Raw genomic sequence first — 72,089 nt, forward strand, 5'->3', positions numbered from 1 at the left:
CAATAGAGTGATGATAGGTGGGTGCCAGCGGAGAGGGCCCGGTCACAACCCTTTTAGACAATGTATACACAGAAAATCCGCAGCACTCCAGGAGCAATTCAATAGTGGTTTATAGTCCCATGCAGAAACAGTGATACAACGTTTCACCGGTCCCACATCGGCTTTTTCAAGCATACAAACAGTGAGAAGTGCCACATATTTATGTGGAAAAAGAGGTAATCAATTAACAATTGTTAATTGATTACCTCTTTTTCCACATAAATATGTGGCACTTCTCACTGTTTGTATGCTTGAAAACGCCGGTGTGAGACCGGTGAAACGTTTTATCACTGTTTCTGCATGGGACAATAAACCACTATTGAATTGCTCCTGGAGTGCTGCGGATTTTCTGTGTATGCATTATCTATCTATCTATCTCATATCTATCTATCTCATATCTATCTATCTATCTCTTATCTATCTTATATCTATCTGTCTACCTCATATCTATCTATCTATCTCTCATATCTATCTATCTCGTATCTATTGCATATCTATCTATCTCATATCTATCTATCTATCTCGTATCTATCTTATATCTATCTGTCTACCTCATATCTATCTATCTCTCATATCTATCTCGTATGTATCTATCTCACATCTATCTATCTATCAATCTATCTCGTATCTATCTTATATCTACCTGTCTACCTCATATCTATCTATCTCTCATATCTATCTATCTACTGTATCTATCATCTATCTTTCATCTTTATTTTCTATATACATGATACATATTTTATATACTTGTACATCATATTTGCAAAAAGCAACACAACAGCATAGACTTTGCTTAAATTCCATAATTTTATTAATTAAATAAATTACATTGCTACATTAGAGGGGAAGAAAATTAGCATATTTGCATTTATGACCTTTCTCCACCTTGAGACATTGGGGAGAGTTATCAAAACCTATGTACTGAAAAAGTGGTGCAGTTGCCCATAGCAACCAATCAGTTTTCTTCTTTCATTTTTCACAGGCCTCTTAAAATCTGATTGGTTGCTATGGGCAAATACACCACTATTTCATTACCTAGGTTTTTATGAGTCTTCCCCAGAATCCTTGGACCCATTGCAAAACCCCTAAAAAAGCTTCTGCCTGCTATGTGCCTCCTAAAATAACGGTGTGTTCTCATGTAAAAGAGGCTCCTTGGGGCCCCCCTAGGGGTCAGGTGCCGCTGCTACATTGCCCATCCCTCGACCCTATATCTACATCCCTGGTCGCTCGGATATTAATCATAGACTGCCTTTTGGATCCAGCCTTACCATATTACCATGGGGGGAACCCCTAAAAAATAAGACTGTCTCATAGGAAACACCTTTTTCCCATTTCGTCTGAAAAATCTTGGTGACGGACACATATACATTGTAATATTTAATATTCTGGCCAAGATGTGTTTGCAAGTGTTGCAATCTTTTTGACAAAATTTGAGCTCAGCTTTATTTTCTTAAACTGCTTTGGTAAAGGGGAAACATTGCTGTGATTTGTTGCTATGGAGAACAAAAGGAAGAATTGTACATAGAAATCGTGTCAGTAACTGAAGTATTGTTCTCAATGTCCTTTAGATAAAATGGTCAGTAGTCTATAGATGATGGATAGACATATATTATCATATATATTATAGTTCTATTTCCACAGTAATAAATGATCTCCTATTTTAAAACCAAAAATGCTTCCACCCCATCTCAATTCTGTTATCTCCACTAGGTGGCGGCAGCAATGTTCATGTACTGTAGCTTTTACGTAAACTTTTTTCCACATTTTTCTTTAATTTTAAGAAAACACTAAATGTGATTTTTATAGGCAGCTAGATGATCCCGCTACGAATCTAAATGGTGCACGCAACTATATGTCTACATTACTTTGAAGTGTCGCTATTATGAGGTTTTGAGCAAATGACTTGAGTATATCAAGTCCTACACAGTATGGCAGCACTGTAACCTATTGAAATTGTAAAGGTGTGTTTTTACCAAGCCATTGGTAGTTATGGCTTTTTCTACCCAAACAGTTCTGAAGGGGTTAACCGGCCTCTAAATGGGAGTTAATGAACCTGTATTGTTGTAGATTATTAGCTCCTAATTTCATCCCTTTTATTACAAATGACTAAAGCAGTGGCAATGTTATCACAAGGGGAAATATGCAATTATGTATAAAAAGAATAAATTGATTTCAGCGTTGCATTTCTATGGTTCTGCGGTGTAAGTCTCACCTGCTCATTAACACTCATCCAGGAGTAGGATTATTTATAATACCGTACACTCAGGGTTTAGCAGTTGCTGTGAGAAGGATTATACAGCACCACTGGCTGTTTAATAGTGCTTCTCCTTTGCTAATTTACATAGATCATACTACAAGCTACTGTCAGAAAGTGCCAAGCTGACTTTCTAAGTCGTGTACTAAGTCCATTTACCTACGATAAAAAGGGAATCTGTCAGCTGTCTATCATGCTCAGAGCTGCAGACATCAGCAGGTAGCCTATACAGTGATAAAACATATAGGCCCAGATTTATCAAAGAATGTCTACGGTAGACATTTATTTCGGTGGTGGGTTTGACTAGCGTACACCATATTTATCAAGAAGCTTATTTATTTGCGCAGCTCTGCTGTGGTGGGAAAAGCTCTACCACATACACTTTTTCTAGACGCTTGTGAGGGAGGGAAGTAGACACTTTCCTGGGTCCTGATTTTGGAAGGTTGGGTGTTTTTTTTTACTTGATTTCACAGAGCTGCCTGGCCTTTTTAACTTGCATTTAGATGCTACAATCAAATTTGATTGCGGTGTCTAAGGGGTTAAAGCCGGGCATCACCATGAACGGTGATGTCTGGCATTAGAGACGGTTCTTGGTGGCAGATAGCTGCCAGGACCACCCAGCTATGACCCACGCTCAGCTCCTTAGCGCGCGTCGACAAGAGGTTAAAGGTTGAATTGCGGAAGGTAGAAGTGATTCTCACGCCTACTGGTAGGTGGTGCAGCTTTGTGCCTAAAAAAGTACCTTTGTACACAAAATTGTGACTTTTGACAAAAGTCGCAAATTATAAATACGTGACCACTGCATGGTCAAAAATAAAAAGTTCTACGGGTAGGCAAAAAGAGAGAAACTGTTTATATCAAAACATGCTTGCGCCTGAACTGTGCCAAAACATAGACAAAAAAAAAATGCTCTAAAAGCAATAATAAATATCCCCCATAATACCTGTGTCTTAGCTGATGGCTATTTTCAAAATTATGAAACCATGTTTAACTTCTAAGCCCAAAGAAGTAGAGCTGGTGCTGATCTGCAGCATGCATCCCTTCTCGCTCCCCACCCCTCCCTGCTGTACTACCAGCTCGGAGCCCTGTACATCAATCATGCAGGGCAGTGAGGAGTGGGGGACAGAGGAGCATGCTGCAGCTCAGAACCACGTCTAAGCATCTTGAATTTAGAATTTAAACCTGATTTTTAAAAATTTCTAACAAATTATCAGCTAAGAGACAGGTAATATTGCCTGCCTATTTCTGCAGCTCTGAGTATCTTGTAGAGCTGATAGATAGCCTTTAAGTTCTGCCCTATTAATTTCAATGCAAATTAGTTGAAAAGCAGTTAAGAGTAGCTGTAAGTTGTGAAATTCCAAATTTTTTTTGAAGAACCTGCCCGGGTTTCTTCAGCGGAAACTGCCTTACTGAATCTCTGTCAAGAAGATTCTTCCATGGGTGAATATACAGTACAGTTCTACATCCTAGCCTCTGAGCTATCTAGAAATAATGAGGCTTTGTGAGCAACTTTCAAAAAAGGTCTCTCACGTAGAATCAAGGATGCCTTGGCTGCGCAAGATCTTCCATCCTCCCTGACTGATCTCATCAATTTAGCCACCAGAATTGACTTACGGTTTTCTGAGAGACAGGAGGAGTTACGTTGGGAGAAGGAGCCTATCCGGCCATGGTGCTCTTCTCATTTGACACCTGTGTTCCAACATCCACCCCAACCATCTCTAATTCCACCTGTTAAGGAGCTTATGCAGGGGGATCGCACTAGACTTTCTTCTCGAGAAATAATCCGTAGACGCAATGAGAATTTATGCCTCTATTGTGCCAGTCCTGAACACTTTCTCAAAGACTGTACCTTATATCCACAGCGTCTGGGAAACGCACACACCTAGGGCAAGAAGGAGAGGCATCCCTGGGTGTGAATAGTTCCACTACACATTTGACCATGCCTGTTCAAATCCATAATTTTGATCCATAACTCTTCAAAAATTTCTTTCTCTGTCTCTGCCTTCTTGGATTCCGGTTCTGCAGGGAATTTTATTGATGCCACCTTGGTCCAAAAACCTCATCTCCCTGTGTCTCGGCTAGTCAAGCCTCAATATATTTCTTCAGTCAATGGAGAGAACCTGAATGGTACGGTCCTATTCCTCACTGAACCTCTCATCATGCAAGTGGGAGAGTTACAAAAGGAGAAGATAGAATTATTTGTACTTCCTCATTGTACCCCTGAACTTCTTCTTGGCCTGCCTTGGCTTCAGTGTCACTCTCTGCACCTTAACTGAGACACTGGAGAAGTTTCTCATTGGGGAACTTTCTGTCAAGGTCACTGTCTGAAGTCCACCCATTCTAAAACAGTCACATCACCTCCTATCAAGTCGGGCCTGCCTCCGCCTTATCGTAATTTTTATGACATATTCTGTGAGAAAAATAGGCAGAGACTCTTCCACCACATCGTCCTTATGATTGCCCCGTTTATCTCCAACCTGGTACTACACCTCCCCAGGGAAAAATCTACCCACTGTCTGTACCTGATACAGAAGCTATGTCTAAATATATCCAGGAAAATCTACAAAAAGGTTTCATCCAGAAGTCCACCTCTCCAGCCGGGGGCTGGATTCTTCTTTGTAGAAAAGAAAGATTGATCTCTCCGACCCAGTATTGACTACTGGGGTCTAAAAAAGATTACGATCAAAAATTGCTACCCACTGCCTCTGATTTCAGAACTTTTTGATCGTTTACAGGGAGCCAGAATTTTCACTAATTTGGATCTGCGGGGGGCATACAATCTTATTCGAATTTGTGAAGAAGATGAATGGAAGATGGCTTTCAATACCCGTGACGGACACTTTGAGTACCTTGTCATGTTTTTTGGTCTCTGCAATGCTCCTGCTGTCTTCCAAGAATTCGTTAATGACATCTTCCGAGATCCATTGTATACCTGTGTGGTAATCTATTTGGATGATATTCTGATTCTCTCTCCGAATTTGGAGGCTCATTGTTTCCATGTCCGTCTGGTCCTTCAGCTTCTCCGGATGAATCATCTATATGCCAAGCCCTAGAAGAGTCTCTTTGAGAGAACAAGTCTTCCATTTCTGGGTTACATTGTCTATTACCAAGGTCTTCAGATGGATCCTGCCAAGCTTTCTGCAGCTCTGGACTGGCCACGTCCTTCTGGTCTTAGAGCTATTCAACAATTTTTGGGGTTTGCCAATTACTACCGTCAATTCATTCCACATTTTTCTTCCTTGGTTGCCCCAATGGTAAGCCTTACCAAAAAGAACTGCAACCCTTAGAACTGGTCTGCTGAGGCATAGGGGGCGTTCTCTCGGTTAAATCTGCCTTCGCTTCAGCACCTGTTCTCTCAAGACCTGACCCTGTAAAGCCATTCTTTTTGGAGGTGGACGCATCTTGCATGGGAGCTGGCTCCATTTTAACTCAAAAACCCCCCAAGGGCAAGAATAAGACCTGTGGTTTTTTTTCCAAGACCTTTTCACCTGCGGAAAGAAATTGCTCTATTGGCGATCGGGAACTCCTCGCTATAAAACTTGCCGTAGAAGAATGGTGTCATATTTTGGAGGGTTTCAGACATTCAGTTAGCATCTTTACGGATCACAAGAACCTTTTGTATCTTCAGTCAGCTCAACGTCTGAATCCCCGCCAGGCAAGATGGCCGCACTTCTTCTCCAGGTTAAATTTTTTTATTCATTTCTGTCCTGCCGATAATAACATTAGAGCCGATGCACTCTCCAGGTCCTCAGATGTGGTTGGACAAGATTCCACTCCACGTCATATTATTCCACCTGAGTGTTTGGTTCCTGTAGCACCTGCAGTCCTCCAGCAAGCTCCATCTGGAAGATCCTTCGCACCCCCCCCCTATTGAGACGCAGAGTGCTAAGCTGGGGTCATTCTTCCTTGGTAGCTGGACATTCCGGTGTGTGTAAGTCTTTTCAATTAATCTCTTGACATTCTTGGCGGCCCCTCCTCAAAAAGGTATGTCCAGCTGTGCTCGAGACAAGACTCCTCGGCAGAGACCTGTTGGCCTTCTACAGCCTCTTCCTATTCTGGACACTCCTTGGTCGCAAATCGCTATGAATTTTATCACTGATCTGCCCAGATCCTATAACAATATGGTCATCTGGGTGGTGGTCGATTCGTTTTCCTAGATGGCTCATTTTATTCCATTGCCCAGTTTACCATCTGCTCCACAACTGGCCAAACACTTCATGCAGCATATCTTCTGCTTACATAGCCTTCCATCTTATATTGTCTCAGACCATGGGATACAATTTGTCTCTAAGTTCTGGCAAACTTTATGCTCTCGTCTAAAATTCAAGTTGGATTTCTCATCTTCCTATCCCTCGCAATCCAAAGGGCAAGTCGAGAGAGTAAATCATGTCGTGGGAGAATATCTTTGTCACTTTTTTTCGGCCTGAGAGGACGACTGGGTCGATCGTTTACCCTGGACGGAGTTCTCCTACAATCATAGAGACTCTGAGGCCACAAAATCTTCTACATTTTTTTTGTCTACAGTCTTCATCCTCGTCCTCCTCTTCCAGTCTCCTTGGGCGTGCCAGCTGTTGATTAACTAATTTGGGTTTTCACATCCATCCGGCAACAAACTCGGTATTCTCTGCTTCAAGCCTCCTCCTGTATGAAATCTCAGGCGAATAAGAAAAGAAGATCTCCTCCATCTTTCTCTTCCGGTGATTTAGTTTTGCAACAGCTGAAAGCACACTGGTTGCGAAACGCTGAGTTAAGTAACAAACTCTGTGTTGCGCAACCAATGTGCCTCCAGCTGTGCATAACTACAACTCCCAGTATGTATGGTCTGTCAGTGCATGCTGGGAGTTGTACCTTTGCAACAGCTGGAGGTTTGCCCCCCCCCCCCCCCCCCCATATGAATGTACAGGGTACATTCACACGGGAGGGGGTTTACAGCAAGTTTTCTGCTGCAAGTTTGAGACGCGGCAAATCTTCCGCCACAGCTCAAACTCCCAGCAACAAACTAACTGTAAACCCCCGCCCGTATGAATGTACCTTAATAACACTACACAAAATAAAAAGTAAAACACTACGTATACATATACCCTTACACAGTCCCCCACAACAAAAATGTCTTGTATGGCACTGTTTCCAAAACGGAGCCTCCAGCTATTGAAAAACAACAACTCCCAGTATTGCCGGACAGCCACTGACTGTCAAGGCATGCTGGGAGTTTTGCAACAGCTGTAGACACCCTGTTTGGGAAACACTGCCGTAGGGTATTTTGGTGGTGGATGCAAATCCCCAAAATAGGCTTCAAATGCACATTGCCCTCTCTCACTTCAGAGCCCTGTCGTATTTCAAGGCAACAGTTTAGTGCCACATATGGGATATTTCCTTACTCGGGAGAAATTGCGTTACAAATTTTGGGGGGCTTTTTCTCCTTTTACCCCTTATGAAAAGCTAAAGTTGGGGTCTACACCAGCATGTTAGTGTAAACAAATTAAATTTTTTAGACTAACATGCTGATGTTGCCGCATACTTCTAATTTTCACAAGCGGTAAAAGGAAAAAAAGACCCCCAAAATTTGTAAAGCAATTTCTACCCCATATGTGGGTGTAAAGTGACCTGCCGGCGCACAACATGGCTCAGAAGTGAGAGCGCACCATGTACATTTGAGGTCTAAATTGGTGATTTGCACAGGGGTGGTTGATTTTACAGTGGTTCTGACATAAACGCAAAACAATAAATACCCACATGTGACCCCATTTTGGAAACTACACCCCTCACAGAATGTAACAAGGGGTATAGTGAGCCTTAACACCCCAGAGGGGTTTGACGAATTTTCGTTAAAGTTGGATGTGAAAATTAAAAATGGTTTTACCCTACATTTTTCATTTTCACAAGGGAGAATAGGAAAAAAGCTCCCCAAAATTTGTAGCCCCATTTCTTTTGAGTAAGAACATACCCCATATGTGGATGTAAAGTGCTCTATGGCTGGACTACAAAGCTCAGAAGAGAAGGAGCACCATTGGGCTTTTGGAGAGAGAATGTGTCTGAAGGCCATGTGTGTTTACATAGCCCCATAGAACAGTGGATCCCCCCCCCCTCGCACATGTGACCCCATTTTGGAAACTAAACCCCTCACAGAATTTAATAAGGGGTGAGCTGGTGTCTGACAGATTATTTTAATTACATTTTTCATTTGCACAGTCCACTCTTCCAAAGATCTGTCAAACACCATTGGGGTGTCCTCCTCTTCCAGTCTCCTTGGGCGTGCCAGCTGTTGATTAACTAATTTGGGTTTTCACATCCATCCGGCAACAAACTCGGTATTCTCTGCTTCAAGCCTCCTCCTGTATGAAATCTCAGGCGAATAAGAAAAGAAGATCTCCTCCATCTTTCTCTTCCGGTGATTTAGTTTTGCAACAGCTGAAAGCACACTGGTTGCGAAACGCTGAGTTAAGTAACAAACTCTGTGTTGCGCAACCAATGTGCCTCCAGCTGTGCATAACTACAACTCCCAGTATGTATGGTCTGTCAGTGCATGCTGGGAGTTGTACCTTTGCAACAGCTGGAGGTTTGCCCCCCCCCCCCCATATGAATGTACAGGGTACATTCACACGGGAGGGGGTTTACAGCAAGTTTTCTGCTGCAAGTTTGAGACGCGGCAAATCTTCCGCCACAGCTCAAACTCCCAGCAACAAACTAACTGTAAACCCCCGCCCGTATGAATGTACCCTAATAACACTACACAAAATAAAAAGTAAAACACTACGTATACATATACCCTTACACAGTCCCCCACAACAAAAATGTCTTGTATGGCACTGTTTCCAAAACGGAGCCTCCAGCTATTGAAAAACAACAACTCCCAGTATTGCCGGACAGCCACTGACTGTCAAGGCATGCTGGGAGTTTTGCAACAGCTGTAGACACCCTGTTTGGGAAACACTGCCGTAGGGTATTTTGGTGGTGGATGCAAATCCCCAAAATAGGCTTCAAATGCACATTGCCCTCTCTCACTTCAGAGCCCTGTCGTATTTCAAGGCAACAGTTTAGTGCCACATATGGGATATTTCCTTACTCGGGAGAAATTGCGTTACAAATTTTGGGGGGCTTTTTCTCCTTTTACCCCTTATGAAAAGCTAAAGTTGGGGTCTACACCAGCATGTTAGTGTAAACAAATTAAATTTTTTAGACTAACATGCTGATGTTGCCGCATACTTCTAATTTTCACAAGCGGTAAAAGGAAAAAAAGACCCCCAAAATTTGTAAAGCAATTTCTACCCCATATGTGGGTGTAAAGTGACCTGCCGGCGCACAACATGGCTCAGAAGTGAGAGCGCACCATGTACATTTGAGGTCTAAATTGGTGATTTGCACAGGGGTGGTTGATTTTACAGTGGTTCTGACATAAACGCAAAACAATAAATACCCACATGTGACCCCATTTTGGAAACTACACCCCTCACAGAATGTAACAAGGGGTATAGTGAGCCTTAACACCCCAGAGGGGTTTGACGAATTTTCGTTAAAGTTGGATGTGAAAATTAAAAATGGTTTTACCCTACATTTTTCATTTTCACAAGGGAGAATAGGAAAAAAGCTCCCCAAAATTTGTAGCCCCATTTCTTTTGAGTAAGAACATACCCCATATGTGGATGTAAAGTGCTCTATGGCTGGACTACAAAGCTCAGAAGAGAAGGAGCACCATTGGGCTTTTGGAGAGAGAATGTGTCTGAAGGCCATGTGTGTTTACATAGCCCCATAGAACAGTGGATCCCCCCCCCCTCGCACATGTGACCCCATTTTGGAAACTAAACCCCTCACAGAATTTAATAAGGGGTGAGCTGGTGTCTGACAGATTATTTTAATTACATTTTTCATTTGCACAGTCCACTCTTCCAAAGATCTGTCAAACACCATTGGGGTGTCCTCCTCTTCCAGTCTCCTTGGGCGTGCCAGCTGTTGATTAACTAATTTGGGTTTTCACATCCATCCGGCAACAAACTCGGTATTCTCTGCTTCAAGCCTCCTCCTGTATGAAATCTCAGGCGAATAAGAAAAGAAGATCTCCTCCATCTTTCTCTTCCGGTGATTTAGTTTTGCAACAGCTGAAAGCACACTGGTTGCGAAACGCTGAGTTAAGTAACAAACTCTGTGTTGCGCAACCAATGTGCCTCCAGCTGTGCATAACTACAACTCCCAGTATGTATGGTCTGTCAGTGCATGCTGGGAGTTGTACCTTTGCAACAGCTGGAGGTTTGCCCCCCCCCCCCCATATGAATGTACAGGGTACATTCACACGGGAGGGGGTTTACAGCAAGTTTTCTGCTGCAAGTTTGAGACGCGGCAAATCTTCCGCCACAGCTCAAACTCCCAGCAACAAACTAACTGTAAACCCCCGCCCGTATGAATGTACCCTAATAACACTACACAAAATAAAAAGTAAAACACTACGTATACATATACCCTTACACAGTCCCCCACAACAAAAATGTCTTGTATGGCACTGTTTCCAAAACGGAGCCTCCAGCTATTGAAAAACAACAACTCCCAGTATTGCCGGACAGCCACTGACTGTCAAGGCATGCTGGGAGTTTTGCAACAGCTGTAGACACCCTGTTTGGGAAACACTGCCGTAGGGTATTTTGGTGGTGGATGCAAATCCCCAAAATAGGCTTCAAATGCACATTGCCCTCTCTCACTTCAGAGCCCTGTCGTATTTCAAGGCAACAGTTTAGTGCCACATATGGGATATTTCCTTACTCGGGAGAAATTGCGTTACAAATTTTGGGGGGCTTTTTCTCCTTTTACCCCTTATGAAAAGCTAAAGTTGGGGTCTACACCAGCATGTTAGTGTAAACAAATTAAATTTTTTAGACTAACATGCTGATGTTGCCGCATACTTCTAATTTTCACAAGCGGTAAAAGGAAAAAAAGACCCCCAAAATTTGTAAAGCAATTTCTACCCCATATGTGGGTGTAAAGTGACCTGCCGGCGCACAACATGGCTCAGAAGTGAGAGCGCACCATGTACATTTGAGGTCTAAATTGGTGATTTGCACAGGGGTGGTTGATTTTACAGTGGTTCTGACATAAACGCAAAACAATAAATACCCACATGTGACCCCATTTTGGAAACTACACCCCTCACAGAATGTAACAAGGGGTATAGTGAGCCTTAACACCCCAGAGGGGTTTGACGAATTTTCGTTAAAGTTGGATGTGAAAATTAAAAATGGTTTTACCCTACATTTTTCATTTTCACAAGGGAGAATAGGAAAAAAGCTCCCCAAAATTTGTAGCCCCATTTCTTTTGAGTAAGAACATACCCCATATGTGGATGTAAAGTGCTCTATGGCTGGACTACAAAGCTCAGAAGAGAAGGAGCACCATTGGGCTTTTGGAGAGAGAATGTGTCTGAAGGCCATGTGTGTTTACATAGCCCCATAGAACAGTGGATCCCCCCCCCTCGCACATGTGACCCCATTTTGGAAACTAAACCCCTCACAGAATTTAATAAGGGGTGAGCTGGTGTATGACAGATTATTTTAATTACATTTTTCATTTGCACAGTCCACTCTTCCAAAGATCTGTCAAACACCATTGGGGTGTAATTGCTCACTGCACCCCTTATAAAATTCTGTGATGCGTGTAGTTTCCAAAGTGGGGTCATATGTGGTCGGGGTCCACTGTTCTGGCACCACAGGGGGCTTTGTAAAAGCTCATGGCCCCCGACTTCCATTCCAAACAAATTCTCTCTCCAAAAGCTCAATGGCGCTCCTTCTCTTCTGAGCATTGTAGTTCGCCCACAGAGCACTTTACATGCACATATGGGGTATTTCCATACTCAGAAGAGATGGGGTTACAAATTTTTGGGGGCATTTTCTCCTATTACCCCTTGTAAAAATGTAAAATTCGGGGGGAAAACCAGCATTTTAGTGAAAAAAAAATCTATTTACACATCCGACTTTAACGAAAAGTCATCAAACACCTGTGGGATGTTAAGGCTCACTGTACCCCTTGTTACATGCCTTGAGGGGTGTAGTTTCCAAAATAATATGCCATGTTGTTTTTTTTCTTTCTGTTCTGGCACCATAGGGGCTTTCTAAATGTGACATACCACCCAATAACCATTTCAGAAAAACTCACTCTCCATTGTCGCTCCTTCCCTTCTGTGCCCGCCGAACCCTTTACATACACATATGAGGTATTTCCTTACTCCAGAGAAATTGGGTTACAAATTTACTTTCAAGTAACTAAAAAAGTGAAAATTGTAACATAGCCCGGGGATCAGTGGTACAAACTCTGCCTCTACAGTGGGTTCAGTGATAAACCAGCAATAAACTATCCCGCTTTATACCTTCAGTGAGCTAAAGGATTAATTTTCAGTTTATTTGTAGCCACCACTAGGGGGAGTTTACTGCATACATATTTTTAAAACTTCCACAGAGTTCAGTGGGGGGGTTGTATAAACCCATTTACATTGAGCTCTCCCCAGAGAGGCATATTTTATTTTATATATTTCCTTCTTTAGTCTTTAATCGCCTTTGGGGGAGGGGACATTTTGAATTTTACTATGAGGCTCAGAGGCTTCTGTGTATGCACCTGCCCAGACGGTACAATCCTAGTATCTCGCAGATGTTTTCATTGTTTCAAGAAAAGAAGAGTAATTGGAATTCTTTTGATATGGTCCTTTGAACGCTGTATAACAGTATAGTATGTATGTTGCGATCTTGCTTAGCATAAATGACAAAAAAACATACTGGCCCTTAAGCACTCAAAGCCCCAGATAGCCACCCACCTAAATGTGTCACACAGTTTAGCCTGACTTCCCTCTTTACAGAAGAATCTGAGAACATCTGTCTGCATCTTATTCACTGCCATCATGCTAGCCAGGGGCGACATATTATCTTATTACAGGTGCTCAGCTGCAGCACGACGCTCACAATCTGGAGAGTGCTCCATGCCATTTTGCTTCTCATTCTACGTATTACAGTAATATCCCAGGTGTTTCCTGCTCTGGGCAGGCAGGCGGGTGAAGGACCCTTCATTGTAATATCCTTGTTTATTTTCCTCTTTTCGGAATGATTAGCTGGATTTAGACCTTAATGTTTAAACTTTGTCACACTGCCGCCGAGATGTATGTATACTCAGGGACAGACATCTGTCCACACTATGAATAGAAAATAATCCTTACAGGCATTTGGGAAATTCAGTGCAACAATAGCTTGGAAAAAGCAGGACGTGGCTTCATCTAGCTTCAACTTTTATTAGGATTTTATTATTAAGGGTTTTTATGTATAGAGACATTTTAGTAGGGTTAATAAATACTGTAATGTAAATGAGGGTGCAGTGTCCCACTATGCTCCATGTGAATGTTGTTGGTCGTGCTGTTTATGTGCCTTGGTACTTACATATATATATATATATATATATATATATATATATATATATATATTTAGCAGCAAAGCAAAACAGCAGCACTCCGATTTAGATGAAAGCGTGTCAGGCTTTATTCATCAGATGCCACGTCGTGGCATCTGATGAATAAAGCCTGACACGCTTTCATCTAAATCGGAGTGCTGCTGTTTTGCTTTGCTGCCTGTTTGTGGGGGCTCCTGACCTGGGCCCGACCAGCTTGCACCCGTGGACACCCCGGGAGTGCGGTCCTTTTTGTTGAACTCTTATATATATATTTTTATATTTTTATATATATATATATATATATATATATATATATATATATATCCACACAAAAAAGACCCCCGCGAAGGATCCGAAGGATAAGTTAACTTTTGCTGGCTTTCTTCTTTAATGCCAAGATATTGTTTATTAGTGTTTATATGTCCTTTCAGGACTGATGTCATAGAGGCATTTTCAGATTCTTTAAAGGGGTACTCCGGTGAAAACCTTTTTTCTTTTAAATCAACTGGTGGCAGAAAGTTAAACATATTTGTAAATTACTTCTATTAAAAAATCTTAATCCTTCCAGTACTTATTAGCTGCTGAATGCTACAGAGGAAATTCCTTTCTTTTTGGAACACTGATGACATCACGAGCACAGTGCTCTCTGCTGACATCTCTGTCCATTTTAGCAACCATGCATAGCAGATATATGCTAAGGGCTGCATGGTGGCTCAGTGGTTAGCACTGCTGCCTTGCAGGGCTAGGGACTAAGGTTCAAATCCCACTAATGACAACAACAAATGAAGCATTATTATTATTATAATAACGTCAGCAGAGAGAACTGTGCTCGTGATGTCATCAGAGAGCATTCCAAAAAGAAAAGAATTTCCTCTGTAGTATTCAGCAGCTAATAAGTACAGGAAGGATTAAGATTTTTTAATAGAAGTAATTTACAAATATGTTTAACTTTCTGCCACCAGTTGATTTAAAAGAAAAAAGGTTTTCACCGGAGTACCCCTTTAAGGTCTTGGTGTAGCTACAGCCCCCGACACCCCCAATAACTTTGTCACTAGTTCACTAATCCCGATAGTCTCTGAGTTTTGTTCAACAAGTTGACTTGAGGCCCTACACCAGAAAATACAACTTACTCCGCAGGTCACATTCTCTCTGTACTGTGCAATGACCAGAGGAAACTATTTTTCACTTTGCAGTCAACACTTGCTCTAAAGCTCCGACATTTGTATAAAAATGACACTTTTCTTCTGTAATCTAGGTCAGGCAAGCTGAGAAGTCTCCTGCTGGAAATCCTCACTCCTCACAAAGTGCTGGGATATTGTATATTGTATTCAGATACCTCACTACTTTTCTGACCTACTTGAGCCTTTGTTGCAGGATATCTAACATTTGCAACAATGATGATTACATTTCTGATGCCTTTGAAGGTGAATTCACTACAATACAAAATATGAGATGCCGTAAAATTTTACTATGTATTTCTATGTCTTTCCTTGACCTTATTGTATTAATTATTTGGGTTGAAGAATGTAAATTTATACTTTAATATTCTAAGTGTAGAATGTGTTGCATTAGGGTATCTTTGGCAGATTTGGATGCAGACATTTCTGGGGTTGTTTTTGCAGCATGTACATGAATTTCTAAAAAACAAAATCTGAAGGGTGCAGATATATTTTTATGGAGATCATCTGTGTCCATGTTTCCAGTCTCTTTATGTATGGTGAAGGTAGACAAGCACTGTAGCTCCCTGCTGCTACCCTTTGTAAGTAGTGTCACTTCAAATCAATGTTTGGCTTCATTAAGAAGCCTTAGAACATGATTGGGGATTTCACAGACCAAGCCAGAAAACTCTTTTGAAAGGTAAAGTGACCAACTTGTAAAAAGCGATTTTGGAGTTGTTGCCCACAGTGCACGGTGCTGACTGGTTTACAGAGAGGCCTATGTCATGGGACCAATACAATGGTATTTTTCCTTACAGCATAGTGCCAAAGAGGCGTGTGGAGACTTATAGCTCATTCATGCTCCACTGGGAATTCTGGAAAGAAGTATATGCACAGTAGCTCTCTGGTGTCACCTTTTAGCTGTAGCATCCCTTAAAGTAAATGATTGGCTCCCTTAAGAAGCCTTAGAACAATACTGGGGATTTGAAAAACCAAGCCAGAAACTCCCAAAATGAAAATATTATATAGTCATTGTATTATCCCTCGTTCATACAGAGAAGGGTGCTGGCTGGTTTACAGAGAAGCCTATGCCCTGGGATTAGTTGACCTTAATGCCCTCGTCAATCGACTGCATTAAAGTCATCAACACCCCTATAAACATGTTGAACGTGCATATATATGGCAAGTACTGGCCTGGGTTCAAAGGATCAGAACTAGTGTAACTTAACATGCTAGATGTAATGTCCCTTTATTTGTTTTTGTATTTTTCTGTTTAGGTGGGTATTCACATACTAGTTTGTTCAGAGCAGTTTGCTATTTTACCTTGATAGGAGATAGTTAATGCTCTGAACAAATGAAAACTCGGGTGTGGTTATTTAACCAGAGTTTTTCTGCATTCTGGGGCTGGTTAATGAGTTCAATACTACTATGTCTATTTGTGCTATATTCTGATTATGTCTGCTTGAGCCTTTACCTTGTATTTATCTTGTCATTTTATCTGGGTTTTTAGCCATGGTTATATAGAATGCTCCTTGTATTTTAGTCTGTGTTACATTAGTCGGTTTTAGGATTATGTTTGTTCATTCTGCTCTGTCTGTGTTCACGCTGTGTCTGAGTCTAGCTTGTACCCTGTGCTCTGTATGTTATATTCTTGTTCGCTATTCTGGAGTCTATTCAGACTCATCCGGTTCTAGTCTAGTGTTTCATGTATTATATTTCCATTTCCTACTGGGTCAGCATTTTGTCCACACGGTGGAGTGTGTCCACTTACCAGTAGCCTATTTGGCTTTATTATTAATGGCTACTCCTATAGGGGAGTGGGGAGTCCAGTTTGTATGTTCTGTGTTCCAGTGTGAACAGTGTCTTCTATTTATATCCTGTTTGGTTTATCTGATCTTTGTCCTTTGTATTTGTACCTGTTTGTGAACAGTGCCCTATGTTCCTGTATCAGTTCGCCTGTTTATTTTCTGCCCTGTTAGTATTTGTATCCTGTCTTGTATCTGGTTGTCTGGTAGTTTTCTGTTATGTTTCTGGTTTGTGCCCAACTATTTATTAGTAAGTGTTTTTATTAGGCCCCTGCACTTTAGTTCAGGAAGGGACCGGCGCCCAGTTGTCCATCCACCATTTAGGGTGAATGTGCAAGCAGGCAGGGAGAGCGGTTTTAGGGTCAGATTAGGGCCCACTCTCCCTGTCCCCCGGTCGGTTCTTGACACTAGATTCCTTGTTTCCCCTAATATCTTATGTCTGCAGCTGTAAGGTTTCCCCATACACACATCAAAGTCAGCAAATTCAGACAATCTAAATTCATAGTACACGGCTACTTTTAAAGAGTGTGGGTAGGACCTGATGATGGTCTGCATTTTATTTTTTGCACTAGAACAAGATTCCTCACAGAATATATTCAAATTTATTCTAGAATAACCACAGGATCCCATAGATGGATTTTGTTAATTTATTTTTATTTTTATTTACAGTCAGGTCCATAAATATTGGGACATGGACACAATTCTAACATTGTTGGCTCTATACACCACCACAATGGATTTGAAATGAAATAAACAAGATGTGCTTTAACTCCAAACTCTCAGCTTTAATTTGAGGTTATTAACATCCAAATCAGGTGAACGGTGTAGGAATTACAACAGTTTGCATATGTGCCTCCCACTTGTTAAGGGACCAAAAGTAATGGGACAGAATAATAATCATAAATCAAACTTTCAATTTTTACTACTTGGTTGCAAATCCTTTGCAGTCAATTACAGCCTGAAGTCTGGAACGCATAGACATCAGAAGACATTGCTGGGTTTCATCCCTGGTGATGCTCTGCCAGGCCTCTACTGTAGCTGTCTTCAGTTCCTGCTTGTTCTTGGGGCATTTTCCCTTCAGTTTTGTCTTCAGAAAGTGAAATGCATGCTCAATCGGATTCAGGTCCGGTGATTGACTTGGCCATTGCATAACATTCCACTTATTTCCCTTAAAAAACTCTTTGGTTGCTTTTGCAGTTTGCTTTAGGTCATTGTCCATCTGCACTGTGAAGCGCTGTCCAATGAGATCTGAAGCATTTTGCTGAATATGATTAGATATTGTTACGCCGATCGCTCCGGGTCCCCGCTCCTCCCCGGAGCGCTCGCAACATCCTCGCTACTGCAGCGCCCCGGTCAAATCCACTGACCGGGTGCGCTGCGATACCGCCTCCAGCCGGGATGCGATTTGCGATGCGGGTGGCGCCCGCTCGCGATGCGCACCCCGGCTCCCGTACCTGACTCGCTCTCCGTCGGTCCTGTCCCGGCGCGCGCGGCCCCGCTCCCTAGGGCGCGCGCGCGCCGGGTCTCTGCGATTTAAAGGGCCACTGCGCCACTGATTGGCGCAGTTGTTCTAATTAGTGTGTTCACCTGTGCACTCCCTATGTATACCTCACTTCCCCTGCACTCCCTCGCCGGATCTTGTTGCCATTGTGCCAGTGAAAGCGTTTCCTTGTGTGTTCCTAGCCTGTGTTCCAGACCCCCTGCCGTTGCCCCTGACTACGATCCTTGCTGCCTGCCCCGACCTTCTGCTACGTCCGACCTTGCTCTTGTCTACTCCCTTGTACCGCGCCTATCTTCAGCAGTCAGAGAGGTTGAGCCGTTGCTAGTGGATACGACCTGGTTACTACCGCCGCTGCAAGACCATCCCGCTTTGCGGCGGGCTCTGGTGAATACCAATAGTAACTTAGAACCGGTCCGCTAGCACGGTCCACGCCAATCCCTCTCTGGCACAGAGGATCCACCTCCTGCCAGCCGAATTGTGACAGTAGATCCGGCCATGGATCCCGCTGAAGTTCCACTGCCAGTTGTCGCCGACCTCACCACGGTGGTCGCCCAGCAGTCGCAACAGATAGCGCAACAAGGCCACCAGCTGTCTCAACTGACCGTGATGCTACAGCAGCTACTACCACAGCTTCAGCAATCATCTCCTCCGCCAGCTCCTGCACCTCCTCCGCAGCGAGTGGCCGCTTCCGGCCTACGACTATCCTTGCCGGATAAATTTGATGGGGACTCTAAGTTTTGCCGTGGCTTTCTTTCACAATGTTCCCTGCACTTGGAGATGATGTCGGACCAGTTTCCTACTGAAAGGTCTAAGGTGGCTTTCGTAGTCAGCCTTCTGTCTGGGAAAGCTCTGTCATGGGCCACACCGCTCTGGGACCACAATGACCCCGTCACTGCCTCTGTACACTCCTTCTTCTCGGAAATTCGAAGTGTCTTTGAGGAACCTGCCCGAGCCTCTTCTGCTGAGACTGCCCTGCTGAACCTGGTCCAGGGTAATTCTTCCGTTGGCGAGTACGCCATCCAATTCCGTACTCTTGCTTCCGAATTATCCTGGAATAATGAGGCCCTCTGCGCGACCTTTAAAAAAGGCCTATCCAGCAACATTAAAGATGTTCTGGCCGCACGAGAAATTCCTGCTAACCTGCATGAACTCATTCATCTAGCCACTCGCATTGACATGCGTTTTTCCGAAAGGCGTCAGGAGCTCCGCCAGGATATGGACTTTGTTCGCACGAGGCGTTTTTTCTCCCCGGCTCCTCTCTCCTCTGGTCCTCTGCAATCCGTTCCTGTGCCTCCCGCCGTGGAGACTATGCAAGTTGACCGGTCTCGCTTGACACCTCAAGAGAGGACACGCCGCCGCATGGAGAATCTTTGCCTGTACTGTGCCGGTACCGAACACTTCCTGAAGGATTGTCCTATCCGTCCTCCCCGCCTGGAAAGACGTACGCTGACTCCGCACAAAGGTGAGACAGTTCTTGATGTCAACTCTGCTTCTCCACGCCTTACTGTGCCTGTGCGGATATCTGCCTCTACCTTCTCCTTCTCTACTATGGCCTTCCTGGATTCCGGATCTGCAGGAAATTTTATTTTGGCCTCTCTCATCAACAGGTTCAACATCCCGGTGACCAGTCTCGCCAGACCCCTCTACATCAATTGTGTTAACAATGAAAGATTGGACTGTACCGTACGTTACCGCACGGAGCCCCTCCTAATGTGCATCGGACCTCATCACGAAAAAATTGAGTTTTTGGTCCTCTCCAATTGCACTTCCGAAATTCTCCTTGGACTACCGTGGCTTCAACGCCATTCCCCAACCCTTGATTGGTCCACAGGAGAGATCAAGAGCTGGGGTACTTCTTGTTTCAAGGACTGTCTTAAACCGGTTCCCAGTACTCCCTGTCGTGACCCTGTGGTTCCCCCTGTAACCGGTCTCCCTAAGGCTTATATGGACTATGCTGACGTATTTTGCAAAAAACAAGCTGAGACTTTACCTCCTCACAGGCCTTATGACTGTCCTATTGACCTCCTCCCGGGCACTACTCCACCCCGGGGCAGAATTTATCCTCTGTCCGCCCCAGAGACTCTTGCTATGTCTGAATACATCCAGGAAAATTTAAAAAAGGGGTTTATCCGCAAATCCTCCTCTCCTGCCGGAGCTGGATTTTTCTTTGTGTCCAAAAAAGATGGCTCCCTATGTCCTTGCATTGATTACTGCGGACTTAATAAAATCACGGTAAAGAACCGCTACCCCCTACCTCTTATCTCAGAACTCTTTGATCGCCTTCAAGGTGCCCACATCTTTACCAAACTGGACTTAAGAGGTGCTTATAATCTCATCCGCATCAGGGAGGGGGACAAATGGAAAACTGCATTTAACACTAGAGATGGACACTTTGAGTATCTGGTCATGCCCTTTGGCCTGTGCAACGCCCCTGCCGTCTTCCAAGACTTTGTTAATGAAATTTTTCGTGATCTCTTATATTCCTGTGTTGTTGTGTATCTGGACGATATTCTGATTTTTTCTACCAACTTAGAAGAACACCGCCAGCATGTCCGCATGGTTCTTCAGAGACTTTGAGACAATCAACTTCATGCCAAAATGGAGAAATGTCTGTTTGAATGTCAATCTCTTCCTTTCCTAGGATACTTGGTCTCTGGCCAGGGACTACAAATGGACCCAGATAAACTCTCTGCCGTCTTAGATTGGCCACGCCCCTCCGGACTCCGTGCTATCCAACATTTTTTGGGGTTCGCCAATTATTACAGACAATTTATTCCACATTTTTCCACTATTGTGGCTCCTATCGTGGCTTTAACCAAGAAGAATGCCAATCCTAAGTCCTGGTCTCCTCAAGCGGAAGACGCATTTAAACGGCTCAAGTCTGCCTTTTCTTCTGCTCCCGTGCTCTCCAGACCTGACCCATCTAAACCCTTCCTATTGGAGGTTGATGCCTCCTCAGTGGGAGCTGGAGCGGTCCTTCTACAAAAAAATTCTTCCGGGCATGCTGTTACTTGTGGGTTTTTTTCTAGGACCTTCTCTCCGGCGGAGAGGAACTACTCCATCGGGGATCGAGAACTACTGGCCATTAAATTGGCACTTGAGGAATGGAGGCATCTGCTGGAGGGATCAAAATTTCCAGTTATCATTTACACCGATCACAAGAATCTCTCCTATCTCCAGTCTGCCCAACGGCTGAATCCTCGCCAGGCCAGGTGGTCTTTGTTCTTTGCCCGTTTTAACTTTGAAATTCATTTTCGCCCTGCCGACAAGAACATTAGGGCCGATGCTCTCTCTCGTTCCTCGGATGCCCCGGAAGTAGAGGTCTCTCCGCAACACATCATTCCTCCGGACTGTCTGATCTCCACTTCTCCAGCCTCCATCAGGCAAACTCCTCCAGGGAAGACCTTCGTTTCTCCACGCCAACGTCTCGGGATTCTCAAATGGGGTCACTCCTCCCACCCCGCTGGCCATGCGGGCATCAAAAAGTCCTTGCAACTCATCTCTCGTTTCTATTGGTGGCCGACTCTGGAGACGGATGTTGTTGATTTTGTACGGGCCTGTACTGTCTGTGCCCGGGATAAGACTCCTCGCCAGAAGCCTGCTGGTCTCCTTCATCCTCTGCCTGTCCCCGAACAGCCTTGGTCTCTGATTGGTATGGACTTTATTACAGACTTACCCCCATCCCGTGGCAACACTGTTGTTTGGGTGGTCGTTGATCGATTTTCCAAGATGGCACATTTTATTCCTCTTCCTGGTCTTCCTTCAGCGCCTCAGTTGGCAAAACAATTTTTTGTACACATTTTTCGTCTTCACGGTTTGCCCACGCAGATCGTCTCGGATAGAGGCGTCCAATTCGTGTCAAAAATCTGGAGGGCTCTCTGCAAACAGCTCACGATTAAATTAAACTTCTCTTCTGCTTATCATCCTCAATCCAATGGGCAAGTAGAAAGAATTAACCAGGTCCTGGGTGACTATTTACGGCATTTTGTTTCCTCCCGCCAGGATGACTGGGCAGATCTTCTACCATGGGCCGAATTCTCGTACAACTTCAGAGTCTCTGAATCTTCTTCTAAATCCCCATTTTTCGTGGTGTACGGCCGTCACCCTCTTCCCCCCCTCCCTACTCCCTTGCCCTCTGGTTTGCCCGCTGTGGATGAAGTGACTCGTGATCTTTCCACCATATGGAAAGAGACCCAAAATTCTCTTTTACAGGCTTCATCTCGCATGAAAAAGTTTGCCGATAAGAAAAGAAGAGCTCCCCCCATTTTTTCTCCCGGAGACAAGGTATGGCTCTCCGCTAAATATGTCCGCTTCCGTGTCCCCAGCTACAAACTGGGACCACGCTATCTTGGTCCTTTCAAAATCTTGTGCCAAATTAATCCTGTCTCTTACAAACTTCTTCTTCCTCCTTCTCTTCGTATTCCTAATGCCTTTCATGTCTCTCTTCTTAAACCACTCATCATCAACCGTTTCTCTCCCAAACTTGTTTCTCCCACTCCTGTTTCCGGTTCTTCTGACATCTTCTCCGTGAAGGAGATACTGGCCTCCAAGACGGTCAGAGGAAAAAAAATTTTTTGGGTTGATTGGGAGGGCTGTGGTCCTGAAGAGAGATCCTGGGAACCTGAGGACAACATCCTAGACAAAAGTCTGGTCCTCAGGTTCTCAGGCTCCAAGAAGAGGGGGAGACCCAAGGGGGGGGGTACTGTTACGCCGAGCGCTCCGGGTCCCCGCTCCTCCCCGGAGCGCTCGCAACATCCTCGCTACTGCAGCGCCCCGGTCAGATCCACTGACCGGGTGCGCTGCGATACCGCCTCCAGCCGGGATGCGATTCGCGATGCGGGTGGCGCCCGCTCGCGATGCGCACCCCGGCTCCCGTACCTGACTCGCTCTCCGTCGGTCCTGTCCCGGCGCGCGCTGCCCCGCTCCCTAGGGCGCGCGCGCGCCGGGTCTCTGCGATTTAAAGGGCCACTGCGCCACTGATTGGCGCAGTTGTTCTAATTAGTGTGTTCACCTGTGCACTCCCTATGTATACCTCACTTCCCCTGCACTCCCTCGCCGGATCTTGTTGCCATTGTGCCAGTGAAAGCGTTTCCTTGTGTGTTCCTAGCCTGTGTTCCAGACCTCCTGCCGTTGCCCCTGACTACGATCCTTGCTGCCTGCCCCGACCTTCTGCTACGTCCGACCTTGCTCTTGTCTACTCCCTTGTACCGCGCCTATCTTCAGCAGTCAGAGAGGTTGAGCCGTTGCTAGTGGATACGACCTGGTTACTACCGCCGCTGCAAGACCATCCCGCTTTGCGGCGGGCTCTGGTGAATACCAGTAGTAACTTAGAACCGGTCCACTAGCACGGTCCACGCCAATCCCTCTCTGGCACAGAGGATCCACCTCCTGCCAGCCGAATCGTGACAGATATTAGTAGATAATATTGCTTTAGAATTCATCCTTTTGCTTTTGTCAGCAGTCACATCATCAATAAATACAAGAGAAGCAGTTCCATTGGCAGCCATACACGCCCACAATGCCATGACACTACCACCACCATGCTTCACCATGCTTGATGAGGTGGTGTGCTTAGGATCATGAGCAGTTCCTTTCCTTCTCCTTACTCTTCTCTTCCCATCACTCTGGTACAAGTTGATCTTGGTCTTATCTGTCCATAGGATGTTGTTCCAGAACTGTGAAGGCTTTTTTAGATGTTGTTTGGCAAACTCTAATCTGGCCTTCCTGTTTTTGAGGCTCACCAATGGTTTACATCTTGTGGTGAACCCTCTGTATTCACTCTGGGGAAGTCTTCTCTGAATTGTTGACTTTGACACACATACACCTACCTCCTGGATAGTTTTCTTCATCTGGCCAACTGTTGTGAAGGGGGTTTTCTTTACCAGAGAAACAATTCTTTGGTCATCCTCCACAGTTGTTTTCCTTGTTCTTCCGGGTCTTTTGGTGTTGCTGAGCTCACCTGTGCGTTCCTTCTTTTTAAGAATGTTCCAAGCTGTTGTTTTGGCCACACCTAATGTTTTGGCTATCTCTCTGATGGGTTTGTTTAGTTTTTTCAGCCAAATGATGGCTTGCTTCACTGATAGTGACAGCTCTTTGAATCTCATCTTGAGAGTTGACAGCAACAGATTCCAAATGCAAATAGCACACTTGAAATGAACTCTGGACCTTTTATCTGCTCATTGTAATTGGGATAATTTGGTAATAACACACACCTGGATATGGAACAACTGAGAAGCCAATTGTCTTATTACTTTTAGTCCCTTAGCAAGTGGGAGGCACATATGCAAACTGTTGTAATTCCTACACAGTTCACCTGATTTGGATGTAAATACCCTAAAATTAAAGCTGATAGTCTGGAGTTAAAGCAGATCTTGTTCATTTCATTTCAAATCCATTGTGGTGGTGTATAGAGCCAAAAATGTTAGAATTGTGTTGATGTCCCAATATTTATGGACCTGACAGTATTTGTATAGCACTGACATATTCCACAACACTGTACAGAGGTTACCATCACTCACATCATTATTTGCCCACATTGGGGATCGGAATCTAAATTACAAACTTAAAAAATATGAATTTGGGCTGTGAGAAGAAACCCATGCAAACACTGGGCCACTCTGCCACCCAGATTTGAATATTTATGGAGTTTTTTTTCTATGTTAAGTTTCATAGTGTAGACATCGAAAGTCATAAAAAATGTAGTAAATGCAATAAAATAACTGTATATTACTATTAAAAAATATTAGTTTTCTGTACACCATCAAGTGTGAGCATATAACATGTTCATATATCCTATAGACAAGGAGTTAATATTTTTATCTTCACATAATCTTTGACTTGATCATAAGAGGAAATGGGTATGTGACTGGCCAAGTGTTAAAAGTAACACTTTAATACTGTACCAACATGGGGGGGGGGGGTATTTATGAAGCATTTTACCCTGGTTTTCTTAGGTAAATTTGTCTCAATATTTTGTCGCAGTGTGTTTTTTGTGACTTTTCCTGCAACTTTTCATTTACCTGTGTTTTGGTTTGTTGCTGTGGTAGACATGTTTTTGGTTGATTTTTTGCAGTGGTCAGGGATTTATGAAAATGTGACTTTTAAAAAAAGTCACATACTTTGGCGCAACCCACCAAAACGGGTGCTAATCACTACCAAATTAAAAACACTTACGAACTAACTGTGGACAGCATTATTTAAAAAGTCATATAATTGTCACATTGATTAAAAAGTCGTACAAAAAGTCGCAGAAAAACACCATACAAAGTGGAGTACTAATGTGAGAAATGTGATCAGCACCAGATTTATTACATGCCCTGGACCATGTGATAAATTAGGTGCACTACATGAATCAATGGAGTAAAAACACTACTTCACTTTTGATAAATACCCCCCATGGTTTCCTGAAATAGTAGAAGATATTCTGCAGTGATATCGAGTGCTGTAGCTTTTTCATCTAGGAACAATAACCCTTTATTTGATGACATAAGTGACTTGGATAGAATTGTTTATGTATGAATATGGGCTATAATAAGGGCATGCAGAAAAGACAGTCAATTCAATTTTTCAGGGACCAGTTCAGTTTTAAAGTGGATTTGAGGGGCCTTCATATTAAAAATTCCCCATAAATGACCACATTATAAAAACTGCACCCCTCAAAGTATACAAAATGACATTCAGAAAGTTTGTTAACCCTTTAGGTGTTTCACAGGAATAGCAGCAAAGTGAGGTGAAAAATTTAAAATCTCCATTTTTTTACGCTAACATGTTCATGTAGACCCAGTTTTTGAATTTTTACAAGGGGTAAAAGGAGAAAAAGCCCCCCAAAATGTGTAACCCAATTTCTCTCGAGTAAGGAAATACCTCATATGTGTATGTCAAGTGCTCTGTGGGTGCACTAGAGGGCACAGAAGCGAAGGAGCGACAATGGGATTTTGGTGAATTTTGCTGAAATGGTTTTTGGGGGGGCATGTCGCATTTAGGAGGCCCCTATGGTGCCATAACAGCAAAAAAAAAAAAAATCACATTTTTGAAACTACACCCCTCAAGGCATGTAACAAGGGGTACAGTGAGCCTTAACACCCCACAGGTGTCTGACGACTTTTCGGTAAAATGGGATGTGTAAATGAAATTTTTTTTTTTCACTAAAATTGAGTTTTTTCCCCAAATTTACAATTTTTACAAGGGGTAATAGGAGAAAATGCCCCCCAAAATTTGTAACCCCATTTCTTCTGAGTATGGAAATACCACATGTGTGGTCGTCAAGTGCTCTGCATGTGCACTACAATGCTCAGAAGAGAGGGAGCCACATTTGGCTTTTTGAAAGCAAATTTAGCTGAAATGGTTTTTGGAGGGAATGTCACATTTAGGAAGCCCCTATGGTGTCAGAACAACAAGAGCCCCTATGGTGGGAAACAACACCCCTCAAGGAACATAACAAGGGGTACAGTGAGCCTTTATACCCCACAGGGGGGGGGGGGGTGGAACCTGCAGCCTAATGTGGGGAACCTACTACCAAATGTGCGGAGTCTATGCTACCTAATGTGGGGAGTCTATGCTACCTAATGTGGGGAAACTGCTACCTAATGTGGGGAATCTGTGCTACCAAATGTGGGGAGTCTATGCTACCTAATGTGGGGAATCTGTGCTACCGAATGTGGGGAATCTATGCTACCTAATGTGGGGAAACTGCTACCTAATGTGGGGAATCTGTGCTACCTAATGTGGGGAAATTGCTACCTAATGTGGGGAATCTGCGCTACCTAATGTGGGGAAATTGCTACCTAATGTGGGGTAACTGGTACCTATCTATGGGGGGGGGACTGGTACCAAATGTGGGGAATCTATGCTGCCTAATGTGGGGAAAATATGCTACCTAATGTGGGGAAACTGCTACCTACCTAATGTGGGGGAACTGCTGCCTACCTGAGTGGGAGAACTGCTGCCTACCTAATGCTCCCCCCCTGGCAGTGGCACCCTCATCATCCACCAGCAACACCCCCCCCCCCCAGCAGTAGCACCTCCATCAGCAGATCCTGATGGTGGATGATGGCGGTGCTCCTGCCAGGAGGATGATCCTGCCGATGGATGATGGGGGTGATACTGCCAGGGGGGATGGCCAGTAGAACCCTCATCATCCTCCAGCAACACCTCCAATACCCCCCTCCCGTGGTAATAGCATCAGCTAATGGACGTTGAGGGGTGCTACTGCGGTTGTGGTATTATATTCAGAGGGTGCACTGTATGGCAACGTTATATTCAGAGGGCGCAGTTTGTGTTGATATTATATTCAGAGGGCGCAGTGGGTGGTAGTATTATATTCAGAGGGTACAGTGTGTGATGTTATTATATTCAGGGGTACAGTATGTGGCAGATTTATATTCAGAGTGTACAGTGTGTGTTGGTATTATATTCAGAATGTACAGTGTGTGGTAGTATTATATTCAGTGGGTATGGTGTATGGAAGGTTTATAATCAAAGAGTATAGTGTATAGTAGTATTATATTTAGAGGATACAGTGTCTGACAGGTTTATAATAATACTTGTTTTCATATAGAGGATGAGAATGCGCTGACATAGTGAGGAGACGTCTGGGTGTCACATTCTGCAGAGAGAAGTTTTAGCTGGAACAAGTCCTGGCGGTATGTACCATCTGAATTAGATAAGGGAAGACTATGGAGAAGACGTCACCTGTAGTCACTGATATCATTGTGTATTCTCCTCACTATGTCCTATAAGAGCTGTAGTCGCTTGTCAGTTCTACAGTTATGGTGAATGAAATTACATCTCCCAGGATAACCTCACCACTGCTCAAAGGGGTACTGTACTGGAAAACATTTTTTTTAATCAACTGGTGATACAAAGTTAAACAGATTTGTAAATTACTTCTATTTAAAATTCTTAATCCTTCCAGTACTTATTAGCTGCTGTATAAGCAATTCACAGGAAGTTATTTTCTATTTTAATTTATTTTCTGTCTGACCACAGTGCTCTGTGCTGACACCTCTGTCCATGTTAAGAACTGTCCATAGTAGGAGCAAATCCCCATAGCAAACCTATCCTGCTCTGGACAGTTCCTGACATGGACAGATGTGTCAGCAAATAGCACTGTGGTCAGACTGGAAAGAACTACACAATTTCCTGTGGAGCATACACCAGCTTATAAGTACTGTAAGGATTAAGATTTTAAATAGAAGTAATTTAAAAATCTGTTTAACTTTCTGGCACCAGTTGATATAAAAGAAAATGTTTTCCAGTGGAGTACCCCTTTAAGTAATTCTGCGAGCTGTATATTTAAATGGTGAAAACTTCTTTAATACTTTCCTATTCTGTGGCAACTGGTATATCTGATTATTATACTGGAATTTCTCACAATGGGCTACAACAGTGGAGTCTGTCACAACAGGCTAAAAACTTACTGGGGGGAGGGGGTAGGTATGGGGGTGACACCATTTTCTACCGCACCGAGTGACACCAACCCTAGCAACGCCACTGCGCATTTGAGGCCTAAATTAGGGATTTGCAAAGGGGTGAACTTGGATGCAAGCGTTACAATTGCCTCTGGTACCAAAATTACGCCAAGGCAGTGTTTCCTAAACAGGATGCCTCCAGTTGTTGCAAACTTCCAGCATGCCTGGACAGTCAATGGCTGTCCGGCAATACTGGGAGTTGTTTTGCAACAGCTGGAGGCTCTGTTTTGGTAACAGTGCCATACAAGACGCTTTTCATTTTTATTGGTGGGGGGGCGGGGGATGGAGGGGGTAACTGTGTAGGGGTATGTGTATATGTAGTGTTTTACTTTCAATTTTGTGTAGGTGTAGTGTAGTGTTTTTAGGGTACATTCACACGGGCGAGGGTTCACGGCGAATTTCCCGCTAGGAGTTTGAGCTGCAGCGGAAAATTTGCTGCATCTCAAACCTCCAGCTGTTGCAAATCTACAACTCCCAACATGCCCTTTGGCTGTCCATGCATGCTGGGGGTTGTAGTTATGGAACAGCTGAAGGCACACTGGTTGCAGAACACTGAGAGTTTGTTACTTAACTCAGTGTTGCACAACCAGTGAGCCTCCAGCTTTTGCAAAACTACAACTCCCAGCATGTACGGTCTGTCTTTCAGTGCATGCTGAGAGTTGTAGTTTGTAGTTGTAGAGGCACACTGGTTGCAAAACACTGAGTTAGGTAACAAACTCTGTGTTTCACAACCAGTGTTCCTTCAGCTGTTGCAAAACTGTATGCACTGACGGCCGAAAGGCATGCTCGGACTTGAAGTTATGCAACAGCTGGAGGCACACTACTACAATCCCCAGCATGCCTTTTGGCTGTCCATGCATGCTGGGGGTTGTAGTTATGCAACTGCTTGAAGAACACTTGTTCATAGAAAAAATGTGCCTCCAGTTGTTGCATAACTACAACCCTTAGAATGTACAAACTACCATAGGGCATGCTGTGAGTTGTAGTAGTGCCTTTTGCTGTTGCATAACAACAACTCCCTGCATTCCCTTTTGTGCATGCTGGTAGTTGTTGCTAAGCAACAGCAGGAGGCCAGCCTTACCTCCTGCTGCTGCACTCTGGCCTGTCTGCCTGCCGCTGACTCCGCTCCTGGGGCCCTGATCCCTGCCACCTCACTTCTGCTGCTAAAGGGTGATAGGTGCCATCTCGGACGGCACCTGTCAGCTTTTTTTTCCAGGTCAATCGGGTCCCCAATCTGAATTGGTGACATGGGGGGACCGACATGGAAAGGGGGTCTCAGGACCCCCCTAGGGTTTGCACGAAGAGCCTGCTGAAGGACTTCAACAGGCATTCCGGTCAGGTCCCCGCCCGGCGAGTGGCGGGGACCGGAATTCCCACTGGCATACAAGTACGCCCTGTGTCCTTAAGTACCAGGACGTCAGGGCGTACCTGTACAACCTGTGTCCTGAAGGGGTTAAAGGGGTACTCTCTTTATCGCGGGGGTCCTGCCACTGGGGACCTCTGTGATCTCCCGCTGCACCCAGTGTTCGTTTAGAGCTTCGGGTGCAGCACCGGAGGCTTGAGGCATCACGGTCACGCCCGCTCGTGATGTGACGGCCATGCAACCTCAATGCAAGTCTATGGGAGGGGGCGTGAAGGCTGTCACGCCCCCACCCATAGATTTGCATTGAGGGGGCATGGTCGTGATGCCACGAGCCTCTGCCCCTGCACCACTCCATGCACCGGATGTCTGGGGTGCCACAGCGCGGAGGTCCCCAATGGTGGGACCCCTGCGATCAGACATCTTATCCCCTATCCTTTGGATAGGGGATAAGATGTCTAGGGGCGGTGTACTCCTTTAAGATTTATTCATGCTACTCCATCTTTCTCCAGTCATACAGCGGGAGGACTCAGTATTTGCTCATCTATTCACACCATTCCTTGTCTGACAGAAGTGACCCTAGGGCATTGTTTTCCAATCTGGAATGAAAAACCTGTCCCTAGAAGGTATGTTCACACATTGGAAATGGACAAGTAAGTTTTCCTACAGGAAATCCTTGTCAAACTCCTGGTCAAAAATCTGTGTCAAAGCAAATTCTGGGCAGTACCTAGTTCTTCAGTGAATCCTCATCAAGAATTGACATGTAAGTCCTTGATGCAGAATAGATGCACCTATGGTCTCTGAATGGAGATCCATGGGTGCCATGACTGCCCTGAGCATCTGGATAATTTAACATTTTCATGGCAATTTTGGTTCAAAGGGGTGTGTTAAAAAAAAAATATTTTGTTATCCCCCTTTTCTATTGGCGATTTCAAGGGGGGGGGGGGGGGTGAGGCTCCCCACACATAGCCTGAGGACAAAATCCTCCCCCCGCTTCCCTGGCGTGGTCTCAGTTGCCCCCTGCATCCGTGCAATATACTTGCTGCCGGATCAATTTACCACCCTCCCTTCACTCACAAAAAAATTATAAATAAAAAAAATATATATATATATATGTATATATGTATATATATATATATATATATATATATATATATATAATATTTACCTTATCTGATATTTTCTACATCTGTTTTTTCCAGTTTATGGGCAGGACCCCAAGGCCAGAGATATAGCCCATTGGGGAGTTAGACTTAAAGATGTTACCCACAGGTCCATCTCTTAGGCAGAGACTTATGTTATACTGGGTTTGGTTTTTCCTGCCCCAAGCTTGCTGCAGCAGACATATATTTAATTTCACCATAAGTGAAAAGTTAATAAAGCTGTGGACATTATAAACCAACAAATTGGTGCCAAGAGGTTTAATTTAAAGGGGTTATGATGGCTACAGGCCACAGCAGGTTGTGTCAATGATGCATACATAGGCTGTCAAGTACATGGACACATATTTCACATTTAAATCAGTGAGACTCAGATTCCAGTAGATTTCATGGAGATTCTTGAGGAGAATTCACACGTAAATCTGTCTGGAATTTTCTGCGAATTATTACTGTGAACATACTCTTACCCTGGATTTGGATTTATTTAATCATGTTCAAAGATATTTCACAAGATAATAACCACATTGGGGCCAGAATATAGGACTGGGAAACCATTTTAGACCACTTTACCTGACCCTGCGCCAAGATCCTTTGAGGTATGAATAGAAGGTGTTCTGTGAAAGTGACCAAAAATTTTTGAACTGTCCCCACGACAATAAGGTTGGGCATCATTGACGTAGAGATTGCTCCTTCCTACTTTTGTATGTGCTGGAAGAAGTGGTCTTGCTGCCCACATAGACCAATGTGTTGTCCCTATCAGTTCAGCTGGTTGACTCACTGGCCATTAAAATGTGTGATGATCATTGACCCTTGGTAAAAAGATCCTAAAAAAACACAGTTTTTTTTATAGAATGAAACATACTTTCACTCAATAACAATTTTCCACATAGAACAAAATAGTTCTTAAGGCAGTTAGGCTGGGTTCACATATATCAGTCGTCCAGCACAGTTTCCCTCCGGCGTGCACCGGAGGGAAACTGATGCTAGAACTGATCCCATTCATTTGAATGGGACAGTTCACAATCATCCAGCGTCTCAATTTTGACGCCGGATGGTTGGACATGCCGGAGGGCACCGGACAGGGGAACGCAGCTTGCTGCGTTTCCCTGTCTGTTGCCCAGAAACAATGAACGCCGCATGCCATACAACTGATGACAAGTTGTCATCAGTTGTGGCATCAGTTGCGTCGAGATTTAGGCTGAGTTCACCTATGCCGGATGCCGGACATATGTGAACCCAGCCTTACAGGTCATATTAACTACTACAGTTGAGCTGCAGCTTCCTATGGTAGGATGCAGGTAGTTGTCGGCCAATAAGTCCTGATATTAAGTAGAATTCTCCAAGTTTATCCAGGATTATCCCGACTCTAATCAATATTTTGAAACTCTGTAAAAACCCTTTAAAATGTTTTCAATACCTTGCAGTTTTCACATTGACCACTGAGCCTTATAAAAGTCTGACACTTTCTGATCAGTCGCAATGACTTCCCAATAGTCACCCCTTAATCACCACAAAAGTTGACGCCTCAATATAGATAACCCAGGATCCACTAGTAACAATAGGTAACAGACACAGCTCCCCCTCACCAGTGAGTGACCTCTGCACAGCTCATTGAGCATGTCTAGTAGTCAATGGGTCACCTACAGACATTTGATTCCTATGGTCCACATGGCTGCTGTAAAGCATATCTCTGAACTGCTGAGCAGCAACAAAGGAAAGATGGCTGCCCCCAAGATCATTTACAGAGAAGAACATTTTTAAAAATCCACGAGACAATAAAAGCAGATTAGAAAGAAAGAATATGCATCAGAAACTGGTCATAATTAGTCAAATAAAAAGCTCTCTGAAACGTTCACTTTAAAGGGATTCCTTAAAGATTGCTAAGAACTGACAAGCCTCCATCATAAAACTTCCAGTACATAGCAGAAGCAAATTCTTGCTATGACGGAACTTGTTTGAACAACCCTGCAGAATGATTTAGTGGATGCTTCTCACCATATCCTTGGCCTTCTGTTTAATTATTCACCATATTTGTCTGTTACATGTGGAGATTTATTGGGACATTTTTTTTAAAGGTCACCCTTATCATGTAAAGTGTCAAGGGAGGTGTCTAGTTCCTTAGTAAAGGTATGTTAAAAGGAATTGTATCCTAAATCACTCCTTACAAAAGGGCATTAAACTGAACGACTCGTTATTATTCGACCGCTTTGAAGACGCTAATTAAACCAATTTTTATAAATAATGGCGACAATGCCATAAAGGGATATTTATGCCTGGATATTTTTCTATATGTTTCTTTTCACAATTTAGAAACAGCATTATTTGCATATTAAAAAAAAATAAAATAAATTTCATATCTTAAATAGGTTATTCCCCCCACCCCCAAAAAAAAGTCATCCTGTTAACTAGTTAACCAGAGTTTTTTCCGTTTTTGCACTTTCATTTTTTCCTCCTTACCTTTAAAAATCATAACTCTTTCAATTTTGCACCTAAAAATCCATATGATGGCTTATTTTTTGCACCACCAATTCTGCTTTGTAATGACATCAGTCATTTTACCCTCAAATCTACGACGAAACGGAAAAAAAAATCATTGTGCGACAAAATTGAAGAAAAAACAAATTTTTTTAATTTTGGGGGCTTCCGTTTCTGCGCAGTACATTTTCCGGTAAAAATTACACCATTCCCTTTAATCCGTAGGTCCATACAATTAAAATGATACCCTACTTATATTTCTGGAAAAAATCCTAACTACATGCAGGAAAATGTATACGTTTAAATTGTATTGTCATCTTCTGACCCCTATAACTTTTTTATTTTTCTGCGTATGGAGCGGTATGAGAGCTAATTTTTTGCGCCGTGATCTGAAGTTTTTAGCGGTATCACTTTTGTATTGATAGGACTTTTTGGTCGCTTTTTATTCATTTTTTCATTATGTAAAAAATGACCAAAAATACACTATTTTGGACTATTTTTTTGCGCGTACGCCATTGTCCGTGTGGTTTAATTAATTATATATTTTTATAATTCGGACATTTCCGCACGCGGCGATACCACATATATTTATTTATATTTACAAACCATTACCAAAAGTAACAAGGCAGGAGGACAACAGGGCAACATCACCCCAACACAGAGTTTCGGCAGGAATGCCTTTGTCAAGGGGTAGGTTAACAGCTGGAAAATGTTGGGTAGCCCCAAAGAAAATGTATGCAATGGTGGCCAAGTATGCGTGCTACAAATCCATTCAAGTGTGAGGCAATTGACCTAGGTTCTAGTGGATAGGATATAACTCAGTGTCACGATCCCGGCTGGTAGGAGGTGGATCCTCTGTGCCAGAGAGGGATTGGCGAGGACCGTGCTAGTGGACCGGTTCTAAGTCACTACAGGCAAAGCGGGATGGTCTTGCTGCGGCGGTAGTGACCAGGTCGTATCCACTAGCAACGGCTCAACCTCTCTGACTGCTGAAGATAGGCGCGGTACAAGGGAGTAGACAAAGGCAAGGTCGGACGTAGCAGAAGGTCGGGGCAGGCAGCAAGGATCGTAGTCAGGGGCAACGGCAGGAGGTCTGGAACACGGGCTAGGAACAAACAAGGGAACGCTTTCACTAGGCACAAGGGCAACAAGATCCGGCAAGGGAGTGCAGGGGAAGTGAGGTATAAGTAGGGAGTGCACAGGTGGAAACTAATCAAGGTAATTGGAAGATTGGACCAGGCACCATCATTGGTGCACTGGCCCTTTAAATCGCAGAGACCCGGCGCGCGCGCGCCCTAGGGAGCGGGGCCGCGCCCGCCGGGACAGGACCGACGGAGAGCGAGTCAGGTACGGGAGCCGGGGTGCGCATCGCGAGCGGGCGCCACCCGCATCGCGAATCGCATCCCGGCTGGAGGCGGTACCGCAGCGCACCCGGTCAGGAGATCTGACCGGGGCGCTGCAGCAACGAGGATGAGGCGAGCGCTCCGGGGAGGAACGGGGACCCGGAGCGCTCGGCGTAACAGTACCCCCCCCCCCCTTGGGTCTCCCCCTCTTCTTGGGTCCAAAGAACCTGAGGAACAAAAACTCAATTCTTTCGTGATGAGGTCCGATGCACATTAGGAGGGGTTCCGTGCGGTAACGCACGGCACAGTCCAAACTTTCATTGTTAACACAATTGATGTAGAGGGGTCTGGCGAGACTGGTCACAGGGATGTTGAACCTGTTGATAAGAGAGGCCAAAAAAAAATTTCCTGCAGATCCGGAATCCAAGAAGGCCATAGTAGAGAAGGAGAAGGTAGAGGAAGATATCCGCACAGGCACAGTAAGGCGTGGAGAAGCAGAGTTGACATCAAGAACTGTGTCACCTTTGTGCGGAGTCAGCGTACGTCTTTCCAGGCGGGGAGGACGGATAGGACAATCCTTCAGGAAGTGTTCGGTACCGGCATAGTACAGGCAAAGATTCTCCATGCGGCGTCGTGTCCTCTCTTGAGGTGTCAAGCGAGACCGGTCAACTTGCATAGCCTCCACGGCGGGAGGCACAGGAACGGTTTGCAGAGGACCAGAGGAGAGAGGAGCCGGGGAGAAAAAACGCCTCGTGCGAACAAAGTCCATATCCAGGTGGAGCTCCAGACGCCATCCGGAAAAACGCATGTCAATGCGAGTGGCAAGATGAATGAGTTCATGTAGGTTAGCAGGAGTCTCTCGTGCGGCCAGAACATCTTTAATGTTGCTGGATAGGCCTTTTTTAAAGGTCGCGCAGAGAGCCTCACTATTCCAGGACAACTCGGAAGCAAGAGCACGGAACTGAATGGCGTACTCGCCAACGGAAGAAACACCCTGGGCCAGGTTCAGCAGGGCAGTCTCGGCAGAAGAAGCTCGGGCAGGCTCCTCGAAGACACCACGGACCTCAGCGAAGAAGGACTGGACTGTGGCTGTGGCAGGATCATTGCGGTCCCAGAGTGGTGTGGCCCCAGACAAGGCCTTTCCAGAAAGGAGACCACGGCAGAGTCTAGAGTCCACATCAAATTTGTCCGGCAGGGACAAACAGGGGTTAGGAGCGGCCGGTTGCTGCGGAGGAGTTGCAGGAGCCGGCGGAGGAGATGGTTGTTGCAGTTGCAGCTGCTGTAACTGTGACTTCAGTTGCTGTGTCACGGTGGACAAGTATGCCAGCTGGTGATTTTGTTGGGTGATCATCGTGGAAATGTCGGCAAGACTTGACAGCGGCACCTCAGCGGAATCCATGGCCGGACGCTGCGGAGGAGTTGCAGGAGACGGCGGAGGAGATGGTTGTTGCAGCTGCAGCTGCTGTGTCAGTGACAGCAGCTGCTGTAACTGTGACTTCAGTTGCTGTTTCACGGAGGACAAGTATGCCAGCTGGTGATTTTGTTGGGTGATCATCGTGAAAATGTCGGCAAGACTTGACAGCGGCACCTCAGCGGAATCCATGGCCGGATCTACTGTCACGATCCCGGCTGGTAGGAGGTGGATCCTCTGTGCCAGAGAGGGATTGGCGAGGACCGTGCTAGTGGACCGGTTCTAAGTCACTACAGGTTTTCACCAGAGCCCGCCGCAAAGCGGGATGGTCTTGCTGCGGCGGTAGTGACCAGGTCGTATCCACTAGCAACGGCTCAACCTCTCTGACTGCTGAAGATAGGCGCGGTACAAGGGAGTAGACAAAGGCAAGGTCGGACGTAGCAGAAGGTCGGGGCAGGCAGCAAGGATCGTAGTCAGGGGCAACGGCAGGAGGTCTGGAACACGGGCTAGGAACAAACAAGGGAACGCTTTCACTAGGTACAAGGGCAACAAGATCCGGCAAGGGAGTGCAGGGGAAGTGAGGTATAAGTAGGGAGTGCACAGGTGGAAACTAATCAAGGTAATTGGAAGATTGGACCAGGCACCATCATTGGTGCACTGGCCCTTTAAATCGCAGAGACCCGGCGCGCGCGCGCCCTAGGGAGCGGGGCCGCGCCCGCCGGGACAGGACCGACGGAGAGCGAGTCAGGTACGGGAGCCGGGGTGCGCATCGCGAGCGGGCGCCACCCGCATCGCGAATCGCATCCCGGCTGGAGGCGGTACCGCAGCGCACCCGGTCAGGAGATCTGACCGGGGCGCTGCAGCAACGAGGATGAGGCGAGCGCTCCGGGGAGGAACGGGGACCCGGAGCGCTCGGCGTAACACTCAGAGACAATTGACCTCCATTCTGGTTATCACTGGGGCTCCCCAGAGGTCGGACCCCCATGATCCGCTAGTTATTCTTTACCCTGTTTACAGGGTATCCCTTTTGATCTTGGTACAAACCCATCAGTGTTCTGTACAATATAGTAAAGATGACTAAATGTCAATCTTTAACACATAATAATTAAATTGAATATTTGGTGCAGTTAGATAGCTCCAAATCCCCTGCATAAACCTAGACTTGTATGTTCAGGTAAGTTTTCGAGAAAAGCCTGTGTCTATGCATGATGAATAAGACTATATCTGGTCACATTTTTTATGGTCACATTTTTGCAGGAGTGGATGAAAACTATCTTCTAGGAAGTGTCCTATATACTGCATACACAGAAGTGGAAATCCTGACCATCTTTGTCATTGTAGCACACCCCTAGAAGGAGCAGAAGCAAGGAGGACATTATAGAGCAGTACAGAGCAACATAAGCTGTGAATCAAGCACTGAGTGAGATATAAAACTAGCTACAAAATACAGCCAATTCTCTCGGTATCTCTTTTTATGTTTGTCTCTCTCCGACCACTCCTTCTGGGCAGCTAAAACCTGATACTTTAGTGAACTGTGTGAGCTGATTGTACTTTAGACAGACATGAGCAGAGGGACAGATGATTGGAGAAACAGGAAAGTAGCCAAATAAGTTGGAAATAAGCATTATTTTGTGAAAAGATATGTTACAAATTTTCCAACATTTGCTGGAACTACTGTTTTATGCAAACTTTATAAAAAAATGTAGTGTCTATTTATGTGATAAAAACTCTCTAACTGCAGCCACCACTTGGGATATGCTTAGTGTGTGCTTGTTTACTGTTAATCTCAAAGTATAAATAGTTTGCAGTAAGCTCCATTTGCTGGCTGTGAATGCATTTCACTCTGGCTGTGAATGCATTGCTCTCCCCTGCTGCCGGCAGGGCTGGGGTTCGCATCGCGGGACACACTCGCATGCGAATCCCAGCTGTCACTCACTTTGGTCCCCTGCTGCCTCCTCTTCTGCCTCTCAACTCTGGCACCTGTGTCCCTGTCTCCTAGGGCACGCGCGCCGGAGCTTTATGATTTAAAGGGCCAGTACACCCATAATTATGTGCAACACCTGTGTCTCCTCTATAAGTTCCTGCTCCTCCCCCACATCCCTGCCGGATCCTTGTTGCGTTGTGCCATTGAGAAAGCGTTACAGTGTTTTGCCTTGCCTTGTTACTGACCTCCTGCTACATTCCTGACCTTGCTCCTGTGCCGCTGCCTACTGACCTCCTTCTTCGTTCATGACTATACACCTGTGCTGCCTGCCCTGACCTTCTGCTATCCTGTCTACGAGTTGCTGTTTCCTATCTGTACCTCGAATCTCCTCAGCCGCCTCTGTAGTTGAGTCGTGCCAGGGGTAGCAACCTGGGTGCCACCTGCCGCAGCTAGTCCATCTCGCTTTGCGGCGGGCTCTGGTGAAAACCAGCTGCACCTTAGACTCCGCTCCCTGGTACGGCCCGCGTCATCTGCCACACAGGTACAGCGGATTCACTACCACCAGTGTTCCTGTCTACTGAACCGTGAGTGTTACACTGGCAGTCACAGGCAACCAGAATATAAATTAACTCAATGCCTATGGAAAGAATATGAAGCTCTATGCTAGAAAAATAGAGCTTAAAGGGGTACTCTGGCGGAAAACTAATTTTAAAAAATCAACTGGCCCCACAAAGTTAAACAGATTTGTGAATTTGTAAATGTACTTCTCTTTAAAAATCTTAATCCATCCAGTACTTATCAGCTTCTGTATGCTCCACAGGAAGTTGTATTTCTTTCTGGAATTATTTTCTGTTTTACCATAGTGCTCTCTGCTGACACCTCTGTCCATGTCAGGAACTGTCCAGAGTAGGAGCAAATCCCCATAAAAAAAAACCTATCCTGCTCTGACGTCAGTTGATTTAAAAAAAAAAAAATTCCACCAGAGTACCCCTTAAAACTAGTATAAAGAAATGTCTCTATGACATTTTTTTCTTCATAAAGAACAATAAGTAATACTTCCATGATTTTTTGTACTTGAAACTAGCAACTAAAGTGAAAGCTCTTTGAGATGACCACCCAGAACTTCACAAAAAGTGGTCTTCTTTGGTGTGGTCTACAAATGTGGGGCTGAAAATCATTTACAGAAAATCTGGTGAGAGTAAGAGGAATGTCTTCTCAACAAGTTGGTCCTCTTTGAGAATACCTATTTTGGAGAGGTTTTAATGTATATATTATCTTCCTGTAATAACCTGATCTGACAGCAGATGATTAATACTAATTCTGTGAATTCTTTCACCTCTTCTAAGGAAACAAACCAACAAAGAAGTTTCTCAGTAATGCATGCTATACCTAATGCTATGAGCTGACCAAGAAAGCATAAAACTATGACACACCGTTTCCTGTGTCACAAAACAGGCTGCCCCCAGTGACCTAACTCTAGGAACTACGACATATTGATGTTCACCACAAGCAACAGAAAAACTAAAAAAGGTGGCATGACAACCTCTCATTTCCTTTCATAGTCAACACACAGAAACCATATTTACCATGACCTACTCTAGTACCTGTGACTGATTTACATTATTTTGCAACAAAAACTTTTTGTTTTAGAAATAATTAAAGACAGAAGCTACATGAAAAGATATATATTTGTCTTTGGATCATGTCACCTTCAGTAGGATCCTCAAACAATCTAATGCCTGGGGGAATGCCAAGAGTACTCATAAGATGGGTCCATAGGACCAACAATAGGGGAAGGGCAATTCAAGGTAGCATTATTTTTTTGTGGATTTATTAGACTTTCTATTCTTCACAATCAAATATACTTTGTGTCGTTGTGTTAGACTGCAAACATACCCATACTCATTAAATTAAGTTGATGGAAAAAGGACAGTTTAAAATATTTATGTTTTATCTGACCAATGACAGACTGTTATTACTTAAAAACAAATTGCTGTTTTTGAAATGTTTGGATGATGATCATTTCAGCATTCCTCGGGACTCTGGATGACTGTTGTCTTGAGCCTTTCCAGGGATCCTGTTTGGCTCGAGCTTCTTCTTGTCTTCTCTGATAAGCCATCCCCCTGATGATGTGTGCGATCCATCTGTACATGCCGCTGCTCTGGTGTTCAATGCTTCCTCTGCTGTCACTTAATCTCAACAGTCTGCAAACAGCAGTGGACACATTAAATGTCGGCATGGCGGTACATACAACTGTCATACATGTCATCAGGGGGGTGGCTGCCAAGCAAGAAGAGAAAATGCCAAGCCCCCTTTGATCAGCGGTTGTCTTGAGCAGAAAAGGATCCCGGGAAAGCTCTAGACAGCAGTCACCCAGAGGCTAGAGAAATGCTGAACCTGGGGGGTTGGGGGGCATGAAAAGACAAAACAGGGGTTGATTTACCACACACAGGTAATAAAAAGTAAATGCACTTAAGACATAGTTTTGTATCAGGGGCACAAAGTTAAAACTAATAACCCTTTAATAATGTACCACTAAATATAGGGTGCCATAGAAGGCTTTTTTTTTTTAAGAAAAATTCTGGTGTTTTAGGTCTTAGAAAAATAGGAAAAAAAACTATCTTCACAAGAAAGAAAGGCATGCAGCACTTACCAGAATTCCTGTGCAGATCACTTTATTGTTCCCGTAGATTTCAATGCAACATCGTGAAACACGGGCAAGAAAGGCAGGAGGCGTGGACACCGGGAACACAAAAGGGTGTGACAGCTGTTTTGTAGGACACGCCTACTTCATGGTCTGATGAAGTAGGTGTGTCCTATGAAACAGCTGTCACACCCTTTTGTGTTCCCGGGGTCGACACCTCTTGCCTTTCATGGCCGTGTTTCACAATGTTGCATTGAAATCTGTGAGAACAATGAAGTGATCTGCATGGGAATTCTGGTGAGTGCTGCCTGCCTTTCTTTCTTGTTAAGATTTAAGGATAGCGCTCCTTGCTTTATAGGCTTAGCACCCCAGTAGTTCCAGGAAGCAGAGTCCTGAGTAACCACTCGCAGCCATATCTAGGTTTGACTGTTCGGGGATGAGTTATAGGAAAGACTTGCATGTCTATGCAGTGCCGAACTATATTGTTGCTTTAGAAAAAAAAAATACACTTACCTACCCCTTTGTCCCATGCTGATCCCCCAAAGTTGTTGTTCAGCTTCCTCTGGTCCCCTGAAAATTCCCACTTCTAAGATGAGAATTTGGTGCAAGACCTAACCAATAACTAGCCAATATGGGACACTACTGTGACCAGTAATTGCCGGAGCAGGAAAGTCCTGCAGTGAGGCTTATTTCTGAAGAATGAAGAAGATGGAAGAATCATGGGTCCATAAGACCTTTAAAGTAGACTTTGTGACCAGCAGGATGCTTAGGACAGGCTATAAACAAATGGATCTATTTACTATATTGGCCATGCAGAGTTACTGCAGCTCAGTTCCCGTTCACTTCAACTGGGTGCAAAGAAGTCATTCTGCCTTGGCTAGGGTATATAAATGCAAATTAAGGGAACAAACTGAATTTTCCCCCAGGTAAAGAAAGCCTAAACATAACTCTCTACCATGACTATGTCCAAGCAATGAAGCCTGCTAATTTCTATACAGTCACAAAAAGGAGCCGCTGAGGAAGGGGCCAAGTAAAGCGCTGAAATGTGTTTGGCAAATTTTATACACGTTTACTCGCCAAGGAGTCTATATACTTCAATATTGAAATCCATACAAGCCAGTGTATCTGTATATGTAAACAAGTAAGTGGAATTCCCACTGGCAGACACATGGAATCAGCATTCTCCATATTATTATTATCAACCTGTACCAAATTCCAACATTTTGTAATCAGAAGTTGTTATAACTACTATCAATATTATTTAACCTGTACGCCCTGCGCCTAGTCCCGGTATAAAACGGTATAATGACAGCTGGGACCCTGGGCTAATAGCGTGCAGCAACGATCGTTGTGTCGCACGCAATTAACCCTTTAGACGCAGCGTTCAAATTTGATCGGCGCGTCTAAAATGAAAGTAAAAGCTTTGCGATGTCCCGATCAGCTGGAATGCGAGCGGAGGTCCCCTAACCTGCCTCAGTTGCATCCGATCGGCGATTGATTGCTCCAAGCCTGAGATCCAGGCTTGAGCAATCGACCGCCTATTACACTGATCTTTGCCGTGTCAATGCACGGCAATGATCTGTGTATGAGATCGGTATGTGTAAGTCCAAAATAGCGTATCTTTGGTCACTTTTTATATAATTAAAAAATGAATAAAAAGGGATCGAAAAGTCCAATCAATGTAAAAATTTTACCGATAAAAACTTCAGATCATGGCGCATAAAAATTAGCCCTCATACCGGCCCATACCCGGAAAAATAAAAAAGTTATAGGGGTCACAGGATGACAATTTTAAACGTATAAATTTTCCTGCATGTAGTTACGATTTATATTTTAGAAGTAATACAAAATCAAACCTATATAAGTAGGGTATCATTTTAACCGTATGGACCTACAGAATAAAGATAAGATGTCATTTTTACCGAAAAATGCACTGCCTAGAAACGGAAGCCCCCAAAAGTTACAAAATGGCATTTTTTTCTTCAATTTTGTCGCACAATTAATTTTTTTTCTGCTTCGCCGTAGATATCTTGGTAAAATGACTAATGTCACTGCAAAGTACAATTGCTGGTGCATAAAATAAGCCATAATATAGAATCTTAGGTGCAAAATTGAAAGTGTTATGATTTTTAGAGTGTGATGAGGAAAAAATTCAAAAATGGAAAAACCCCGCACCCTTAAGGGGTTAACTACTAACACCACCACTACTCCTATAACTACTACCACCAGTATTAAAGACACAGTATTAAACTACAGGTACAATTACTATTATAATAACTGCTATTACCACGATTCGCTATTAATATTAACTAGCCATCCTTAGCTCTGCTAAATGAGATCAATGACCTGCTGTGCATTCTAATGAATTATTGAACTTTACATATTCAAGCATATGAATTCAATGCTATAGATTTAACCATATGGACCTAAGTACATGAATTTACTCACCTCCAGTTGTCCATTTTGGCAATTGGTCATTTGACATAAACTGAGTTACCTTACATTAACTGACTGATACACAGACTAAGGGGTCAAGAGATACCTACCTCTTATATGAATGTATGTGCGCATATCCAAAACCATTAATTTATTTATGTATTAATTAATTAATTTATTTATTTTGTTATGTGCTTATATATAAATATTTAGGTATTGGTTTATTTATTTATGTATTTATCAATTTAACTGCATGAACTACTTAGAAGGGTGAATTAAGTGTATTATCCAATTGATTTTAAGTAATTGTATGCTTTGTGAGCCACAAAGTGTTGGTCTGTTAGAGTATAGGTGTTGTACCATATAGGACCCAATTGATATAGGGTTTCATACTCATACTTCATACTGGTATGATCACTGTGATTTTCATGAGCTTATTAAATAAATAAATACACAGATTTTTTTTATATTAAAAGATTTCCTATATCTCTTATCTTATTTTACATTTTACGTAATGAATCCCCCTTTTTCTTTCCTCTGCCTATGATCCTTCACAATACCCAGTATTTTTCCTATATACATCAACCATATATGAAAACCTTGAGAACAGAAATGTTTGTTCATTTATTTCATTATTTATTTATTTATTTAACTTCAGTTTCCTCCCCATGACTTTTGGTAGAAGCCTAATTTGTCCGATTCCTCTGTATCCATCACATTGGGTGATCTGTACATCCTTTCTCCTATATAATCCCATTATACTGTTACTTCTTTATTTTGTTCTAATCGGTTAATCAATATGTGGTGAAGCACTGTGTGGAAAGCCTTGTGGGGGTGTAGGGTAGTTGGGGTGTTGCTGTTCAATATAATAAAGGGTGCTGTTAACCCTTGTCACTCGTGAAGCCAGGGTGAGGGTTAAAACTCTGTAGTGATGCTGGGCCTATCACCACCCTTCCCAAGAGTGATAGGTGAGTGTAAAATAACTGGATTGTCCACAGCAGTGCTGAACTTAAAACTTGCAGGAACTTTACTGAACATTTTCTGTACATGCAGTATCGGTAACAGTCCAGATAACAGAGTCTATATAGACAGCACAGCAGTGACTGACAGTTGCTTAGGACCGGAAAGTTCTCTTAAGATTAGGAGGATTGTACTTGCATAGATCCACTGGATTTAGGGGTTAGATTAGGTCCAGAGGTCTTGTGGAGATAGCGGGGATTTGTAAGAATTATTCGTCTCTAGCGTAGGCTTAGGCCGCAAGGCTTTGGCCTAGAAATTGTCTTGAAAGCTGCGGAGGTCCTACCTCGTCCAGAGTCAGCAACCCAAGAGAGAGACAAAATGGCGCAGCTCCCTTATATGGGTAGGGGCCAGCCGTTTTGGATTGGTCCATATCAGCTGTCACTCACCGTTACAATGGATTGTGGGTGATCACCTGACTAGTCCTTTAGCAAAACCATAGAGTTCTGTAACCAGGTCACATGACTTGCAGGTCCTGCGACACGAACAAGGTAGGAATATTAAATATGCATCCTTACATTTATATTTACATAAATTCTAGGTAACTGAGGGGTGATGAGGGGTTAACTAAGGAAGAGGACCCCCACTGTTCCTAGGGACTCTGACTTTGGGGACCTCACCACAAGGTAACGTATGTAATACAGTACCGGGACACCACAAATACAAAAGTGTTTGACATATTAATTATGGAGTTGGTTCATTCAGTTATCGGAAGTGAAAATAATCTTCCTCAAGGTAAGTAAAGATTTAGGAAATAACACCAGGAACTGCAAGACATAGTAAGAATATTCACTCCTGCTCATCGTAGACTACAGAGCTAACTTCTTCATGATTACAGCCCTGGCACATGGGAACAGTTGTGTGGAGGATTCTATATTGACTACTATAAGATCTATAGAAATCCTTACCAATAGCTATGTACTGTGTATAGTGGTGGCACAGCTCTACTGCAGCCTCAACACCTACTGAAATGAATAGGAGCCTGGTGTATGTCTGTAGTAAATTCTGTAGTGTGAATGAGCCCTTATAGTCCTATTTTACAGACCTAATTTGCTATACATAGCTTGAGCTTTCTTCACACAGTATAAATTGATTTAACCAAAAATGTTGGCTGAATGATCAATCCAAATTATATTGGGTCCATACATCAGAACAGAAAAATCTATCATTGGGCAAGACATGTATAACAATAATAATCTTTATTGAACAAAAATAAATACAGACACAATAAAACATTATAAAAGACCAGCAACAGTGAGACTTCAAGACTTGCTGAAGCAGAGACAATACCACATAAGTAATATTGCTCATAAATTGTTATTGCACAAATAGATGTAACACAATATTGTACATATCACACTATTGCACCTCCATAGAGAGCCCATGTATGGGCATATACACTATAGACTGTATAAAGTGCCAGTGAGCACTAAATAAATATATGGAGTGGTAAGACAATGAGGGACACAAAAAGAAGACATGAAGTCCAAGGATGGAGAGAGTCACAAGTGTGAATAGGTCCCAGGGGAATCACGGAGCATACACTAGGCAACCCAAAACCTGCTCGGTTCACATGTTTCCGGATTCAAAACTGAAATCAGTCAATCACTTGGGGCATTCACACAGGTAACTCACCGCACTCCAAGGACAGGTCCCTCTTACCCATGCACAGCAAGTCAACCCCTACGCCATTTTGCACTTATAGTGGTACTCCCTCGGAAAAAAATTTTTTAATCAACTGGTGCCAGGAAGTTAAACAGATTTCAAATTACTTCTATTAAAAAATCTTAATCCTTCCGGTACTTTTTAGGGGCTGTATACTTCAGAGGAAATGTTTTTCTTTTTTGATTAAGTCACGACCACAGTGCTCTCTGCTGACCTCTGCTGTCCATTTTAGGAACTGTCCAGAGCAGCATATGTTTGCTATGGGGATTTTCTCCTGCCCTGGATAGTTCCTAAAATGGACAGCAGAGGTCAGCAGAGAGCACTGTGGTCGTGACATAAGAGAAATCCAAAAAGGAAAACATTTCCTCTGTAGTATACAGCCCCTAAAAAGAACTGGAAGGATTAAGATTTTTTAATAGAAGTGATTTACAAATCTGTTTAACTTTCTGGCACCAGTTGATCTAAAAAAAAAAAAAAAGTTTTCCACGGGAGTACCCCTTTAATGCTTCATCAGGGCATATCATGGGTAGAGATGTACACATGTATTTATATGCATCATGACTAATAAGAAACATAGAAAGAAAGCGGATCAATTACCTACAGAGAGGGGACACCGGTGTGCATATAATGGCGGCCGCCATCATTGTTGGGATTGCGCAGGCGCCCCCCAGGTGAGTCCACCCACGTCACCACGTACACATGGTATGAGGCCGGAGTGTCCGTCGGCAACGCTGTGTGCGATAGAACAGGCGGCGCATGTGCAAAGCCAAGCCACTCTACCAAACTTTATTAAAACACTGCAAACGGACAACACTGCTGCCTATACTGAAACAGACAAGGATGGAAGTGTTGGAAAGAATAATAAAAAGACAAGAATAATTAAGGACAAAGCAGTGAAAGAACACACATAAAAAACAAAAACTAAATGTGACAGACAATAAAAAAAAGGTAGAAAGCTAATAAGTGACTAAACAGATTTGTAAATTACTTCTATTAAAAAATCTTAATCCTTCCAGTACTTATTAGCTTCTGAATACTACAGAGGAAATTCTCTTCTTTTAGAACATAGAGCTCTCTGCTGACATCATGACCACAGTGCTCCCTGCTGACATCCCTGTCCATTTTAGGAACTGTCCAGAGCAGCATATGTTTGCTATGGGGATTTTCTCCTACTCTGGACAGTTCCTAAAATGGGCAGAGATGTCAGCAGAGAGCACTGTGGTCATTATGTCAGCAGAGAGCTCTGTGTTCTAAAAGAAGAGAATTTCCTCTGTAGTATTCAGCAGCTAATAAGTACTGGAAGGATTAAGAGTTTTTAATAGAAGTAATTTACAAATCTGTTTAACTTTCTGGCACCATTGATAAAAAAAATAAAAGTTTTCCACCGGAGTACCGCTTTAAGGGTAGAGTCAAACATAGTGGATACTCTCATAGCATATTCACGCTGAGAGAAATCTGCCGGGCAATATTAAATCCGCCCGCCTCCAAACCACACTGCACACACAGGGCTGCTGCCAGGTAGCCCTGTGTGTCTGCTAATAGCAAAATGCGCAGTGTCAAATAGGCTGCATATGTGCTATGTGTGACCATACCCTAAAAATGCATGTAAAAATCTGTAAATGAAGAATTTCTGCAATTTGTTTTTTTACATGGGAATGGGGTTGTTTCTGTAGCATATACATGTATTTCTAAAAGACTCAGATGAATGGAACAGTCCCAGACATTTTTGCAACAAATCTGTGGGTTTTTGAACAGAACCTTTTAAAGAAGTGCAATGCATTGCCTAACCTACTGAAGGGTAAAACCCAGGGGGGACAAGATTCTTCGGGAAAATTGTATGTAAGCCGATGTCCCTTTTGTTAATAAAACAAGCATGAAACGCAAAGCCGAACACTTCTGTTGACTAATATTCTTAGCATTTGAATCTTTTTGTAATGTAAAGTGTCATAAGTTTCTATAAATGCCATAGAAATGTCTCAAGAGCTTTTCCAGTGACTAATACTTAGCAAATCTCTGTATTTCCCCACCACATTTCTCTTCTACTAAATAAAAACTTAAGTCTCAGTTTAACTTCAAGATTCATCAAGAAAGCTCTCGATTCCATCTTACCATATGACACGTACTATGTGGAAATACTTTAGATTTCCCCTTTTCTTCTGACAACTTCCCCTTTTTGATTTCATTTAGTGCTCCGGCCTCGAAAGCTGCGGGTTTGGCACAAGTTTGCATTACTGAAACGTGACAGCTTGAGACAACTACTGCAAACATCTGAGGATGACCTGTTTTTCAAAAAAATTACACTTATCTGGCCCAGAACTTCTCATTTATAATAACATCTATGTGAATATCTGTAGGCAACTAAATAAACTAGATACTTTGTATTAGGCCCTTCAAGTTGGTTCTGCTTGAAAAAGTGTAAACACAAAAAGACGTACACGAGGCGCTCCCTTGTGTGAACACCACCCAAACAACAAAAGGTGGAACAAAAACTCACCGGTTGTGGTTGTGCATTCAGGGCACAACAGACATATAAAGCACAATGGCGGTTGTAGGAATGCAGTCTCCAGTAGCGCCTAGTTTGGCCAATATATTTATGTCCAAGTTTGAAAATAATTTCGTTTATAAACACCCACTAAGTACAAAGGTTAAAATCTGGTTACGTTATATGGATGATGTGTTCGTCCTATGGACGGGGACACATCCAGAATTGATGGAATATATACAATAGCTTAATAACTGTCATTCTTTGATTTAATTTACTTGTGAGTCGAGTTCCATTCAGATACATTATCTTGATGTTGATGTACAGAATGTGAATAATAAGTTGGAGACTATCCCATATGTAAAAGATAGTGATAGGAATAATTTATTACATAAAGAAAGTGCCCATGCTCCTAAGGTTTTTAGAGGTACACCTAAGGGACAACTAAATAGGACAAAAAGAATATGTAATTCAGATGAAGAATATCAAAAAAATAAGAACATGATGATACAAATATTTTTACAAAGAGGATATAAGGAAAATTAACTAAAAGAAGCAGAAAGACAGATCGAAGAAATACCTAGAGAACAATTTAGGAAAAAACAAATAAAAAGAATAAGTGATAAGAAAAAGGATAAATTTATGTTTCTTTCTACATATGATGGACACTCGAAATTAGTCAGAAAGGGGATAAATAAATATTGGAAACTATTGAAATCTGATGAAAAATATGGAAGTTTGTTTAAAGATTGGTCAATTTTTACTTACAGAAAGGGGAAATCTGTTGCTAATTTTTTTATAAGATTGGACATTCAAAGGAAAAAAAGTTAATTTTTGAGGGATAAAAATAGAGGTACGTTTTCTTGTAGGATCTGTTAAAATTGTAATGGAATAATAAGAGGAGATAGTGTCACCCATTCCACTAAAGGTTCAAGAATTTCTATGTGAAACAAAAGGGGTGATTTATTTGTTGAAATGCCCATGCGGGATGTCTTATGTGGGACAAACGTCAAGAGCAATTAGGGTGAGTAGCAATGAACATAAAAATGCCATTAGAAATTTTTAAAAGAAGATGGAGGTTGCTAAGGGAGATGACAATGAAAAATAAAAGTATGGTGAAACAAGTGTCGCAAGGCACTTCTTTGAAAAAGGACATCAGGTGTGCTATCTAAGGTGGATGGTATTAGAAGAGGTAGAGACTATAGGACAGGAGGATATTAAACATAAATTATGAAAATGTAAAGTTTTTGGGATTCAGCGTTTGGGAACATTATCCCCGAAAGGAATTAAGGAAAGCTGTTTGTTTAATGTGTATTTACAGTAGAGTGCTCTGATCTATGTCTCTGTTTCTTGCATTTTAACAAACTGATGATTTTATATTGTAGAACTGAGTTCTCGCGAGAAGCCATATGTGTTTATATGTAGTGGTGGGTGTGCACGAGATAGGCTTGAGAAAGGGAGGTAACACTCCTGAAACGTCGTCTGATGGACGGAGCTCAGGTACACTAAGCTGCTGATTTTTCTACCCTGAGGAGATACATTTGATTTGGGCTGAAAGAGGTGAGACCTCGGCGGAGACAGAAGAGTCCTGATAATGCCGAATCAATGAACTGTCCGCTACATATCACTGGGTAAATATCCATTTTATATCTGCATGTTTATGATTTATTAAATGTTACACATGAGAAGAAGAAAAGTAAAACATTTGGATATAGCAGTCCCATTGAACAGTGTGTTTTTTGCCATATGGCTTGTAGGAATATAGCAGCTACTTCTCCTCCTTTAACGCTCCAAAGCGCAAAGAATTACTCCAAAAATTCCTCCTCCAAAAATCAAGGCTGTCACAGACCCTGCCAGGTAGATCTGAATACTTTATCTAAAATGTACAACGCGTTTCAGAACCAGATTGGTTCTTTCACGAGGTACCTTATGAAGAAACCAATCCAGTTCTGAAACACGTAACTATGTGATTACTGCTATTGGCAATACAATGGCTGCCACTAGTAGCTGTCACCTTTGGAAACTAAAATGACTAGCAGTGGCAGAATAGAAAATGAAAGGGTTAATGCCACATATACCCACTGGTCTGGTATCCCATCTCAGCTCCTTTCAACAGAAAGGGGCTGAGCTGCAATACCAAATAAAAACTGTGGATAGGTGTGGCACTGTTTTTAAGACAGAACTGATATTTTTTTTTCTAACTCTATACAGCCCTATTTAAAATACATAATACATGGAGATAATTCATACTCCAAGTAAGTATTAAAGAAAATCTGTCAGTAGTATCACCACACTAAACCTGTCACACAGGCTTGGTGTGCAGTCGATGCTGATTAAAAAGGTACTCACATTGTCCAGATTCGCCCAGCCGTTCCACCGCAAATCGCGTTTTTCTATTTATGCTAATGAGGGCATTGGGGCATGGGCGGAGCTCTGATCCGTGCTTGGAACATACTACTGACAGATTTACTTTAAGTGTCCTTACAGTCTGTGGCATTCCTACGCCTACATAGACCAACCACAAAATCTTGTCCTACGAAAAGAAATGGTTTACCGATAATTAAAATACAAACAAATAAAGGGCTGATTTCTATAAAAATAAATAAAACAGCACCACATCTGTTCACAGGTTGAGTGTGGTATTGCAGCTCAGTTCCATTGAAGTGAATGGAGCCAAGTTGTAATGGCATACAAAACCTGAGGACAGGTGTGGTGCTGTTTTTAGAAAAATGTTTTGCTGTTTTTCGATTCATGGATGACCCCTTTAACATATGAATAAAACTCAGAATCAGAACAGTTATTATTTTTATTTTTTTGTACAGTCTATAACAATTTTTACACAGTGTAAAAAAAACAGCCTTAAAATAGCAATAAAATATCTCCGTATTTTTAGTCTAATGAGGTGCACAATGAAAGTCTAAGGATAAGTGTCTGTTAAAAAAGTGGTCATAATTACATGAAAATTATGGACGTATTTGTAAACACTGTGCACAGCTACATAGCCGATGAATGAATAATCCACTTAGAGAAAATCCCATCTTTTTCCAGGCCCCTGCATTGGTTATGTAACTCCGGGAGTTACATAGCTCACGGTATACCTCTGGCTGTCGCAACCAGGCTGGAGGGGGCTAAAAGACCAAAATTAAGAGATGGAAATACCCCTTTAATACCGTTAAACACTATAAAGTATTGAAGGATGCTAATACATATAAATACAGTAACACAACTATGTATGCAATTCTATTGATTGTTCCTTTATGGCTAAAAAAAACTTTTGACATGTCTCACACACATCAAAAGTTTTGAATGGTCGGGGTCTCGGTGCTAAGACCTCTACTGATCATTGTATATAGCCGAGAGAAGTATGTAGCTTTGCATTGGACTCTAACTCACTGCTCAATCCAACTTGTTGCACAAGACAAGTTCCACTGTAAGTCAAAGGGACTGAGTAAAGCACACAACCATATGTTTCTCCTAGAGATTGGTGGTGGTCTCAGCACCAAGACCCTGACCGGTGAAAACTTTTGACAGTAATGCTTTAAAGGGGTACTCCGCCCCCAGACATCTTATCCCCTATCCAAAGGATAGGGGATAAAATGTCAGATCGCGGGGGTCCCGCCGCTGGGGACTCCCGGGATCTCGGCTGCAGCACCCACTTGTTGCAGCCTCCGGAAACGCTGGAGGCTTCGGCTCCCGACCACGGTGACGTGAGATCGTGATGTCATGACTCCGCCCCGTGTGAAGTCATGCCCCGCCCCTCAATGCAAGTCTATGGGAGGGGGCGTGACAGCCGTCACGCCCCCTCCCATAGACTTGCATTGAGGGGGTGGGGCATGGCATCACACGGGGGCGGAGTCGTGACATCACAATCTCCCATCACCGTGGTCGCGAAGCATTAGGATGAGAGCCTCCAGCGCTGCCCGAAGCCGCAACAGGTGGGTGCTGCAGCTGAGATCCTGGGGGTCCCCTGTGGCGGGACTCCCGCGATCTGACATCTTATCCCCTATCCTTTCGATAGGGATAAGATGTCTAGGGGCGGAGTATCCCTTTAAATAAAGCTTGAGGAAATTAGTTTTAGAATTTATTTTCTAAAGAACTTCATATGTTGCATATTTCCTCTACATTAATTATTTATATAGGTTAGGAAATAGAGTTCTCTCAAGAAATATGTGAACAAAAGCTTAACTGTAAGTCAAACACCCAAGGTTTGTGAAGCCATTTTCAGAATGACATAATTGTATTTGCATTAATATATAAGTAGTTTACAGTCTGCGATAATATTGTAAGGTGAAAGTGGTAGATTGAGTTTATGGACAAAGGCTTTACTGTAAAATCATGTGTCATGTACAATACTGGTATGTGCTACTGCTATGGCTGCACCCCTGTGGACATCGAAAGGTCTTTTCTAACTCAGGAATATAAGAGAAAAGTTCAGCGCAGCTTAATCGATTAAAAGCTTGTTATGTTATTTTATTCCAAGAGACATGGACACGAGTGAAGACAAAAGAGTGATGCGTTTCAGTCGACCATGACAACCTTAGTCAAACAACAAAATACTAGTAAAACAGATCCTCTATATAGGAAAGGGGAAACTCATTACCCAGGAACACCTGTGGTGAACAATTAACCCTTCGCTCTATTTACAAAAAAAGAATCTTACACACAAATAAAATGCAACATATAGGTTAATATAACATGTAAAAAAAAATACTTTTTCATATACAATGTGCATACCGTGTATACTCGAGTATAAGTCGACCCGAATATGAGCCGAGGCCCCTAATTTCACTCCAAAAACCCAGGAAAAGTTATTGACTCGACTATAAGCCTAGGATGGGAAATACATCATCCCCCTCTGTCATCATCCAGACCCCCGTCATTAACACCCTCATCATCATCACCCTGTCATCATCCCCCCTTCATCATCACCACCTGTCATCATCCCCCCTTCATCATTACCATGTCATCATCCCCCCTTCATCATCACCGCCTGTCATCATTACCCTATCATCATCCCCCTGTTCATCATCACCGCCTGTCATCATCCCCCCCTTCATCATCCCCCTTCATCATCACCGCCTGTCATCATCCTCTTGTCATCATCCCACACCCTTCTTCATCATTACCGCCTGTCATCATCCCACACCCCCCCTTCATCATCACCGCCTGTCATCATTCCACACCCCCTTCATCATCACCGCCTGTCATCATCCCCCTGTCATCATCCCACACCCCCCTTTCATCATCACCGCCATCCTCCCCTACCCCCCCCTTCATCATCACCGCCTGTCATCATCCCCGTCATCCTCCCCTACCCCCCCCCCCTTCATCATCACTAGTGTTGCTCGCGAATATTCGCAATTCGAATATTATTCGCGAATATCGCATATTCGCGAATTCACGAATTTCGCCAATATAGCGCTATATATTCGTAATTACGAATATTCGGTTTTTTTTCTTCACAGTACACATCACAGTGATCACCCCTCTCTGCTTCCAGCTTGTGTGGTGTAAAGAAGGCTCTAATACTACTGTGTGAGACTGGCGTGCGAAAATTCGCATATGCGAATTTTCGTATATGCGAATTTTACCTTATGCTAATTTTGTATATGCTAATTTTCACATCTGTAAATTTTCGCATACACGAATTTTCGCATATGCGAAAATAAAACGAGGATATAACGAATATGCGAATATTCGCGAATTTATGACGAATATTCGTCCATATATTCGCGAATATTCGCGAATTCGAATATGGCCTATGCCGCTCAACACTAATCATCACCGCCTGTCATCATCCCCCTGTCATCATCCCACACACCCCCTTCATCATCACCGCCTGTCATCATCCCACACCCCCCTTCATCATCACTGCCAGTCATCATCCCCCTGTCATCATCCCACACCCCCTTCATCATCACCGCCTGTCATCATCCCCGTCATCATCCCACATCCCCCCTTCATCATCAGCGCCTGTCATCATCCCCTGTCATCATCCCACACCCCCTCCTTCATCATCACTGCCTGTCATCATCCCACCCCCCCACCCCCTTCATCATCACCGCCTGTCAATGTCTGAACAGTGGTGTTCAACCTGCGGACCTCCAGATGTTTCAAAATTACAACTCCCAGCATGCCCGGACAGCCGATGGCTGTCCGGGCATGTTGGGAGTTGTAGTTTTGAAACATCTGGAGGTCTGCAGGTTGAAGACCACTGAGGGCGGAGAGTTCACTCGAGTATAAGTCGAGGGGCGTGTTTTCAGCGCGAAAAATTGTGCTGAGAAACTCGGCTTATACTCGAGTATATACGGTAGTTTTTTTACAATGCTGTTTGTACAAAAATAAATCACTGTCACGGCTCGGCAGGCTGGAGGTGGATCCTCTGTGTCAGAGAGGGTTTGGCGAGGACCGTGTCGGTGGACCGGTTCTAAGTAGCTACTGGTTTTCACCAGAGCCCGCCGCAAAGCGGGATGGTCTTGCAGCGGCGGTAGCAACCAGGTCGTATCCACCGGCAACGGCTCAACCTCTCTGACTGCTGAGATAGGCATGGTACAAGGGATAAGGCAAGAGCAAGGTCGGACGTAGCAGAAGGTCAGGGCAGGCAGCAAGGATCGTAGTCAGGGGCAACGGCAGGAGGTCTGGAACACAGGCTAGGAACACACAAGGGAACGCTTTCACTAGGCACAAGGGCAACAAGATCCGGCGAGGGAGTGCAGGGGAAGTGAGGTATAAGTAGGGAGTGCACAGGTGGAAACTAATCAAGCTAATTGGGAAGATTGGGCCAGGCACCATAATTGGTGCACTGGCCCTTTAAATCTAGAGAGCTGGCGCGCGCGCGCCCTAGAGAGCGGAGCCGCGTGCGCCAGAGCATGACAGCCGGGGACCGGGACAGGTAAGTGACTTGGGACGCGATTCGCGAGCGGGCGCGTCCCGCTGTGCGAATCGCATCCCCGATGGCCATGTAAGTGCAGCGCTCCCGGTCAGCGGGACTTACCAGGGGCGCTGCAGGGAGAGAGACGCCGTGAGCGCTCCGGGGAGGAGCGGGGACCCGGAGCGCTCGGCGTAACAATCACTGGGCAAGAAGTAAAATAGGATCAACACCTTGCCATTTTTCTCATTGATTTAAGCCCATGTTCTCCTGTGACATAGTGCAAGGATAATACTGCCTTTCACAACATCAGCCAAAATTACGGAATCACCACATATAGAGGATGTCATCTCTAGCTTTTTTTAGATTGTTGAAACATTCTATCTTCAAGAAACATATAGCAAATATTTAAAGGGGTACTACTGTGTAAAACAATTTTTTTTTACAATCAACTGGTGCCAGAAAGTTAAACAGATTTGTAAATTACTTCTATTAAACAATCTTAATCCTTCCAGTACTTATCAGCTGCTGTATGCTCCACAGGAAGTTCTTTTCTTTTTGAATTTCTTTCCAGTCTGACCACAATGCTCTCTGCTTACACCTCTGTCAATGTCAGGAACTGTCCAGAGAAGGAGCAAATTCCCATTGCAAACTTATCCTGCTCTTGATAGTTCCTGACATGGACAGACGTGTCAGACAGAAAAGAATAAGAATTTCAAAAAGATAAGAATTTCCTTTGGAGCATACAGCAGCTGATAAGTACTGGAAGGATTAAGATTTTTTAATAGAAAAAAAATTACAATTTGAAAAAATATAGTTTTCCACCGGAGTACCCCTTTAAAAGTGAATTATTTCAATCAGTGGCTCATTGAAAAAAGCATGGCCCCAACAAGACAGATAGCAAAAGATCTTGGTTGTGTCCAGTCAGCTGTGTGAAAAATATTATGCAAGTATAAACAAAAAAGGAAGGGTTATAAAAGGAGAACATACAGGTGGACCAAGGAAGGTGTCAAAATCTTAGGATAGACTCAAGGCAATATGCCTTATATTGTGCATTGATATAAATAGAAAAATGCTCAAGGAATCAAATGGGAAGAATCAAAAGTTAAAGGGGTAAATCTTTTTTTTTTTTTTTTTTTTTTAAATCAACTGGTGCCAGAAACTTAAACAGATTTGTAAATCACTTCTATTAAAAAAAAATCTTAATCCTTCCAGTACTTTTTAGGGGCTGTATACTAAAGAGAAATCCAAAAAAGAAATGCCTTTCCTCTGATGTCATGACCACAGTGCTCTCTGCTGACCTCTGCTGTCCATTTTCGGAACTGTCCACAGCAGCATATGTTTGCTATGGGGATTTTCTTCTGTTCTGGACAGTTCCTAAAATGGACTGCAGCGGTCAACAGAGAACACTGTGGTCATGAGATCAGAGGAAATGCATTTCTTTTTGGATTTCTCTTTAGTATACAGCCCCTAAAAAGTACTGGAAGGATTAAGATTTTTTAATAGAAGTGATTTACAAATCTGTTTAACTTTCTTGCACCAGTTGATTTAAAAAATAAAAGTTTTCCACAGGAGTACCCCTTTAATGTTTATGATGGAGATTTAAGAAATCGCCCTACTAAAATGGGATAAACATATAGAAATGCCAGAATTCGGGTAGAAAAACAGACATGGTGCACATCTACAATCTTGTATAATGATCTGATTGCTTCTCAGCATAATATCAAAAACTAACAGGTTGTTAGTATACATTTTTGATCAAAAAGTACAAGCCCACTCGCCATGTCAAGGCCACCTATTTAGAGTGGGTCCCTAACGTCCCTAGTATAAAATGGCGCAGCACCGAGCGGCGACCACCACAACACCAATGCCCACAGGGGGGAACGACCCACCGGCAGAGCGGCCCCAATGCCACTCAAACCAGTCTATGGGCCGCACCCCCCCGCAGACACGGCGCCACGGCAGTAACGGACACCGCACGGCACCACACCAGTGTGAACAAGGTGTAATGGCTCACTTACCATGCTCTCTCAGTCAGACTGGGAGGCTGCTAGGAAAGAAATGACCCATGTGTCGCTAACTACTACTTATATAGGGTTGGGCTGAGGGGGTGGGGAAGAGTGCAGCACATGTTCAAACAAAAAAAAAAAAAAGAGGGGATAGAAATCACAGTGTGAATTCGGGTAGAAAAACAGACATGGTGCACATCTACAATCTTGTATAATGATCTGATTGCTTCTCAGCATAATATCAAAAACTAACAGGTTGTTAGTATACATTTTTGATCAAAAATGGGTCGTTCCCCCCTGTGGGCATTGGTGTCGCGGCGGTGGTGGTCGCCGCTCGGTGCTGCGCCATTTTATGCTAGGGACGTTAGGGACCCACTCTCAATAGGTGGCCTTGACGTGGTGAGTGGGCTTGTACTTTTTGATCAAAAATGTATACTAACAACCTGTTAGTTTTTGATATTATGCTGAGAAGCAATCAGATCATTATACAAGATTGTAGATGTGCACCATGTCTGTTTTTCTACCCGAATTCACACTGTGATTTCTATCCCCTCCTTTTTTTTTTTTTTTGAACATGTTGTCTGCACTCTTCCCCACCCCCTCAGCCCAACCCTATATAAGTAGTAGTTAGCTACACATGGGTCATTTCTTTCCTAGCAGCCTCCCAGTCTGACTGGGAGAGCATGGTAAGTGAGCCATTGCACCTTGTTCACACTGGTGTGGTGCTGTGCGGTGTCCGTTGCTGCCGTGGCGCCGTGTCTGCGGGGAGGTGCGGCCCATAGACTGGTTTGAGTGGCATTGGGGCCGCTCTGCTGGTGGGTCGTTCCCCCCTGTGGGCATTGGTGTCGCGGCGGTGGTGGTCGCCGCTCGGTGCTGCGCCATTTTATGCTAGGGATGTTAGGGACCCACTCTCAATAGGTGGCCTTGACGTGGCGAGTGGGCTTGTACTTTTTGATCAAAAATGTATACTAACAACCTGTTAGTTTTTGATATTCTGCTGAGAAGCAATCAGATCATTATACAAGATTGTAGATGTGCACCATGTCTGTTTTTCTACCCGAATTCACATATAGAAAAGCCAAATGAAAACCATCACTATCATCTAAAGGGAAAAAAAGATTACAGTGGGATAAAGAAAAGGGATCATGAATGGTGGAGGTTTGGATGAAAGTGGTATTCAGTGATGAATAACTGTTACGCCGAGCGCTCCGGGTCCCCGCTCCTCCCCGGAGCGCTCGCTTCACTCTCGCTACCGCAGCGCTCCGGGCAGCTCCTCTGACCCGGTGCGCTGCGATACCGTCTCCAGCCGGGATGCGATTCGCGATGCGGGTGGCGCCCGCTCGCGATGCGCATCCCGGCTCCCGTACCTGACTCGCTCTCCGTCTGTCCTGTCCCGGCGCGCGCGGCCCCGCTCCCTAGGGCGCGCGCGCGCCGGGTCTCTGCGATTTAAAGGGCCACTGCGCCGCTGATTGGCGCAGTGGTTCCAATTAGTGTGTTCACCTGTGCACTCCCTATTTATACCTCACTTCCCCTTCACTCCCTCGCCGGATCTTGTTGCCATTGTGCCAGTGAAAGCGTTTCCTTGTGTGTTCCTAGCCTGTGTTCCAGACCTCCTGCCGTTGCCCCTGACTACGATCCTTGCTGCCTGCCCCGACCTTCTGCTACGTCCGACCTTGCTTCTGTCTACTCCCTTGTACCGCGCCTATCTTCAGCAGCCAGAGAGGTTGAGCCGTTGCTAGTGGATACGACCTGGTCACTACCGCCGCAGCAAGACCATCCCGCTTTGCGGCGGGCTCTGGTGAAAACCAGTAGTGACTTAGAACCGGTCCACTAGCACGGTCCACGCCAATCCCTCTCTGGCACAGAGGATCCACCTCCTGCCAGCCGGCATCGTGACAGTAGATCCGGCCATGGATCCCGCTGAAGTTCCTCTGCCAGTTGTCGCCGACCTCACCACGGTGGTCGCCCAGCAGTCACAACAGATAGCGCAACAAGGCCACCAGCTGTCTCAACTGACCGTGATGCTACAGCAGCTACTACCACAGCTTCAGCAATCATCTCCTCCGCCAGCTCCTGCACCTCCTCCGCAGCGAGTGGCCGCTTCAGGCCTACGACTATCCTTGTCGGATAAATTTGATGGGGACTCTAAATTTTGCCGTGGCTTCCTTTCTCAATGTTCCCTGCACTTGGAGATGATGTCGGACCAGTTTCCCACTGAAAGGTCTAAGGTGGCTTTCGTAGTCAGCCTTCTGTCTGGAAAAGCTCTGTCGTGGGCTACACCGCTCTGGGACCGCAATGACCCCGTCACTGCCTCTGTACACTCCTTCTTCTCGGAAATTCGAAGTGTCTTTGAGGAACCTGCCCGAGCCTCTTCTGCTGAGACTGCCCTGTTGAACCTGGTCCAGGGTAATTCTTCCGTTGGCGAGTACGCCGTACAATTCCGTACTCTTGCTTCAGAACTATCCTGGAATAATGAGGCCCTCTGCGCGACCTTTAAAAAAGGCCTATCCAGCAACATTAAAGATGTTCTGGCCGCACGAGAAATCCCTGCTAACCTACATGAACTCATTCATCTAGCCACTCGCATTGACATGCGTTTTTCCGAAAGGCGTCAGGAGCTCCGCCAGGATATGGACTTTGTTCGCACAAGGCGTTTTCTCTCCTCTGGTCCCCTGCAATCCGTTCCTGTGCCTCCCGCCGTGGAGGCTATGCAGGTTGACCGGTCTCGCCTGACACCTCAAGAGAGGACACGACGCCGCATGGAGAATCTCTGCCTGTACTGTGCCGGTACCGAACACTTCCTGAAGGATTGTCCTATCCGTCCTCCCCGCCTGGAAAGACGTACGCTGACCCCGCACAAAGGTGAGACAGCCCTTGATGTCAACTCTGCTTCTCCGCGTCTTACTGTGCCTGTGCGGGTATCCGCCTCTACCTTCTCCTTCTCTACTATGGCCTTCTTGGATTCCGGATCTGCAGGAAATTTTATTTTGGCCTCTCTCACCAACAGGTTCAACATCCCGCTGACCAGTCTCGCCAGACCTCTCTACATCAATTGTGTTAACAATGAAAGATTGGACTGTACCATACGTTTCCGCACGGAGCCCCTCCTAATGTGCATCGGATCTCACCATGAAAAAATTGAGTTTTAGGTCCTCCCCAATTGCACTTCCGAAATTCTCCTTGGACTACCCTGGCTTCAACACCACTCCCCTACCCTGGATTGGTCCACTGGGGAGATCAAGAGTTGGGGCCCCTCTTGTTCCAAGGACTGTCTTAAACCGGTTCCCAGTACTCCCTGCCGTGACCCTGTGGTGCCTCCTGTAACCGGTCTCCCTAAGGCCTATATGGACTTTGCGGATGTTTTTTGCAAAAAACAAGCTGAGACTTTACCTCCTCACAGGCCTTATGACTGTCCCATTGACCTCCTCCCGGGTACTACTCCACCCCGGGGCAGAATTTATCCTCTCTCTGTCCCAGAGACTCTTGCTATGTCTGAGTATATCCAGGAAAATTTAAAGAAGGGCTTTATCCGCAAATCTTCCTCTCCTGCCGGAGCCGGATTTTTCTTTGTGTCCAAAAAAGATGGCTCTCTACGTCCTTGCATTGACTACCGCGGTCTTAATAAAATCACTGTAAAAAAACGCTACCCCCTACCTCTCATCTCTGAACTCTTTGATCGCCTCCAAGGTGCCCACATCTTTACCAAACTGGACTTAAGAGGTGCCTATAATCTCATTCGCATCAGAGAGGGGGATGAATGGAAAACGGCATTTAACACTCGAGATGGACACTTTGAGTATCTGGTCATGCCCTTTGGCCTGTGCAACGCCCCTGCCGTCTTCCAAGACTTTGTTAATGAAATCTTTCGTGATCTGTTATATTCCTGTGTTGTTGTATATCTGGACGATATCCTGATTTTTTCTGCCAACCTAGAAGAACACCGCCAGCATGTCCGCATGGTTCTTCAGAGACTTCGTGACAATCAACTGTATGCCAAAATGGAGAAATGTCTGTTTGAATGTCAATCTCTTCCTTTCCTAGGATACTTGGTCTCTGGCCAGGGACTACAAATGGATCCAGACAAACTCTCTGCCATCTTAGATTGGCCACGCCCCTCCGGACTTCGTGCTATCCAACGTTTTTTGGGGTTCGCCAATTATTACAGACAATTCATTCCACATTTTTCCACCATTGTGGCTCCTATCGTGGCTTTAACCAAAAAGAATGCCAATCCTAAGTCATGGCCTCCTCAAGCGGAGGACGCCTTTAAACAGCTCAAGTCTGCCTTTTCTTCGGCTCCCTTGCTCTCCAGACCTGACCCATCTAAACCCTTCCTATTGGAGGTTGATGCCTCCTCTGTAGGAGCTGGAGCGGTCCTTCTACAGAAAAATTCTTCCGGGCATGCTGTTACTTGTGGTTTTTTTTCTAGGACCTTCTCTCCAGCTGAGAGGAACTACTCCATCGGGGACCGAGAGCTTCTAGCCATTAAATTAGCTCTTGAGGAATGGAGGCATCTGTTGGAGGGATCAAGATTTCCAGTTATTATTTACACCGATCACAAGAACCTCTCCTATCTCCAGTCTGCCCAACGGCTGAATCCTCGCCAGGCCAGGTGGTCTCTGTTCTTTGCCCGATTTAATTTTGAAATTCACTTTCGGCCTGCCGATAAGAACATTAGGGCCGATGCTCTCTCTCGTTCCTCGGATGCCTCGGAAGTAGAGCTCTCTCCGCAACACATCATCCCCCCTGACTGCCTGATCTCCACTTCTCCAGCCTCCATCAGGCAAACTCCTCCAGGGAAGACCTTCGTTTCTCCACGCCAACGCCTCGGAATCCTCAAATGGGGTCACTCCTCCCATCTCGCAGGTCATGCGGGTATCAAGAAATCCGTGCAACTCATCTCTCGTTTCTATTGGTGGCCGACTCTGGAGACGGATGTTGTGGATTTTGTACGAGCCTGCACTGTTTGTGCCCGGGATAAGACTCCTCGCCAGAAGCCCGCTGTGGATGAAATATCTCGTGATCTTTCCACCATATGGAAAGAGACCCAAAATTCTCTTTTACAGGCCTCATCACGCATGAAGAAGTTTGCTGATAGAAAAAGAAGAGCTCCCCCCATTTTTTCTCCTGGAGACAAGGTATGGCTCTCCGCTAAATATGTCCGCTTCCGTGTCCCTAGCTACAAATTGGGACCACGCTATCTTGGTCCTTTCAAAATCTTGTGCCAGATTAATCCTGTCTCTTACAAACTTCTTCTTCCTCCTTCTCTTCGAATTCCTAATGCCTTTCACGTTTCTCTTCTTAAACCACTTATCATCAACCGTTTCTCTCCTAAGTTTGTTTCTCCCACTCCTGTTTCCGGCTCCTCTGACATCTTTTCCGTTAAAGAGATACTGGCCTCCAAGAAGGTCAGAGGGAAAACCTTTTTCCTGGTCGATTGGGAGGGTTGTGGTCCTGAAGAGAGATCCTGGGAACCTGAGGACAATATCCTAGACAAAAGTCTGCTCCTCAGGTTCTCAGGCTCTAAGAAGAGGGGGAGACCCAAGGGGGGGGGTACTGTTACGCCGAGCGCTCCGGGTCCCCGCTCCTCCCCGGAGCGCTCGCTTCACTCTCGCTACCGCAGCGCTCCGGGCAGCTCCTCTGACCCGGTGCGCTGCGATACCGTCTCCAGCCGGGATGCGATTCGCGATGCGGGTGGCGCCCGCTCGCGATGCGCATCCCGGCTCCCGTACCTGACTCGCTCTCCGTCTGTCCTGTCCCGGCGCGCGCGGCCCCGCCCCCTAGGGCGCGCGCGCCGGGTCTCTGCGATTTAAAGGGCCACTGCGCCGCTGATTGGCGCAGTGGTTCCAATTAGTGTGTTCACCTGTGCACTCCCTATTTATACCTCACTTCCCCTTCACTCCCTCGCCGGATCTTGTTGCCATTGTGCCAGTGAAAGCGTTTCCTTGTGTGTTCCTAGCCTGTGTTCCAGACCTCCTGCCGTTGCCCCTGACTACGATCCTTGCTGCCTGCCCCGACCTTCTGCTACGTCCGACCTTGCTTCTGTCTACTCCCTTGTACCGCGCCTATCTTCAGCAGCCAGAGAGGTTGAGCCGTTGCTAGTGGATACGACCTGGTCACTACCGCCGCAGCAAGACCATCCCGCTTTGCGGCGGGCTCTGGTGAAAACCAGTAGTGACTTAGAACCGGTCCACTAGCACGGTCCACGCCAATCCCTCTCTGGCACAGAGGATCCACCTCCTGCCAGCCGGCATCGTGACAATAACTAACCTGCATTGGCCATGGATATGATGCTGAAACTTTTGTTGGGGGTCTTATAACATATAAAAAGAAAAAAAAAAGTTGGGTGACCATTTTTAAGTGCAGTGATATCATCATTTTGCCAGGGATCCTACAATATACACTACATAGCCATACAATATACAATATTCAAAGAATACTCCTTGCCCAGTTTGAGTAGTTTGCTGCCACCCAAAACCAGCCCTGACAGTAAACATTTCATTATTTGTCATTTATAGCAAAGGGTAAAGCTGATTTTATTTTGTACATAACATGTACCGTACTTTTTGAGTTTGTTTTCTTCTTTTTTTTTTCTTTGCAAATATATTAATACCTAAAACTTGGCTAAAATTAATAGCCAAAGTTTTCCCGTCAGTCTCTAAGGTAATCCTTATTAGCAATTCAATGTGCACATAATCCTCTCTGTCACTGTATTAATGCTTCAAGATGAGCGATCAAGCAACAGTCAGATTTGACATCCTCCGTATCCTGGAGTTTAACAAGTGATCGAACAAAACTAATAAATAAGAAAATCTCCTGCATTTCTAAACAACGCTTTTTTTTTTGTTTTGTTTTTTGTTTAGGGAAGTATCGGGGCACTTTTGGGTTTATTTGAGGTTGAAACAGTTTCCTAGTTTCAAAGTACTTTCTTGATCAGATGTTGTTGAGAGAAGAGACCAGCAATCGGATTATGGTGAATGATGATGGGGCAGTTGGAATCATACATGATCCTTTCTGCCCCTTACACCTGCCATCAGGGGTGATTTGGGGGGGGTCAATATGAAGTATTCGCTGTATCATCTGACATTTATCTAATGTTTATTACCAGCTTAAGAAATAATTAAGAATTTTCTGTAGCTACCAACTAGAAATGTATTAATGTTTTAGTCAGATGTAAAACGGCATTTTCTGTCCTGGCTTGTTTTCCACTGCACTATTTTTGGACAAGACCTAAAACTGAAAACCTTGGGACTTGACTTATGACTGACTTAAGGTCCTCCATACTAGAATAAGTCCAGTTTGAATAGGCTTAATTCAGGGGTCTTCAAGGGGGAGTGTGCTGTGGTAAGCTTGAAAAGATCCCCTTCCTCACTTACATTTCCTTGAGTTGCTCTGAGAAATCACTGTCTTAGAGGACATCCAGAAGGGGTCTCCAGATGTTAGTCCATCACTTGGACAGGCCAGCCCAAAAGATACCCAAAAATAGTTCTTCCTTTGCTACAGGGCCCGTCAGCTTTGCTCTTGTCCCTAAAGCATCCACTTGTGATGGTATTTCCCCGTAGCTATATACACTAGACCAGTATTTCTCAAGCGCAGTCCTCAAGACGAGGTTTTCAGGATTTCCTTAGTCTTTCACAGGTGATATAACTGTGGTGATGCATTCACTCACCATAATTATATCACCTGTGAAAGACTAAGGATATCCTGAAAACATGACCTGTTGGGGGGTCTTGAGGACCGCACTTGAGAAACACTGCCCTAGACAGATTTAAGAATTGTTTTGTTGTGCTTTTATTGTTCAGTGGGCAACCACCCACTGAAGGTCTGCAAGCAGCCATTCCGATGTTTACTGACCTAACATGCTTTTTGATCCCCCCCTATTCCCTGAGGATTGGGGAAAATACAGGACAGCCCTTAGCCCCTAATTGCCTGAAGGGTGGACATGTGATATTTTACTAACTTTTCATAGTAAAGATAAGGAATTTAGGTAAAGACAGTTAACTCCTTACACTTACAGCAGGCTCAGTGCATATGAAAAACATATACAGATATAGTAAAACACTTTTACATGGAAAAACATTTTAAGATATAAACTTGAGATACCGCAGGAGGCCTGAAAAAAGCAACAGCCTCCTGAACAGTGTTCAGAATACTACAGAGGAATGTTAACAAAAGTGTAAAAAATGCATAGTCACCTTGATGTGGGCAGCGCGCATTTTCCAAACGTGCCTATTTTTTATCTATAAATTGTTTTATTTATGCACAACAATGAGTGACATTAGGGCATCTGCAACTTTAATGCAGCTTAGTAAATATTCCCCATAATATGCTGCTCAAGCTGGGTTTAGGAGTCCAGTGGGCGGTTCTAATTAGAGACAGTTATTTCTGTATGAACACTTGTACAGGGAAAGCTGCCAATCACTGATTATGACCACTAGACTGATAAGCCCAGAATGAGTAGGAATTGAAATGAACAAATTACAAATTCTAAATATAGTAGTATGGGGAGGGCTCACTGTTCCTGTATGCAAATAACCTGAGCAAGCCAAACAAACACCCACACCTAAGGTGTAAAAATAGCAGTACAATATTGACAAGATTTTGGAACTCAAGGGTAACGGAAATCAGGGTCAATTTGAATATATGTAGGTGATAATTGCTTTACTTTATATATTAAAATAATAGGACTATCGGAAATACAATGAGATGATATTTTTAATATAAATATATAAATTTATTACAATGAGTACCAAAGACTGGATGATGTAGTCACAGGGCCAGGATGTGTAAGTAATAAAATACATATAAAACAACACTTAAAATGCATAAAATAAGAAATCTAATAATTTCTGCTTAAAACAGATATGATTAAAGTTTAACTGAGGCAGGCTGGGACCTGTAGTCCTCCCACATGAGTTATTATTGAAGATCTTGTCCCAAATGTATTAAAACCTTGGTGTCAGTTTTTAGGGCATGCTGAGATCAGTAGTTGACGTTTCAAAGTTAGTTTCTTATACTTGGGTCCCTAGTTAGAGCCGTATATGACCTTCAATAAGTAAATGGCACTGTTGGTAATATAGTTATTTACAAGAAAAAATTGCCACAATAGTGCCCATAAAAGTCGCTGTCAGGCTCCTCTGTTGGCCACCGATATACCGTATTTTTCGCCCTATAGGACGCACCGGCATATAAGACGCACCCAATTTTAAAGGTGCAAAATCTAGGAAAAAAAAGATTCTGAACCCAACAGTGATCTTCAACCTGCGGACCTCCAGATGTTGCAAAACTACAACTCCCAGCATGCCCGGACAGCCGTTGGGGGTTAAAGGCAAAGGCTGTCCGGGCATGCTGGTAGTTGTAGTTTCACAATAGCTGGAGGCCCCCTGGTTTTTAGTATACAGTATTAGTTTTTACTTGCTCTGGCCGGCCCCCGTCTGCATATACGGTACTGGAGGTTGGTCACAAGCCCCAGTGACTACATCATCCAGTCTTTGGTACTCATTGTAATAAATTAATATTTTATATAATAAAAATATTATCTCACTGTATTTCAGATAGTCCTATTATTTTCATATACAGAGTAACGTAATTATCACCTACATATATTCTAATTGACCCTGATTCCCATTACCCTTGAGCGTCAAAATCTTGTCAATAAATTACAGATTGTGCTTAATTTTTTTCAACAAAAATATAGTGAAATCTCTCCAGAAGACTGCTTTCTTATCCAGACAAGATTTTGCATGGCGGATTTCCACTTCACAATACATTATGCATAGTAGGCTAGACCACACCTTAGAAGACCACTTTGCAATTCAATTTGAAGGGGTACTGCGCCCCTAGACATCTTATCCCCTACCCACTGGACCCCCCGTGATCTCACTGCTGAATCAGGCATTCGTTTAGAGCGTCGGGTGCAGCGCCAGAGGTTGGTGACATCATGACCACTCCCCCTCAATGCAAGTTTATGGGAGGGGGCATGACATCCATCACGCCCCCTCCCATAGACTTGCATCGAGGGGGTAAGGCCATGACGTAACAAGCCTCCGCCCTGCATCGCCAGTCCTCTTGCACTGGATATCTGGGGTCGTATTTTGCTGTGTTCCATAAACTTAAGCAAGTGGGCTCAGCTACAATTGTAATCCAGGGGTGCCACTATGTGTATCAAGACACAAACACTGCAACAACAACAACAAAAAAAAGAAATACACAATGCAGCGCACACCCAGTATGTACCAAAAAAATAGTTTATTACAAAATACAGAAAATTTGTACAGCAGACAAGACACTTGAAAACATCTAAAAGTCACAATGGCCACTACACAAATGGGGGGAGGGGCTCCCATAGACTTGCATTGAGGGGGCAAGGCTGTGACATCACGATCCTCCGCCCCGCATCGCCAGTCATCTGGCACTGGATATCTGGGGTGCCACAGCCTAGATAGCGGAGGGTAGATAGGGGATAAGATGTCTAGGGGCGGAGTACCCCTTAAGGACACTTTAAGTGTAGGTCACACATGCCGTATTTTGCTGCGTATTTGCTGCTGCATATTTTCCTACCCACTGAAGTCAATGGGTAGAAAAATATGCAGCTGATTTTGCTATCCATTCACTTCAATGGGTAGAAACATACGCAGCAGCAAATACGCAGCAAAATACGACACTTAAAGTGTCCTTAAAGGGGTACTCCGATCCTAGGCATCTTATCCCTTATCCGCCCCCGCGATCTAGGCTGTGGGACCCCAGATATCCAGTACCAGATGACTGGCGATGCAGGGCTGAGGCTCGTGACGTCACAGCCTTGCCCCCTTAATGCAAGTCTATGGGAGCCCCCCCCCCCCCCCATTTGTGTAGTCGCATTTGTGCCTTTTAGTTGTTTTTAAGTGTCTTGTCTGCTGTACAAATTTTCTGTATTTTGTAATAAACTATTTTTTTGGTACATATACATACTGGGTGTGCGCTACATTGTGTATTTATTTTCTTTTTTTTTGTAGTGTTTGTGTCATGATACACATAGTGGCACCCCTGGATTACAACTGTAGCTGAGCCCACTTGCTTAAGTTTATGGAACACAACAAAATACGACACTTATGACCCTCCCCGTAGAGTTGACACATAAATCTGAACAAACTACAGCTCTGTGAAATTCACATACAAAATAATTTTTTCATGCTGTTTAATTTAAATTCCAATGCATAATGACATTAGTACCGTATTTTTCGCCGTATAAGACGCACTTTTTCTTCCCCAAAACTGGGGGGAAAAAGTCGGTGCGTCTTATACGACGAATACACCCCTATCGCGGCGGTCCCTGCGCCCATCAACGGCCGGGACCCGCGGCTAATACAGGACATCACCGATCGCAGTGATGCCCTGTATTAACCCTTCAGATGCGGCGATCAAAGCTGACTGCTGCATCTGAAGGGAAAGTGACACTAACCCGGCTGTTCAGTCGGGCTGTTCGGGACCGCCGCGATTTCACCCCGGCGGTCCCGAACAGCCCGAATGAATAGCCGGGTTAGTGCTTACAGGACACCGGGGGGGACCTTACCTGCCTCCTCGGTGTCTTCTCCGTTCAGGGATCCCCTGTATGGCCGGCGCTCTCCTTCCTCGTCATCACGTAGTCGCGTACGTGCGTCGGCGTGCGTAACGACGTGATGGCGGCGACGGAGAGCGAGGATACCCGGCTGGCAGCAGAGACGTTCCAGAGCGATGGGGGACACGGCGACAGCGATGGAGCAACATCCAGGGCAGCGGTGACGGGTCCGGAGCGGCGGGGACACGTGAGTATTACCTCCTCCTGCAGTGGTCTTCAATCTGCGGAACTCCAGATGTTGCAAAACTACAACTCCCAGCATGCCCGGACAGCCAACGGCTGTCCGGGCATGCTGGGAGTTGTAGTTTTGCAACATCTGAAGGTCCGCAGGTTGAAGACCACTATTGGGTTCAAAATCTTAATTTTTTAGATTTTGCCCCTAAAAATTGGGTGCGTCTTATACGCCGGTGTGTCCTATAGGACGGAAAATACGGTAATAAACTGTGCTTAATAACAATCTGCAGCAGTATCTCAGCAACATGTTTAATGGAAGTAATTGTAGATAAAGTAGAAGCAAATAATAGTTTCAATTTCTCATGAGATGCTGTAGGCTTACATTTCTAGACAAATATGTGGCTTATAGAACCTATATGTGTCATAATTCTCTAATCTTATTAGTTATCACTTTATCCCCTGCCATTACCACTAGCGTGTCTGTAAAGTCCCATAACTCATTTTTACCAACAGCAGCAATGTACTGTATATTCTCCCATATCTTGTGCTGTTTGACATCTGTACTGATTCATATTGATTTTGAAACCACAATGAAATATTCAATTATTTACCATTCAATTTATTAGCAATAAATGGCAACAAATTGTATAACATTGAAATGCTTCAATTACCAGACACAGCTTCATGTTTTTCCGGGAAAATACATTACCAAACCTTGCTAAGTAGATTTATGGAAGGTCAGAAATACTTCCCATAACTGAGCATTTGCTTACACTGTGACTGTCATGTAATGCAAATAATGTCACCAAAGATATATATAACCCTACATATATAGTAGGTAAGGGTACGTATTTAAACCTCTAACACCAAAAAGAGAACCATACCACAAATAAAATAGAAAAGTAATAGGATGTAAAAAATAAACTTTATTAATGCAATTTAATAATAAAAAACAAATAATAAATAAAATTAAAACAAAAAAGTAGTAGCAATAAATAGACACTAGTAGACATACAAAGATATAGGACAATGGTAGGACCCAAATACATCAAAATATACAAGTATAAAGAGTAAATGCCGCAGTAGCTGGTAGGATACAAGAATAATACCTGCCAAAAGTATACAATAAAGGGTGCCAAACCATACCTACACCTGAACCCCAACGATCGTTTCGCTATTATGCCTCTTCTTCAGGGGGGCGTCGATAATGCAACTAATGTTTATTGTTTAAAATTACAATAAATAAAATTACAATAAAAACAGGATTGGCGTCTGACAAATATGGAACATCTCTCATATAGAAGCTACTAATATAAGGTAAAATGCCAGCATAGCATCTCAAGATAGTACTAAGATTCTACATAGCAGCATAACAACCATACAGTGCTGTATCCAGGTTCAGTGAATAAGATATAAGCATAAAGTGCTAAAGTAAAGTACAAGCGCAGGATCACAGCAGCAAAATACCTACATGTGCAAGCAAAAAGTGCAACAGAGAGACGTCCACCCCTACGTCCGTTTTGGACTTGCGTCCTTCTTCCGGGAGTGGTCTAATCATAATGGTGGTACATATTTATATTAACTCGTGTCCAATCACACCTATGGTATCGTAATAGCAGATACAGAACAGCTGTATTACCTGGGGAGTGGCGTGGCGCAGTGTGCTCGTCATCGGAATGGGTCCAGATGTGCAGACGCGCGATCCCCGGCGTATGACGTCGGGATCATGTGACCACAATACCCAGAACCAGCCGACAAAAGAACACACTGCGTCCATAAACAGGGCTTCCGGTGAGCGCTACGTATACGTAGCGCTCACTGGAAGCCCTGTTTATGGATGCATTGTGTTCTTTCGTCGGCTGGTTCCGGGTATTGTGGTCACGTGATCCCGACGTCATACGCCGGGGATCGCGCGTCTGCACATCCGGACCCATTCCAATGACGAGCATACTGCGCCACGCCACTCCCCAGGTAATACAGCTGTTCTGTATCTGCTATTACGATACCATAGGTGTGATTGGGCACGAGTTAATATAAATATGTACCACCATTATGATTAGACCACTCCCGGAAGAAGGACGCAAGTCCAAAACGGACGTAGGGGTGGACGTCTCTCTGTTGCACTTTTTGCTTGCACATGTAGGTATTTTGCTGCTGTGATCCTGCGCTTGTACTTTACTTTAGCACTTTATGCTTATATCTTATTCACTGAACCTGGATACAGCACTGTATGGTTGTTATGCTGCTATGTAGAATCTTAGTACTATCTTGAGATGCTATGCTGGCATTTTACCTTATATTAGTAGCTTCTATATGAGAGATGTTCCATATTTGTCAGACGCCAATCCTGTTTTTATTGTAATTTTAAACAATAAATATTATTTGCATTACGTTGTTGTCTGCCACAGTTTTCTTGTTATATAGGTTGGTGTATTCGTGTTCCCTGTATTGGCAGTATAGATATGTCCATATACATATAGCCTTAGGAACACCGTAGGGACGTATTATTAGTTCCCCTCCTACACTAGGCTCTACACTGTGTTTTGTTGGTGTATTTATGTGACTGTCATGTGTATAGTTGATTCTTTGTCCCTTTAGAACGTTTTGCACAGGATTCAATGATTTTTTTATATTCTGCTAACCATGCACAATACATAATGTTGATATTATTGCTATTTTTTTTGTACACTTTTGAAGTCCAGAGACCTCATTGTCATGTATGAGATGATGTTATGTGAGATGGTGCATTATCCTGCTGGAAGTAGCCATCAGAAGATGGGTCCACTGTGGAAATAAAGTGATGGACATGGTCAGTAACAATACTCGGATAGATAGTAATGAATCCCGGCACTTGTGAAACGATTTCAAATGCTCTTTACTTCGCTTCTTAC

The 72,089-nt window shown here is 44.0% G+C and overlaps 1 long non-coding RNA gene across 1 annotated transcript; it reads left to right on the forward strand.

Moving 5' to 3' along the window:
- The first annotated feature begins 14,991 nt into the window (after nt 1-14,991).
- On the forward strand, nt 14,992-37,949 carry LOC130344239 (uncharacterized). Its single transcript, XR_008883214.1, has 3 exons — nt 14,992-15,126; nt 27,722-27,806; nt 37,641-37,949. It is a non-coding gene; the product is annotated as an uncharacterized LOC130344239 (long non-coding RNA).
- The last annotated feature ends 34,140 nt before the right edge of the window (nt 37,950-72,089 follow it).

Source organism: Hyla sarda, unplaced genomic scaffold (genome assembly GCF_029499605.1).
Source record: "Hyla sarda isolate aHylSar1 unplaced genomic scaffold, aHylSar1.hap1 scaffold_71, whole genome shotgun sequence".
Taxonomy (NCBI): Eukaryota; Metazoa; Chordata; class Amphibia; order Anura; family Hylidae; genus Hyla; species Hyla sarda.